The 60,948-nt window shown below is 42.9% G+C and overlaps 4 protein-coding genes across 9 annotated transcripts; all 4 read right to left on the minus strand.

Annotated features, from left to right (window-relative positions):
• Positions 1-13,012: 13,012 nt before the first annotated feature.
• LOC129853841 (growth arrest and DNA damage-inducible protein GADD45 gamma-like) lies at positions 13,013-14,754 on the minus strand. Its single transcript, XM_055920275.1, has 4 exons — positions 14,599-14,754; positions 14,378-14,479; positions 14,047-14,257; positions 13,013-13,843 (listed from the first exon to the last, which is right to left on the minus strand). Exons 1-4 carry the CDS (start codon positions 14,655-14,657, stop codon positions 13,730-13,732), a joined length of 486 nt encoding a protein of 161 aa, XP_055776250.1. The 5' UTR covers positions 14,658-14,754; the 3' UTR covers positions 13,013-13,729.
• A 4,376-nt stretch (positions 14,755-19,130) lies between these two features.
• creb3l3l (cAMP responsive element binding protein 3-like 3 like) lies at positions 19,131-27,804 on the minus strand. Its single transcript, XM_055920274.1, has 10 exons — positions 27,659-27,804; positions 26,419-26,556; positions 25,020-25,410; positions 23,990-24,096; positions 22,639-22,731; positions 21,916-22,022; positions 21,634-21,702; positions 21,422-21,506; positions 20,671-20,764; positions 19,131-20,433 (listed from the first exon to the last, which is right to left on the minus strand). The coding sequence occupies exons 2-10, from the start codon at positions 26,554-26,556 to the stop codon at positions 20,012-20,014; spliced, it is 1,506 nt and encodes a 501-aa protein (XP_055776249.1). The 5' UTR covers positions 27,659-27,804; the 3' UTR covers positions 19,131-20,011.
• Positions 27,805-29,075: 1,271 nt separating this feature from the next.
• On the minus strand, positions 29,076-50,760 carry nim1ka (NIM1 serine/threonine protein kinase a). 2 transcript variants are annotated; one of them, XM_055920277.1, is made up of 8 exons: positions 50,598-50,760; positions 41,445-41,536; positions 38,377-38,439; positions 37,926-38,205; positions 37,685-37,797; positions 31,698-31,819; positions 31,399-31,545; positions 29,076-31,209 (listed from the first exon to the last, which is right to left on the minus strand). In XM_055920277.1, exons 4-8 carry the CDS (start codon positions 38,138-38,140, stop codon positions 30,454-30,456), a joined length of 1,353 nt encoding a protein of 450 aa, XP_055776252.1. In that variant the 5' UTR covers positions 38,141-38,205; positions 38,377-38,439; positions 41,445-41,536; positions 50,598-50,760; the 3' UTR covers positions 29,076-30,453. The 2 variants fall into 2 exon arrangements, with proteins under 2 accessions (XP_055776252.1, XP_055776253.1); XM_055920278.1 differs by lacking the exon at positions 50,598-50,760 and having other exon boundaries at positions 41,445-41,925.
• A 1,397-nt stretch (positions 50,761-52,157) lies between these two features.
• Positions 52,158-59,494, minus strand: znf131 (zinc finger protein 131). Of its 5 annotated transcripts, none has more exons than XM_055920283.1 (9): positions 59,387-59,494; positions 58,231-58,369; positions 57,939-58,040; positions 55,714-55,858; positions 55,383-55,512; positions 55,021-55,218; positions 54,473-54,848; positions 53,921-54,051; positions 52,158-53,788 (listed from the first exon to the last, which is right to left on the minus strand). In XM_055920283.1, exons 2-9 carry the CDS (start codon positions 58,352-58,354, stop codon positions 53,309-53,311), a joined length of 1,686 nt encoding a protein of 561 aa, XP_055776258.1. In that variant the 5' UTR covers positions 58,355-58,369; positions 59,387-59,494; the 3' UTR covers positions 52,158-53,308. The 5 variants fall into 5 exon arrangements, with proteins under 5 accessions (XP_055776258.1, XP_055776254.1, XP_055776255.1 ...); XM_055920279.1 differs by having other exon boundaries at positions 54,988-55,218; XM_055920280.1 differs by having other exon boundaries at positions 54,988-55,218; positions 58,231-58,406; positions 59,387-59,487.
• Between the last annotated feature and the right edge of the window lie 1,454 nt (positions 59,495-60,948).

Below are 60,948 nucleotides of genomic sequence, written 5' to 3' on the forward strand. Positions count from 1 at the left end.
TATTTCCCTCAGATTACACAGACCCACAATTTTTTTTTAAACAAATCAAATTTTGATAAACTTCCATATCTATTGGGTGAAATACCACTGTGTGCCATCACATCAGCAAGATTTGTGACCTGTTGCTACAAGAAAAGGGCAACCAGTGAAAAACAAACACCATGGTAAATACAATCCATATTTATGTTAAATAATTTTCCCTCTGGTACGTTAACTATTTGCACATCGTTACAACACAATATATAGCCATAATATGACATTTGAAATGTCTCTCTTTCTTTGGAACTTTTGTGTAATGTTTTACATTGTGTATTTCACTTTTGTTTATTATCTATTTCACTTGCTTTGGCAATGTAAACATATGTTCCCCGTGTCAATAAAGTCCAGAGAGAGAGAGAGGGAGAGAGAGAGAGAGAGAGAGAGAGAGAGAGAGAGACGCATGCAAGCACCTTTCACAATCACAAACACACAACACATACAGATGCATACATACACAAATAAACCAGCCAGGCTGCCTACAACTCCTTTAGTAAAGCAAAAGACACCCTCTAAATTATAGGGATTAAAGCTTCCTTTTATACAGAGAGAAAGATAGAAAGAGAGAAAGATAGAAAGAGAGAGAGAGAGAAAGAGAGCGAGAGAGAAGGCAAGAGAGAAGGCGAGAGAGACCCTGGTCAATTAGGTCGCCCACTGAGGACCTTCGGGCAACAAGCAGACTCCTTGTGCTTCCCTGTTGGACCTCAATGAAAGTTGCCTTGTGCTGCGATTATTCATTCAGCTCACCCACATGAGCGCGCACGCACACAAGAACACCCACCATATACGTTATCCCCGTATACCCACACACAACCCCCATCAAACACACCGCCCATCTATACACACACATGCACAGACACACAGACACACATACACACGCACACACACGCACACACACACACACACACACACACACACACACACACACACACACACACACACACACACACACACACACACACACACACACACACACACACACACACACACACACACACACACACACACACACACACACACACACACGCACACACAGTCCTTTTCTCTGTTCCTTTGTGTTGTGCAGCAGATGGAGTGTGGTTGCTGGGTAGACTAAGTAGCCCAGGAGTCACTCAGCCAGTGGTTGGCTGTGGTTACTTCTTTGTTTCACGACCTATCAGAGGACAAAGAGCCAAGCCAGGCTGTAAACTTCGATTACTTATTCGATGACTACGGCCCTCCTTTTCCTCTCCCCCCTCCGCTCTTCGTCTCTGTCTGTCTCTGTCTGTCAGGCGCACTTTGAGTAAAAGTTTTAGGTGGATCACAAGATAGCATAGAGTGGTGCTTAGAGAGAGAACACACACAACCAGCATCGCTGTCGACAGCAAAATTTGGAGAAACACAAAAGGCACCATGCAGACACACACAAACACACACTCTCAAACTGCATCTGCAGCTGCATCCTACACGGCTAAATGCACAGGGCTCTCTTGTCACACACACACACACACACAAAGGTCTTTGTACACACACACACTGCATGTTTAAACCTGTTACCCTCAAAAGGGAAAGAAAGATTTTTTTTTTTAAACAACCAAGACAACTGCCAAAAGAAGCAAACAGCAGACACAAACCACAGACACAAAGGCATCATGATGAAAGTTATAAAACTTAATTTGATTGATAGGTAATCATGAATTAGCTCCGACGTCAAAGAAAAACTCCACACATGAAAGCCTCAGTTGTAGATCATCCTTTGTCTGGGTGATCCCAAGTCTTTTTAATCTTAGTGTAATCAGAGCAGATAATAACATCCTGTTTGATTACCATGTGTCAGATTAATAATCCACTCTGCCCGTAAGGAAGTGTTGCTGCCTGTTTGAATAACGGGGTTTAACACTGCATAGTCTCCTCTTATTTTATTGCAGAATAAATATGAAGCCTTTACTCATGTGATAAACAGGCAATATGCAGGCAGTTAGCGAGGACAGTTAGTGAGGACATTTAGCGAGGACAGTTAGCGAGGACAGTTAACGAGGACAGGTGTACAGTTGAAGTCGGAAGTTTACATACACTTAGGTTGGAGTCATTAAAATTAGTTTCTCAACCACTCCACAAATTTGTTGTTAACAAACTATAGTTTTGGCAAGTCGGTTAGGACATCTACTTTGTGCATGACACAAGTCATTTTTCCAACAATTGTTTGCAGACATTATTTCACTTATAATTCACTGTATCACAATTCCAGTGGGTCAGAAGTTTACATACACTGAGTTGACTGTGCCTTTAAACAGCTTGGAAAATTCCAGAAAATGATGTCATGGCTTTACAAGCCTCTGATAGGCTAATTGACATAATTTGAGTCAATTGGAGGTGTACCTGTGGATGTATTTCAAGGCCTACCTTCAAACTCACTGCCTCTTTGCTTGACATCATGGGAAAATCAAAACAAATCAGCCAAGACCTCAGAAAGATAATTGTAGACCTCCACAAGTCTGGTTCATACTTGGGAGCAATTTCCAAACGACTGAAGGTACCACGTTCATCTGTACAAACAATAGTACGCAAGTATAAACACCATGGGACCACGCAGCCGTCACACTGCTCAGGAAGGAGACGTGTTCTGTCTCCTAGAGATGAACGTACTTTGGTGTGAAAAGTCCAAATCAATCCCAGAACAATAGCAAAGGACTTTGTGAAGATGCTGGAGGAAACAGGTACAAAAGTATCTATATCCACAGTAAAACAAGTCCTATATCAACATAACCTGAAAGGCCGCTCAGCAAGAAAGAAGCCACTGCTCAAAAACCGCCATAAAAAAACAGACTATGGTTTGCAACTGCACATGTTGACAAAGATCGTACTTTTTGGAGAAATGTCCACTGGTCTGATGAAACAAAAATAGAACTGTTTGGCCGTAATGACCATCGTTATGTTTGGAGGAAAAGGGGGAGGCTTGCAAGCCGAAGAACACCATCCCAACCGTGAAGCACGGGGGTGGCAGCATCATGTTGTGGGGGTGCTTTGCTGCAGGAGGGACTGGTGCACTTCACAAAATAGATGGCATCATGAGGCAGGAAAATTATGTGGATATATTGAGACAACATCTCAAGACATCAGTCAGGAATTTAAAGCTTGGTTGCAAATGGGTCTTCCAAATGGACAATGACCCCAAGCACACTTCCAAAGTTGTGGCAAAATGACTTTTGGGCCATAAAGTCAAGGTATTGGAGTGGCCATCACAAAGCCCTGACCTCAACCCTCAAAATGCGTGGGCAGAACTGAAAAAGTGTGTGCGAACAAGGAGGCCTACAAACCTGACTCAGTTACAACAGCTCTGTCAGGAGGAATGGGCCAAAATTCACCCAACTTATTGTGGGAAGATTGTGGAAGGCTACCCGGAACGTTTGACCCAAGTTAAACAATTTAAAGGCAATGCTACCAAATACTAATTGAGTGTAAGTAAACTTCTGACCCACTGGGAATGTGATGAAAGAAATAAAAGCTGAAATGAATTATTCTCTCTACTATTATTCTGACATTTCACATTCTTAAAATAAAGTGGTGATCCTAACTGACCTAAGACAGTTTTACTAGGATTACATATCAGGAATTGTGAAAAACTGAGTTTAAATGTATTTGGCTAAAGTGTATGTAAACTTCCGACTTCAACTGTAAGTAAGTAACCAGACACTGAGACGATACCAACAACAACATTGATATACTTAGAAAAAAAACGACAACTTTGTAAGGAGAGTGACTAACACTTTTGTGAGACACAAACACTTTTGTGAGACACAAACACACACACAGCCACACACAGCCACACACACACACACACACACACACAGCCACACACACACACACAACCTAGCTCACCCTTGATGCCAAGATGAAATCAGAACCAAAGACAACTGAGTTGCCACATTCAGTAACAGTAACAGTTGTATTAAAACACACACTCACTCACTACCTAACCCCTGATGTCCAGATTATGACTATGGTATTTAATTGGCTTAGCAGCATTTGTTTGTTTCACTCTCGTTCTTATTCCCCGCTGTGCATTCTTCCTTGAGTGAGCAGATTTTTAAAAAATCACCTTCTGTCAACATGCTGTTTGATAGCGCCGTTTGATTCACACGCACTCATTATAATCCTCTCTGCCCATTGGCCGCTGTCAGAGCCCTGTCTCCAAAGCAACATCGGAATGCCGGGTGAAGCTCCGCCCCTTTGAGGAAGGAACGGTACGTAAACATGTCAACAAACAGTGAATGTGTCGGGCGCTGTCTTTGAGGGGTCAACGGAGTGTTGCTCACACCTGGGTTGACCTCGAGGATTGATCTACTGTAGGATCAGTGAGATTATGATGGTTTCCTGCTGGACATCTCATGCTTGGAAAACAGAGCTCTCCAGAGGCTCCAATAGTCCAATAACATGTTGATCCGATATGAATCCGTCCCATCCATGCAGAACAGAGATGGGGAAATGGAGATGTGAATAAGAGAGTTTAGAGGGAGGCCCCATGCCACATGACCTTGTGCTGCAGAGGGACGAAAAGTACATCATGGTCATAAGTCAGTAGCGGGAGATGCACACAAACACCCACACACTCTTTCCCACATGAACACTCACACACACGCGGACAAAGCTTTAGAAATCAAATTATCTTCACTTTACCATCACATCCTCCTCTGTGAGAGATAAAAACACACAGAGAGAGAGAGAGCGAGAGAGACAGTGTAAGAGAAAAAAATAATTACAAGGTTATTAAACACCAGTGGACTAGATCAACACAATCATAACAGTGCTCAAAATACCTACATGCTCTGGGACACCTATCCAATTGTGCAAGACCAGCGTCAGCCAATCACCTCTCTGTTACCAACAGCAGCAATCCCTGTTTGAGCTTGTGATCTGATTGGCCGCTGCCACCCCAGCCCCTAGCAGAGGGCCCCACCCCATCTCTATATTTCACTGTGCTCTTCCCTCCATCCCTACAGATTAAGTAACACCACCAAAACAAAAAGAGATTATTTTTGTTTTTCATTAATGGCAGAGCACCCATAAACACTGGGCTTGTTTTGCTTGAACTTGCTGATATCTGAAGGCATGAGAGAGAGAGCGAGAGAGAGAGAGAGAGAGAGCGCGAGAGAGAGAGAGCGAGAGAGAGAGAGAGAGAGAGAGAGATGAAGCACTGTTGCTAGGGACCCCTTGGTGTGTTAGTAGGGCAAATGGGACGTGTTGCTATGGAAAAAGCCCATGTGCAACCAAGAGGGGACAATTGCATCAGTTCCTTCAAAAACCTTACTTCACGCTATAAGCAAAATGCAAATGTTATCCTCAGTTCATCCTTCGAGTGATAATGGATGGAATTCTAAATGTTTCACATACGTCTCCATGCAGACTCAAAACACTGTGTTATTCAGTCAGGCATGGGAGAAAATGCTACGTTTCTTGTTATTGTTGACCGTCACTGTGCACGTGGTAGTGGTGATAACGGTAGTGCATTGTTCTCCCTAGGGATGGAGAGTGTGTGAGTATGAACACAGCTGCTGTTTGCTTGTCCTCTCACAGTACTGTGAGTTAGTCCGCGGACTGTTCTGAAAGTTCATGGACCTGTAGATAAGATGACGGTGACTTTACAACAGTAAGTAATGTAGACATGGTTCAGGGGGCATGGCTTCAGCGTATTCTGAAGATCATACCCTTCTAAATGACATTCCCTATCCTACGTAACAACATGTTATGGCCCAGTATTATATCCGTCTATCTTGCATGTTTTTACATTCTCATCACACTTTCGAGGGGAAATAAGCTGTGTTTGTGTAAGGAGCCAGTGCATCATCATTCCCCTAATAACCCTGACCTTGGATACACAGTGACCTGAACACAAACAAGGCCTCTCTCTTTCTCTCTCTCCTCTCTCTCTCTCTCTCTCTGTTCACTCAACGTCCTTCTGGGTTTCTCATTAACATGGTTGGAGGGGCTACTGAAGAAGAGAGAGAGAGAGACAGAGACAGAGAGAGGAGGAGGGAGAGATTGAGAAAGAGAGAGTACTCTAGTCATGCTGTTTACTCTTAAGTGTTCTGGCCATTCTGTTTTTGTGTTACTCACCAGCCAAAACAACATGCCTGCCGTGACTACCTTACCCTCACAGAACTCTTACCCCAGATCTAGCCTGATCCCAGATATTGAGTTAGCACCAACAGATGCAGATTGAGAACCACATGGGGAATCTGGAAAACAGTGGGGCTCTTTACCGATAATAGCATTACCGGCATCCTTTGATACTATCTAATGGATAATCTCATCGTATCTAAGGAGCAACTTATTACAACAGAGTTACTTCTGTGTGTGTGTGTGTGTGTGTGTGTGTGTGTGTGTGTGTGTGTGTGTGTGTGTGTGTGTGTGTGTGTGTGTGTGTGTGTGTGTGTGTGTGTGTGTGTGTGTGTGTGTGTGTCTGTGTGTGTCTGTGTGTGTGTGTGTGTTTGGAGGGGGTGGGGGGGTTATAAGAGTCCGCATTGCCTTTTCGGATAGTCTCCAAATAGATCCTTTAGCCTGACACAGCCCTTCCCATCAGAACACTTGTATTTACACCTTCTAAACAGGCATCTCTCATGTCTCTCTCTCTCACTCCATCTCTCTCTCTCCTTTCCCTCGCACCTCTCTCTCCTTCTGTCTATCCTTTCTTCCATCCATCCATCCATCCCACCAAATTGTAAACCAGCCAATCTGCCTGTAAGTCTGAATACCCAGGCACCAGAACTGTCATCAAACAAATATGCAAATGAAACAACAGACTGCGACTGCAGGGCAGCTGTCTCCTACAGCATGTGGATGAGCCCATTTATGGGTCAACCGTTACAATAGCATTTTTGTTTTCGTGTGTTGTTCTGGCATTCAGTAGCATCTATGAATCACATGATCATCAAGTCATAGACGTATGAAAGCATGTGTTCTTGTTTTAAATGTATGTAGTTCTGTGATGTACTTGTCCATTAATGTTATGTATCATGTTATGTTTTATGTTTTGTGTGGACCCCAGGAAGAGTAGCTGCTTCTTTAGCAGTAGCTAATGGGGATCCTAATAAACAACAATAAAAAAAATATATATATGGCATTGCTCCCCAGAACCTACGTCTGGGGCCTGGGGATTCCTGGCATGGCCTAGAGACGTGTTCCTGATGGGCTAGGCTGAACTATGTCAGTAATGTGTGAGGCTTCATTCTGAGTGTTGTGGCTGCACTGCACCCCATATCTGGGGAAATACTTAGCGTTTCCCCGCCTGTGCAAGACTGGTATCCACGATAAACTGGCAAATATGGATGGCATGTGGGGAGAGTTGGAGGATGGAGGGAAAAGAAAGCACTTTCTCCTTTAAAACCAGAACTGCTTGCTCCCACTACATGTTTGCACCATCCCACTCCATGTTCAAACATTGCACACATCCTTAATCTCAAACTATATGTATATCTTTGCTCAGTTTTCCCTCCCCTCTCCATACTTCCGCTGCCAAGCTGTGTGTCTATACCAGGAGGTGCAGGACAGGCATGGCTGTGACTTGGCTGCTTGGCCTCCCTAGGCTATTTAAGGAGCACTTTCTCATTAACACTGATCTCATGTCAGCTTACGTAAGGGGACAGGCCTGGACCCTCAGCCTAATTTGATCAACAGGAGGGGAATGTCTTTGGCTTGACAGCTTCTTAATATACTAAGACCCTGCATAAAGTAGATTGGGTTCAGTTAATGAAATGTCCCTTTTCAATGTTTCACATTTGATTGTGTTTCAAACCATTCTGTTTTTTTTTTAATGTGTTTAAGATTTTTACAATTGCGTGAGTAAAATGCACTATGAATAAAACCAAACCTCAGATGTGATACGTCTAGTCTTACTAGTTGCTTGTGAGGTTGTTTGAGGTTGTTATGCTGTGTGCATTCTTGGTGCATCTCACCGTTTGCAGTCCCACATTAGTTTGCCTGTTTGATATTTTTTTTTGTATTTGATACCCCACAAACGTTATTGTTTGACATAAACTTTGGTCGGTGTTCTTAAAGGAAGGGGTGTACAACGACAAAACATACAGTATGTCTACAAAACAGTGTATTTTCATGGAAATAGGGACTAGGCGTTTATTCACAAAACAAATCACACATTTCATCCATTCAAAACGTGATTACCATATGAAGAAACCCCTGATGCAATGACTATGCAATGTTAAATAAATCCCCGTTGAGGATTTTCATCAAGTTGAGAAGGAACATATTTAAACCAAATTAGCATGACAATAGGCCTACAGTCAAATGTGGTTTTTCAGGTAGCCTAAGGCACACTGATTGCTTAGCAAATCAGGTACGTTATTGCAGGGCTGGGAGAAAATACTGCAGAACCGCCGTTGGTGACCACTAATGAACACTAGACCAAAAGCCGTGACCTCATACAAGACCTAGAGTATGTGTCATCCTACCCAGGGGCCACAGTGAGGCTGTTAACTAATGGTCAAGTGAATGAGTGACTGTTCATCTTGGTCATCCTCCCTTCAGGTCAGAGACAGCTGTTTAACTGTGGCTGATCACAGGGCACTGAGGTAACTACAGTCAGTCACTCTACAAAGAGTTTCAGTGGAGGTGAACTCATCCCTACCTGTTCCTGACCTCACCCAACCCAGGTGTGCTGTGTCCATCCACCTCGACCTCTACTTATCCCCAGAGCCAGAGAGTGCCACTGAAGCAAACTCTCCACCATGTTAACAGTGACACCAGGAAATCATTATTCCTTTATCCAAAACGAGGAGCAGTGTGGCGGGCCAGAGCCCGTATATGAGTGATCTGTCAGTAAGCAGAAGCGCCAGAGTAAAGCAGCTTCACTCCAGTTAGAGACACATGCTTAGATTAGCAGCACATAACCAGCCTCAGCCGGCATGGGGCATGAGCTCATGGCATTAAACTAGGGGACAGGGGACAGTTGGAGGCACGCTGGCTGGCTTGGTGTCATCTGTCTGTTTGTGGTTAGTGTCAGGAAGGAGGAGCAGGGAGTGGGAAACTCTCTGTTCCTCTAGCCTGCCTGTCTGCGTGCATGCCTGCTCCCAGATCTCTGTGTACTTTAGTCTAACTGAACTCACATGAATAGCATGACAACAGCAGCCAGTGAAGTTGGCTGAAGCACACATGGGAAAAACTGGTGCTGATCCTCTACCTTACCTCTACCGGTATTACAGTTGGCCCATGTTGTGTGCAATGGTTTGGGATTGTTCTGAATGCTAAACTGGAGCATGTTATATGTCCAAAGCATGCAGAATGAACTTTTATGAATTGGGACTGGTGAAATTGAGGATAGGCTTCCACACGGGGAGGGAGAACAGTGTCTGGGCTAGCCGTCTAACTGATAAACTCTCCATCTCCGGTTTACTCTCTCTCTCTCTCTCTGGTTCACACTTTCATTTTCCCTCTTCATCTATCTGAGCACAGATCTCAGCATAGACAGTCAGTATGTCTCTCTTAAGTCTTGTTTTTACCTGTTGCTAACATGTGTCCTTTATCTTGATCTTATCCACATTCTGATCGTGCCCACATTGTAGCCATTGCATTTACACATGGTAGTAAAATGTGTCTCTTATCCGTACACTGTGTCCGCATTGTCACCAGATATCCTGGTCCCTCCCTGCAAATGATTTAACAGATATTCTTTCAAAATAATATTTATTTATTTTAAGACATGTTGATGCCACAAGTCAATGGCGTCTCCTGTCAATGACTTTAGACCTTTAGATAATGATGATTTAAAGTGTTTCACTGTCCAGATCTGTCTACACTTGTAAGATATCCAGACACAATGCGTTTCTGACTACCTCCAGAGGTGGTCAGGAAGATCTGATCACAATCAGATCACAATGTGTCTTTTAATCATCTACACTTGCCTAGAAATGTGGGAACAGTCAGAATGTGGACAAGATCAGGACAAAGGACTTTAGGAGCAGGTATAAACAGGCTTCTGACGAGGTCTGTTGCTGCAGGGAGCTTCGAGTGGAAGAGAACAGCAAGCAACACGAGGAAGTGAACCTGTTAGTAAACCACTAACACAGCATGTCTTTCTGTTTTCCAGCTGGAGCTCTATATTCAAACCAGAAGAACCTTCTTCCCTCTCCACACTGGCCCCATGGTGCACCTGTAAAGAGAGGGTAAACAGACATGCTGTTTTTGTTCTGGGTACAAAGTTAAAGTGGGTCGACTCGTGTAGAGAGACTCCATGCAGTTTCTCCACACATCCAGTAGCAGTGATCCTTTGTCTTCATTTCACATTGGTGAAATTAGTCGTGTTGAGATACAATCTAATTTCCGAGGAAGGTAGCTTATTGACCTACGATCTGACATTGCATATTCTTTAGAGTCTAAAACGTTAGGTGAGGGGCCATAGACAAACATGGAATTGTTTTAAGATGGTCATGCTATGGATTGTTTAGGTATTTGATTTAGAATTTTAGGACCCCTTTAGGTATCACAAAAATATCTTTAAAAATGTATTTGACAGAATATTGATTTTGGCCATTACTACTAAAGCCCAAAGAAACGTGTCCCGTGACACTTGTGGGAGCAAAATAGAGCAATCACCATCGTGTTTGTGAGAATCTCCCCTTTCCACAGTGGGGTCCCATAAGTTTGTAGCCAAGTTGATTCGGATACTCCAAACAGAAGTTGGCACATCGATGGTACCGACTTCAGACAAGTCTCCTTTGTGAGGGTCGTAGAGCAAAACGGGAGTCTCTCCTTTCCATAGAGTGGTCATAATAGTTTGTAGCCCAAACGATTCGGATGCTACCAAACAGAAGTTGGCACATCGACTGTACCGATTTAAGACAAGTCTCCTTTGTGAGGGTCGTATAGCAAAACAGGACTCTCCCCTTTCCATTGAGTCGTCATTAATAGCTTGTAAGCCAAACCGTTAGGACGCTACAGAAGTTTTCGTGAGAATAGCGATTTTCGGGATGTCTTACGGTCTGACAAACACCGCTCTAGCTCTGCCACCTTTCACCGCAGATGCAGAAGTGCAACACTGGCGGAAGTGATGGATTGAGATGCATCCAATGCAAAAAAAAAAGCTGATATCTCTAGCTGACAGATTTTGATCGTTTTTTGTTGTTGTTGTTATGGTGCATCACCGGTGCGTCAATCGACTCTAGGGGGTTAAAGTCAATTGTATAGGGCCCCATGTAAACTAGGGCAAGGAGCTATCCAACAATAACCAATTAAATGCTACTGACCGAGGCAATGTTTAACTAACATACAAGGAGAAATTCAACATTTATATTTCTCCAAGATATGAGATTTATTTGATCTGGGGCATGACTGAAATAGTGCTTTTTGTTTTTTAAAGAAATGGGTCAAGTGTGAGCAGTCAAGGAGCTGCTATTTTTGCGTATTTCTATATGGTGTTAAAAGTTCAGACAAGTTGACTAAAGTCAAGGACTGGTGTGCTAGACTTTTGGCTTTAGGAATTATTGGCTTCAGGGCAAGTGCAAAAGAAAGAAGGAAAAACCCTACATTCACTGGAAGTAGTCTTGATAGAACACATTTTGGGGAGCAATTTGTTGCCAAGACTATTTCAAGGGAGAGTGTTTTTTATCAGATAGAGACCTGCACAGCAAGACACAACCAGCATCAGCAATATAGTCAGATTCTGCTTACATGAACAAATTAAGACACTTCTCTGTTTTATGGACTGTCTTTCAGTCATTGGAATGTCTTTATGGAATGTCTTTCAGTCATTGGTTTACACAGCATGATTGTTTAGATTAACATAGATCATTTTTGACTGCAAAACATATTGTCTTTTCAGTCTAGCCAAGAAATGTTGTGCTATAATGCAGTGTAAATGTACAGGTAATACTCCTACACATTGGAGGGATTGCAGTGCCTTCAGTGACTAATGGATAGGGGGAATTCCTATTGACTAGACTTCTATTAATCTCAACTCAGTTTAGCATGATGAGTGTTTACAGGAAGAGAGTGTGTGTGTGTGTTCCCCTTAACTCGGACTCTTTGATGTGGACGTGTTTAGTGTCAGCTTAGGGCCACACCACATCCACCTTTCCTCTGACTGCCTGAGCCCCTTTCCAACCAACAGCCCACAGCCCACAGCCCGGACTTTCAAGACCATGTCAAGGCGTGTGTGTATGCATGTGTTACTGGAAAGACCACATGCATACACATGGTAATTACTCATAGCTGTGCTCACTTTTCCTTTCGAAGAAGTTTGAATCTTTCCTTGGTTTGTGTAATGTTCTACGATAGTGTTTGTGTGCAAGAGCTATAGCATCTCGGAAATCTGTCACTCAGGATGTGCAAGTGTGCATTGCTATTTCCTAACAGCATGCAATCCCCTTCAGTGAAACAAAATGTGTGCAACTGTACTTCATGATTTATTAAGAAAATCCAGTTAGCACACTTCCCCGGTCACACACACACACCACCAGCCCCCCCACTGACAGTGCAGAAGCCATGCTCTGGAGACAAAGAGAGCCCTCTAAGGCACAGGCTCCTAGCCCCTCCTCTCCAGCCCGCCCCCGTCTCTGGCCCCCCAGCCCTGGTTCCTGGCTCAGGCGGTTGTGCAAGCTGTTGCAGTAAGCAGCTGGTGTATGGGTGAGGGAAGGTCACTGCTTGCCTGCCTGAAAAAGCTTGTTTCTGGACCGCTAGTGTTGCAACTACCTCCTACCTGTCACCCAGTTGTTCTAACTCTCCCCTCCCCCCCCCCCCCACCCCCCCCCCACCCCCCCCACCCCACAACCCCCTCTCCTTCTCACCCTCTCTGCTGCAGCCTGGGGTTCATTGTGCCACACTTCCTGCCTCACCTATCTCTGTCCAATCAGATGCCACTCTGCAGCAGGTTCACCCTATCAGATTCTACTCCATCAGAGACAGGGTCAAGTGAGTGCAAACTGCTCATCACTGGAGATGGCTGCACAGAACAATATTTTTTTCTTCAAATCACACCATAGAACTTCGGTAAAGTTTAAAGCATTTATTAAGAAATTGTGTAAAATGTGTTTACAGTTTCATAAACAAACAGAATGACAGTAAAATAATCAATACAATTCATAGTCCAACGAATTGATGTTTGCCAAGTTCATTCAGTGGTAGGCTATAAGAACAGCTTGCATCATTTTAAGAAAGTTATTGTCTCTGAGTTTCAATCCGAGCATTCCCCAGTGTCTTTGTAAAACTTAAAAAATGAAGTCCAATATTTTCCTTTCTCTTCTGAGAACCTTCTGAAGTCCGCCTTCTTCCACATCTCTTTCTGCTACAAGAAAACCACCTTACATCCAGCCATGTTTCACATTTTCACAAGTCCATCTCTTCTCCTCCCTCCGCTCTCTTTCTCTGACCATCTCCTCAGTTCATCCCTAACGCTTGACCTTAGCCAGGGCAGCTATAGGGCCATGACCTGTCTCTGTGTACTGCAGAGTCCATTCCAGTTCAAGTCCCTATCCTGATCTGAGATTTCATGACATGACATGGGCCCAGTCCACATACACCTGAGCCAGTCCACATGAGTAATCCAGAACCACACTGCCTTCCCACACTGCACTGGGTCCTTGGTTACAGCCACAGCCTTATATTCCAATAGACAGGCAGGCTTCAAACCCTGGGGTTTCCGATTTATTTGATGCTTTCTTCGTCATCTTCATCATCATCAAATGAAGCATGCAGAGGGTGTAGTTGTTCAGCGTTCAGGGAGGGTGATGGTGGGAACCCAGTCATACACACTGCGGCTCTCCTCACAGAACAGATGCAGTTTGTCCAAAGCAGGGTCTTTCCACGACTCAGCACCGGGGCTCTGTGAGGAGGAGAGAGGGAGCAAGGATTAGAATCATGACAATCACATCAGATAGACAGCTACTCTATATAATATAGAGTTAGATTGAATGAGTGACATGCTTAATGCTTTGACAGCGCTCAGGGCGACCATTATCAGCAAGAACTATGGGTCAAACATGCTGACTGGATGACTCGTGATCAAGCCTGTAGACCAGGACGTACCGTGACAAGAATGCAATGTGCGTCCTTGGGTTCCCCGGTTTCGTCCGTGCCCACGAGGTCAGCCAGGCGCTCGATATCGTTAACGCGCACCACGTTGATGTCGTTATCGAAGCAGAAAGCCTGGATGAGGGTGAAGTGGATCTGGAGCGCGATGTCGCATTCGTACTCCTCGTCTGTCGCCAGAACGCAGAATGCCACATTGTCTGCGTCACTGTTGAAATAAACATGAGAGGCAGTTTAGAAGCGGGTCCTATTCTGTAATTGTACGCTACGCCATACATCGGAGCATGAATACTTAGTGCATGACAAAAACCATTAGGAGTGTACTTACACATTCATAACTTTGGCAGACTCGTAGACTCCCACCGTAAGATAGTCCTGCTTCTTTGCAGACACCAACAGCTCCTCCAGGGCTGTGCCTGCAATTTGCACTCTGAAGAGAAAAACATATATTATTAATCTCTGCACACTGTCATTACATAGTAACACAGTAACAAAAGGTTCAGACTGCAGTAAGTTAGCATTCGTTTGTAAAATGTGTAGGCTATTTACCTATCGGTGGTATCGAGTGCGCTCTCCTGTCCACGGATCTCTTCCATTTCCAGAGTCATGATAGTAATCCAAGTGTATATCGGGCTTGTTCAATAAATGCTAGATAGATACAGGCTGACAATTCACCGGCAGCTCTTGCGTTATTCTGGGCTCTTGCAGCGTTGCTGTTGTTATATAGCAGGTCAGCGGAGTTTCTCGGCAAGAGGCGTGGTTTTCCCCTGCTGACTGTCGTGATTGGCTTTGGGTATGTGCGGAGCCAAATGTCCCTGTGTGTTACAGTTGCGCTTGTTGACAACCCCACGTGGGGCAGGATTACAATATTACAAGAAATCCCCCCACCTTCATCGACTTTTGCCTTGGCTCGCTGCCAACATCCAACATCAGCACTGTGCAAAACAGAAATGTCCCCTTTGATATCAATTTGAAAACACCTCACAGAAAAGAGGCTATGGGACACAGGCTTGAAACGAATAAAACTTGCGGAACTGAATAAAGCTCCCAACCTGTACTCTTTGTTCAGTTACGGTATTCAAATTGACATGCACTCACTGGACATGTGAAGCCTACATTTTATTGTCTCTTATAAAACAAAATGGAGGTTATGCATAATTCGTTTCTTTAGGGCTGTTTAGTATTGATAGGTAATAATTCCTTATTGGTTTGCAATTGCACCAATACCAAAAGTTGTAAGGATGTTGGTATCTGGACTACTTGCAGCAACGTTAAACATAAAATGTGTGCCTTATCTATTTTCCCAAAGTTGTTATTGGTTCCAATACGTATCTGAGCAGCCAAGTGAAAGACGTTTTTTTTGTTGTTGTTTTTTTACGGAGAAATGACAAGCGGAAGAGAACAGCTTGCCCGCGGCACACGCCAGTGTTTTGCATCTGAGGCGCAAGAACATAATTGCCCGTCTTGGCGCGTGACAACAGCCGCTGTCAGAATAATGGCGCGTGCCCCACCTGCCTCCTGTTCTTTCAGGATGAGAGTGGGGCCGGGTGAGAGTGGGGCCGGGGAGGAGTTAGGGTGTGTGTGTGTAACTGCAACAGCTACTGCAACAGCTGCGGACAGATGCACGTGCTCACTAAAGCCTCGTTCTTACCTGGTTCTAAACATGCTTCCTTTGTTCTTATCTTGTCCACATTCTGATTGTGCCCACATTTTCAGAAATATGTACACATGGTACTAAAATGTGTCTCTTATCTGTACACTGTGTCCACATCCTGGACCCTCCCTGTATGCAAATTATTTGACAGCTATTCTTACAAAATAATATTTATTTATTTATTTTAACTTATTGATGCCGTAAGTCAATTGTGTCACCCGTCAATGATTTTAGAAGGCGGAAAATGATTATTTAAATGGTTTCACTGTCCAGATCCGTCTTCACTTGTAAGGTATCCAGACACAATGCCGAACTACCTCCGAAGGTGGGCAGGAAGATCTGATCACAATCAGACCACAATGTGTCTTTTAATTGTCCAAACCTGTCTGGACATGTGGGCAAAATCAGAATGCGAACAAGATCAGAACAAAGGATGCATGTTAGAACCAGGTATAAACAGGGATTAAGAGTGGCACAGGCTGGCCCTTTCACTCTTTTATCATTCTGATGAATTGTTTGATTGATACGTCTGATAGCTCGTTGAAAGATTCAACATACTAGCTCTTTATCTAAACTATTTGTCTGCTATCCACATGTAACGGATGTGAAATGGCTAGCTAGTTAGCGGGTACGCGCTAGTAGCATTTCAATCAGTTACGTCACTTGCTCTGAGACTTAAGTAGTGTATCTCCTTGCTCTGCAAGAGCCGTGGCCTTTGTGGAGCGATGGGTAACGATGCTTCGTGGGCGACCGCCGTTGATTTGTGCAGAAGGTACCTGGTTCGCGCCCGTGTCGGGGCGAGGGGACGGTTTAAAGTTATACTGTTTACACCCTCTCCCTTTTTACTCATCTGTCAGAGTCGCCTATGAATAACGACTTGATAGGCCATCTCATGAACTATTAGCTCTGGCCTAGACTACTGAGCACTGAAATTGGAACAATTCATGGCCAATTCATGGCCAATCCTATAGGTACTTCACTCTACTAGGACTACTAGGACTAACAATAGAAAGTTAGATAATACATACGATTGTGAAACTATAATACAGTGACTATTACTAGATCTGATATAGGCCTACAATAGTTCTACATAGGCAGGCATCATTTAAAACAGTGTTGCCCCTTTTAAAGGATGGCTAAAATGGTTGGGCCCTACACAGGCATGAATTTGAAGCCTTACCCATGCCCGCGACGTTAAGGGCCTACCCTACCAAGGCCGGATTGCTTCTGCCAAATTTAAGGCCCTGCCCTGCCCTGCCCGACGCTCTAAATCAGAAATAACTTCCTCCATTAGTATATCCATAAGCTGCTCCGATCTGTCTGTCACTCACTCCCCGCGCACAACTCACTCTGCATGCACTCTGCTCATGGCTGCTCTGAGTCTGTGAGTTTCCATAGCAACAGGCTCTGCGTGGGCTGCTCTGCAGAGACAGCAGTTAGCTATCAGCTACTTTTCGTCACCTGAAACTCTGACAAAACTCAAGGAACATTCTTATTTTCTGTGAAATAATCTCTCCTGTTTTATATTTGACGAGGTTTAAGTACGTCTGACACCATGTTATGATCTTAGTCAGATATCACAAGCACAAGCAAATGGCTCAACTACAAAATGTTAGCGATCAATTTAGTGATACCCAAACCCTGCCTGTAGCCCAATTATTGATTAAATAAACTGGCCCTACCAGGCCCTAACCCTTCATATGTCACATATGTCAGGGCTGTCAGGCTCGAATCGGGTTAGCAGAGCTCTACAAAACTGTGCAGAAGGCGCCACCCGGTGGTAGTAAATGACAATGACCTTTACCCTACATTGCCAGACATAGCGTTGTTGAGTAACAAAGACTCATGATGACACAATTATGAGTCATTTATTCCTTATAGAAAGTGGTGATCATGTGCTGTTATTCACTCTTCTGTTGTAAGTGTTGAATCAATGATGCTTTCACACACTATCCTATACTTCCATCCACCCCTCCAACCTCCCCTCATCCCTCCATCCACTCAAATACTCCAGTATCCATCATCACACCTTCTTCACTCCACCCCTTCCTACATGCATCCCATCTTTAAAACATGTTTCTAGTGAAGCACAATTGTTTAAAACGAGGGGCCCAGATCTGCTAGCCTGGTCCCAGATCTGTTTGTGCTTTTGCACTCTACAGTCAAAGTGCACGTTTCAACTAAAACGTGCTCAATTTTGGTATGACAATGAGTGACAGGTATTTTTGGCATGATAGCACAGACTGGCACTCAGGCTAACAATTTGCAGACGTCTGAACACATTTCTACTTAGCAAGAATTAAGTGTAATTGTAGTATGCAGAGGACTGTTGGAGGTGGAATTGAATGTGTAACTATTAGGCCCAATGGCTGTCAATTCCCAATTTACTAAAACAAACGCTTAACCATCTTATAATAATAATAAGCGGAAGTCGTCAACGTGAGTTAAAAAAAAAAATCCATACTTATTTAAAAGACTTTTGACATTGAGCTTTGCAGCCCAAAATACAATTAGCAGCCCGGTTGTCTCCTCCTGCCTCCACGCAGGCTTGCGCTTCTGCTGACTGGGTGGGCTGAGAAGCCTCTACTTCAGGCCATTTTGATAGATGATACCAAATGAGCATCTTGCTCAGCTTCTATAGCTTCTAGTGGCCATGACTTTCATAACATTTCCATGATGACCCAATAATGTAGCCAATATTTTAACAAACCTATCTCATGAGACGGAAATAACCTCATACCTCAGGTAATTGTTTTCCAACGAAGAAACAATTTCCATTAGCATTTTGTATTGAAGATAGCCAACTAAACTGGAGCAAAACATGGTTTACACGACTAGACCAAGGGTAGGCAATTCATGTTTTTGATTTAATCGACTTGGAAGACCAGGTGTGATGTATTTAGTCAATCACTGGCCTAAGTGCGACACTTTAGGAACAGGGTTGCCAATGTCTGAACTAGACCTTGGGAGAATCCCCAGAAAATAAAACATATAGCTAGATCTCACAGACTGTGGTAACACCAATTTCTGCACAAAGAAACAGCACACGTGTAAGCATTGTTTCAGCACCATGGTCAGTAGCACCAAACACGACAATCATTCTTTTTTTAAAAAGGGACTTTTAATAGTGACGTTGAATGTCATACATTAATTGTTAAAAACGAACATTACAATCATTCCAGCCTATATACATTCCAATTTCGGACTATGGCATATCAGTGCTTCTTTTCAACATGATTAAACTACATCTAATCTCTCCTTTGACATATCAAAAATAACAAAGAGTTCCAATACCATTTAGATTTCATAATTCACTGAACTGGAAAAAAAGACAACACAAATGCCTCACTGAATGAACTGACAGGTCATTACACTTGAGTATAGTTATACTGCAACACTGAATTAACATAGCTAATATATTTTAAAAAAAAATGTCACTTCTCCATATGACATACACTTAAAATGATGTCCAGAGGTTTACAAAGGGGTAAACATATACTGTAGGTCCAGAGAGTGAACCACTGGTTGCAGGACTCAAACAGCTCCTACCTAAAAAGGTCAAAACTAGTCACAGTTCCGTCACTGGCACTGGAAAATGGGGACTAATACCAGAGCACTCCCATTTTCAGTCATTTAAATTTGTCAACAAGCTAAAAGCAAAACAAAGAAAACACAAAAGAGAGCATGAAAACCCTTGTTACAAGGAAAATACCAAAAGATGTCCACAAAATCCAAAATGGCCAAATGTCCTGCAATGTCTAAAGCAGAGTATACAGACAGATCAACCACTAATCTAGCATCATGAGTATACATTTACACTATGGATGCTGAATGTGCAAAGTAAACTAGCAGACCACTAGACATGCGCTATGGAAGGAATTGGTCATTCGCTAGCAAAGTACTTAGCAACAAGACCTGTTCGAGACACAAAAACACAGATGGCAAGAATTAATCGTTTTGTTTTTCAAGAGAGAATTTGTGTTTTAAAGTCTTCAGCAGTCATGCGATTTCAACAGATGACTATTCCCTTTCATAGTGTACTTCACCCCCCCCCCCCAATGGAAACCTCAGTAGTCCATTCTACCACTGGAACGGAACATCAGAACAAAGTGCTCAAAGAGGAAAAGTAGTATCACCAGGAGAAAGAGGAACAGATAGAGGGGGAATACTGTGATAACAAAACATCTACTACCCTTTTCCACCAAGTTTCAATCAACATTATCAATAACAACTGAAACCTTTGATTAGTCCCCTTCATCCTAGCCCCCTTCCTCCCTCTGTTAGTTGATTCAAATCGGGCTCTTCTGCCTACATCTCATCCGAGCGGTGTTGCTGTATAATGATGGACGTTGGCTTCCTGTCGATCCAGTTTTCCTTGGTCCCTGGAACCTCGTAGGCCACAGGCGTTCCCACTGGATCTCTGGATCCCTCCTGCAGGCCCCCGGGCCCGGCCCCCGGCCCCAGCTCATTTTGACCTGGTTTGGGGAAGTCGGCAGAGGAGTTGCTGTTGACTCCGCTCTCTGTTTCCGACTGCTCCACCTTCTGGTAGTCTGGTGTGTGGTTCTGGCCTCCAGTGAACATTGCCTTGGGGTTCTCTACCATGGGCCCTAGCAGGAGGCTGAGAGGGGGCAGCTCAGCGCTGTCAGTTTCCTCCACAGGCTCAGAGTAAGCCAGGGGCAAGGGGTCTGGGGTGTCATCAACAGTCACGGAGCGCAAGGTCCTGGACACAACTACAGTTCAGAGGGAAAAGGCTTGTTAATGTATTCAGAATTCTTACACAATGTTTCATACAGCACCTTAACTGGAAGAGACAGGAAATATTTGTGAACCATTTTAGATGTCGTTTATTGTTGCATACATAGCTATTCTTTATACTCTAAATGAATGTTATTTTCAACAGAATAACATCTTATTCATAGTTTAGACATAGCTTTAGCATTTCAGACGACACTTCTCTCCTGACTTACCGGAAGAGGGGGTGTATATCTCCTTCTGTCCAGGGCTGCGGCCAAACGGGTTGACAGAGGGGAAGATGATGAGGCAGAAAGACAGCAGGAACACCTGAGAAGAGAAGGTGAAAAAACGTAAGATAGCTGTTAAAAATGTGGTGTGTGCGACCCAGATTTACAAACCCAGTAGATGAGGTACATCGGTCTACAAAGATGAATGCAAAAATGTATTTTACTGTGTAAAAAAAACGTTATCTTCCATTTGTTTTTCTATAAGAAATATAATTCTCATCTTTACGGACCCAAGCAGCACTCTCGTCTTTTGTTAACCGAAGCACTTGTTGGTTTATGTTTCCAACCTGCTATTGTTTGGCAGTGGGACAAAATAATGGGTACTCCAAGTTGCTTTGGCCTCAATAGAACACTTACATAAAATACACTAGTACAGGCAGGCACTCCTTGAGCACCATATGAAACCACAAGCAAGCCTCAATCAGGATTGGGCTATAATGTCCCAAACAGTTGAAGCTATAACAAATGTCAACACAGGCTGAGGTGGCAACCTGAAAGAACAGGATATAGCACCCACCATGTTAAAGTTGAACTTCAATTTGAAAAAGGTTGACAACCAAAAATGTCAACCAAATACATCTGCAGACGTAAACTTGTACGTGGGAGTCCTTCAGTACTAGTTTTAATTCCCAGCATCCCAAACAAAGGATATGTGGTGGTGTGAGTGTTAAGATCTACTCTGTGTTAGTCCTCTTACCATGACACAGGTGCTGGTGGTGGTGGTCTTCATGGTCGACATCTTCATCATGGACTGCAATTTCCTTAGCTGCTCTATCAGAGACCTAGACAGGGGGAGAATAATGATACCCATTGGACATTTTCTCAATATTAGTCTACAAACGTTCATTCTCTGATGCTTATCATAACAACAGGCATTCCATAATCATGATAACAGCAGTGGTGTCTTACATGTTTTGTTTCTGCAGTTGTTGGACCTTCTTCTGCAGCTCCTGGTTGTGAGCAGTGCAGATGGAAACCCTAGGCACCAATCAGCAATAACTCAGTCAATCAAACTCTACTTTACACACACACAGACACACACAAACACATTTTGACCCAATGAAGACATAACAGGCTCAACATTGGTGATGTGAAATGGTGAAATCAATCATACAATGACTAATACTTTATTAGTACGGTGTGTGCTGGCTTTCAATTCATTTTCAGAGATCCCGCAATTCGTTCTCTCACCTGTTCTCCAGGCCGTCCACGTACACCTTCTTCTTCTTCCTACTCTCCTGGGCTGACTGCTTGTTGCGGATCTTCCTCCTCACCCTCTTCAGGGTCCTCTCCTCCGCCTGCGACAAAGAGAGAGAGGAGGAATGGCTACCCATCACATGCTTGACATGATTGAGCGGATAGTGCACAGTGCTGAGGAGCAGTCTGCCGTCACACTGCTGGGAGCCAAACAAGCTATCTGGGATGGTTTCTCATTTGGTTTGATTGGAAGGGATTCTGCATTTAATTTTTTCTCATTTTGAAAAAAAGTCAAAAGATAATTACGCTGTAGTCCAACGTGCGTGCAGGAGAGATTTCTATTATTTAATAGACATTTTCTGTTCACTGGCCAAATATGAAACATAGATTAGAGGAGGCTGGTGAGAATGGGCTCATTGTAATGGAATAGAGTCAAACGTGTTTCCATATGTTTGATACCATTCCATTTATTCCATTCCAGCCATTACAATGAGCCCATCCTCCTATGGCTCCTCCCACCAGCCTCCTCTGATAGATTATCCTTTCATATTAGCAAGCTCAACACTCTAAAGTAGCAACAAATTGGGTAGATTGTGTTACACCTCCCTGGCTGTCATTTTTAAGGGGTGCTCCCTGAATGCCAATTAGATCAATGGTTTCTAGGTTGGTCTCCAGCGCGTCAACAAGTATTTGTAATAAATCAATGGAGAAAATTACCTTAGTAAGAGGCATGCAGGACGGTATGGTTGCTCCTTCCTTAGCGAGAAGTCTCCTTTCCTCATCAGTCAGAACAATCTCCTTGAACTGGAACTAAAGGGAAGAAAATATATTTTTTTAATGAAATGTGCTGAAGATCTGCTCAAGGCCACATGTACACCACTTTGCGACAAAGATGATGTCTTGTGAGATCATCAAACATCACGCAAGCAATGCAGATGTAGAAAGAACAGTGGCTAAGAAAAACTCCCTAGAAAGGCAGGAACCTAGGAAGAAATCTAGAGGAACCAGGCACTGAGGGGTGGACGGTCCTCTTCTGGCCGCGCCGGATGCCGATTTATAAGAGTACATGGCCATTAATGCCAGAGTGTTGTTCAAATGTTCATAGATGACCAGCAGGGTCAAATAATAAGATAATGTGTAAGAACATTTTGTTAATGTACTCCAGGGATCATTAACTAGTAGATTCAGAAAATTATTTGTAATTATGTTCTGGCCCCCTGACCAGCTGCTCAAGAACATAATCGGCCCGCGGCTACTAGTTATGATCCCTGGAGTACATGAACAAAATGTTCTCACACATCTTATTATTTGACAGAAGAGGACCATCCACCCCTCAGTGCCTGGTTCCTCTAGATGTCTTCCTAGGTTCCTGCCTTTCTAGGGAGTTTTTCTTAGCCACTGTTCTTTCTACATCTGCATTGCTAGCTAGATGTTTGGGGTTTTAGGCTGGGTTTCTGGATAAGCACTTTCTGACATCTGCCGATGTAAAAAAGGCTTTATAAATATATTTGATTGATTGCGACTGCAAATTGACCACAAGGCCAAACAGACATTTGACTAAAACATTTCAAACCTTGCTTACATTTGTATACAAATCTCTCTATTTATGCGTGGGAATACTTGGAAACAGATTTCCAAAATTAAAATAACTTTGATACAATTTCCTGGTGTTGTTACAGTTTTAAATAATTGTTCATTTTGGGGGAGGGGGGGGGGGCAAATAAACCCACCCGCAGGCCAAATTCAGCCAGCCAGTTGGGGAACCCTGATGTACTCAAATAATGTACAATCAATGCCATTCTTACTAAAAGAATGAGTTGGCAATAAGTTTAACAATGGTGAAACTGCCACTTCCATTTGCGATACTACATCAAAGAAGTTTCTGCAAACAACAGACATGCCATACAACAGGATATGTACTGCCATTTTGTTGTTGTACCACATTGGGCGACGCTCCTCACCTCCTCTTCGTCAACAAAACAAAAATAGCCTTCCCGGATGACATCTTCCAAGACTTGATCATCTTGTTTCCTCGTCTATAATACTAATTTGATTATGTGAAACTCACCAGATCAGCTTTGTTGTTCTGTGTAGAGTCCTCTATGGCGAGAGAACAGGGAAGTTCTTCACTGGAATAGATCTGTTCCACTTCCATCCCCTCACTGTCCAGGTCGTCTGATGAACAGGAGAGCACAAAAACACAAAATTATTTTTTTTCTGTTCACATGAACAGTAAAGTTCTCAAACCTTACGAGGATATTCTTTTGAAATCTTCTAGCCCAAGGACACGAGTCTAGTGACTGGACTCAAATCTGCTAGACTTAATCCCCAAAACATGGAAGAGATAGCTGGAATTAGGTGGTGCTAATCTAACTGATCTTTATAGTTTCAATGGGAATATTTAAGATTAATAAAGTTCATATTCAGTTAAGAGTGATTAACACAATACTTAACATACTTAAGTTTTCGCTTTCTGTAATACACATGATTTCCAGTGTTCTGTTCAAGTAAGGTTCTGTTGATAGTGATAAACACCAGACTGGAGGTACAAGGACCGAGGACAGTGATTATTATTGTATTCTGTGAAACTGTGATTCTGTAGCAGCTGACAACATTACCGCATTCGATTTTGACTTCCTACAAGGCTCTCAGCTGGCGCTTACAGACCACTTGGTACCGTCTGATTACAATTAAAAATGGCATGTCTCCAAGAGGCCAGCTAGACATTTTCTCTGCTTCTGTTCTGGATGTGTCTCCCTGCCTGTTGCAACTTGTAATAAACCAGATTGATTTCGGATAGATTTTTTATCAACGACTGCTCTCCTTTTGTTTCACCTGAAAATTCCCCATTACAATAGTTGATTGGCTGGTGTGCTACATAATTCACGATTCATGACCAGCTGGTCTAGTGGGTGTATTTTGTATGGTCATACCTGGGAACCTCTTCATTTGCAAAGTTAGTCTGTAGATGCTCAAACTACCAACAAACTATCCAATTAGTTGAATTGTCAAGAGCCAATTTGATGTCATTCAACTATTCATACCACCCAAAGCTATGAACCTGTTAGACAAGTATATAGGTATAGATCAACATTTACCCAGATCAATAAAGACATCCATGTCGGGCTTCTCAGCCCTCACACTCTGTAGAGCATTCATGTCTCCTCCCTGAAGTAGAGAGTAGCTGTGGTCTGTTTGCACAGCCAGGGCTTCAGGGCTCTCAGCCTGGAGCTCCAGGGCCATCAGGGGACTGTCAGAGTAGCCCGGGCTGGGCTGGGAGCACTCTGGGCTGGGTGCGGTATCACTGTCACTCCCCTGGGGACTGGGGCAGGCCAGGAAGTTCTGGCCAACTACGCCCCCAGTGCTGCTGTCTTCAGAGATGCCGCTGTCGCTGCCCAGTGGAGAGTGTGAAGCACACGAGGCGGCCATGTTGTCTTCTCCCTCCAGCAGGCTGGACAGGAAGTCCTCAGTGTCCATGCCTGTCAGCATCTACAACAAACACAGCAGGATGTTGGTGTCCATTCAATATGACTGTTTATTCCACAAAAAGAAAATGTGAAAAAGAGTTATTCTGCTTAAAAGTAAGGAAGTAGTGCTGAGCAATTAGTGCTTTTTGAAGTCGGTTTGGTTTCGGTCGATTATAAAAAGATAATCAGGGTTTTCGATTTTGATAATTTTTTTTAGATATTAAATGCACTTTGCATTATGTGGGTTGAATGCTGTAACACTTTATAAAGTAATTAATAAAAGTCCCATGATGGTAGTGGTTGCCAATTACTGCTTATCACATATGAAACCATAATTTAGTAAAATTACTTTACATTAATAAAATATTTATTTATTTATTACTATTATTTAATTCCAATTCATTATCTCATCTCTATAGAGCTGCTGCCTATGCTGTCTGACAAAATCACTATTTTAGTAGATCAAAGTAAATATGACTTCTGAATACCCAACTGTCAATTACTTAGATCATGTATTTTCAGGCTCGTGAAACAACTATGTTCAATCCCTGTCGATTGCACGTTCTCTCAGTCTCCGTGTCTGCTCCGTTCAGACCGGACAAGTTTAAGCGGGCGCGCAATGGATTATGGTTATTGTAGTTAATTACCAAGCTTTCTGCACTAAACTATGTAGAATATTGGCCTGTTGGTAACGACAACTCCCTACTACATCGCACAGTTCAGGCTTCATCTGATTTATCTCTACAGGAACAGCACATCGAGCTCACCAAACGAAAACAAAATAGAATTAAAAATATTGAACCAACGTCGGTACAATTAGTTGTTAAAAAAATCAAAAAATAACTGATATTTCAGTTAATCGCTCAGCACTATAAGGCAGTTTATCACATTGATGTAAAACGATAAAATAAATGATTCTGCTTTACTACATACCATTAAATTAATGGTTTGTTCCCTGACAATTACTAAACTCTATTAGCCTATTGTTTAGCAAACATAAAACAGTTTTATTCCTAAGTGGGAGACATACATCTTGCTCGGCGAGCCAGTTTTCTAGCCCATTCCCATCTGTGAAGAAGGGATCATTGGCTCCAGTCTCTCCATACTGGCACAGGATCCCCAGAAGATCCACTCCATCCATATCAGGAAGATCCTCAGTGACTGACATCTGGGAAAACAGAATCAGCAATGTCACCATTATAATCAGGAAACATAAGACTTTGGTTCGTGGGCAGGTCCAGTTCAATGATGTGTGATAAGAGAATTGTGACTGAACTCATTCTTGTTCAAATAAAAGGCAAATATATTGGAATATCCTACCCAATAACTTTATCTTTAATTTTAAATTCTCTAACATGTAAATTCTGGACATGAGAAATTCTGGAGAGAGACTAAAGTGAGAGTTGATACCAGTAACTAGTGTTCGGCAGCCCCCACCCAGTATACAGCTGCGCGCTCCCATCAATGACCTCATTCTTATACATCGCCCCGCCCACTTCCCCCTTTGTCACATGAGAAGCAACAAAACAAGCCAGTCTACTGCCGCGTTCATATGCAAGTCGAAACTAAGAAACTCGGAAAGGTCCGACTTGCTGATTCGTTGAACGCGGCAGGCGAATAAATACAACCAGTAAGCATGTCAGAGATTTCCTAATTCTGACTAGTACATGAACGCGGCATAAAATGTTCGTGATAATATTGCACTTTAAATCTGGATGAAGTACTCACATTTGATATGAACCTCTGCTGCGAAAAATCTAGCTCACAAATTAATGTAAACCAGTTTGTGCTCAGAAGGCGGATGGTTAGTTAGCAAGCTAGCTAGGTAACGTTAGCCAGATACATTGTTGCCGGCCTAGTTTGTCTTGCTATCGTTACCGACAAGAAAGAGCATTGTTAGCATAGAAACATGATGTACTGACAGTGCAGACACAAGGGTTAGTAGGTAGGATAGTTAGTTAGCTACTGTTTGCTTGCTAAAGTAACATATGCTGCATAATTGACCAGCCAATGCATGTTCCATGACCTACCAAATTTGACAAATAACTGAACGTAACATTTCCATAAAATATAAGGAATCGATGGTCATAAACTGCACACCACGGCTTTACACATGTTTAAACTGACAGCAGCTAAGGTTATAACGTTAGTAATGTGCCAGCACGACAGATTAATGGTGCAAATACTGCTGAGGGCGTGGTCGTTGTTGTATGTGTTAGTTTATTAATAAAATAAATAGCATTCATTTATCATGTCTCAAATATACTTACCTTTCTCAGTATACTGCCTGACAAGTTAGAATAGCATTCGAGTGAAGCTATTTTCGTTGTCTATTCGCCGTTACTGTCTGTAAGGTCTCGTAGAGTACACTCTCAAGTATGACTACTCACTTCCTAATGAAATCCCCTTGCAGTTCCAACAAGACAGAAATTGCGTCATCACGTATAGACGAGTCAGCATACGTAATATTAGTCCATTACGGGAAATGTAGTATAGTGTGTGCAATACAGTATGATTACAGTACACAGACTCAAACTATACTAAACCATGAATCAAAGGCATCACAGATGGATGAGGTTTACTGCTTGTGAAAATGTATTGTTGATAGGATATAATGTCATTTTCTCTCACACGTACATCTTTGATATTTTTGTTTCTTCAGAAAATATTGAGCTGTATGAAGAGAGACATACTGAGACGAGGGCACAACAAAGCCTATTCCCGCTCAGGACACTGAAAAGATTTGGCATGGGTCCCCAGATCCTCAAAAGGTTCTACAGGTGCATCATAGAGAGCATCCTGACTGGTTGCATCACTGCCTGGTATGGCAACTGCTCGGCCTCCGTCCGCAAGGCACTACAGAGGGTAGTGCGTACTGCCCAGTACATCATTGGGGCCAAGCTTCCTGCCATCCAGGACCTCTATATCAAGCGGTGTCAGAGGAAGGCCCTAAAAATTGTCAAAGACTCCAGCCACCCTAGTTAGACTGTTCTCTCTGCTACCGCACAGCAATCGGTACCGGAGCACCAAGTCTAGGTCCAAAATGCTTCTTAACAGCTTCTACCCCCAAGCCATAAGACTCCTGAACAGCTAATCAAAGGGCTACCCAGATCCCTCTTTTACACTGCTGCTACTCTCTGTTTATAATCTATGCATAGTCACTTTAACTCTACCTACATGTACATATTACCTCATTACCTCGACTAACCGCCACCCCCTGTATATAGCCTCGCTTGTTTTTTACTGCAGCTGTTTAATTATTTGTTACTTTCATATATATATATATATTTTTTTAATTTTAATTTTATTATTAACTTCTTAAAGCATTGTTGGTTAAGGGCTTGTAAGTAAGCATTTCACTGTAAGGTCTACACCTGTTGTATTCAGCGCATGTGACAAATACAATTTGATTTGATACTGTACATTAGGCAAACGCATCATGCCCCCCTTCAGTTTCATCCACAGCTTAGAGTCGACATATCCCGATATAAGCCTGATGTGTAGGCTAGTTACTGTTTCTGAACTGTAAGTAAGACATTAGGCTTGTTTCTTCTTATTTCTTATCTTGTATTCTTACAGTCACCATTTATTGTCCATAATATAAACCCATTAACCCTAGATGAGAAAAATACATTTTGTAATGAACATTGACATGTGAAGTTTATCGAAACATTACAGGACAACACAGTATTTCAGCATTTTATTTCATATTTTGAAAATATATATTGGGCAGTAATATGGCATCATAACAATTGAAAATCAAATTATTGGCGACGACAGGTAAGGTGTACAAATAACTGTCAACCCAACCAGGCCAATAAGGCCAATGTGTTCCTTTCAACCAGTTACCTGCTGATATCTAGCCTGGTCCCAGATCTGTTTGTGCTCTTGCCAACTCCAGTGCTTATTGTCAAAGCCAAACACGTTTTGCATGACAATGAGTGACAAGGAGTTAGCATGATAGCGCAAAAACAGACTGGCTCTCAGTCTAAGAGATATAATCAGACATCCCAAACCTCTCCTCGAGTACCCCCAGCCAGCCCAGTTATTTTATGTATTCCAGAACTAGCACTGCTGATTCAACTAATGAAGGGCTTGATGATTAGGTAACCATTTCAATCAGCTATGCTCGTTTTGAAATACATCAAAGAAGTGGACTGGCTGGGGGTACTCAAGGAGAAGTTTGGGAAGTACTGTGATAGGATATCATATGCAAAATGAATAAAAATGACATGCATTTATGAAATAGGAGATGAAAATGTCTAGAATCATGATGTCATGTAACTGGAAAGAAAAAACTAATGTCTGTCAAAAACAGTGCAATGAAACATTCGAGACATAATCACCTCCTGATTTCTATTTCAAATCATCACATTCTTCATTCTCATTAGCCTGGATGCTTGACTCTTTCTGCATTCCACAATGCTACATCTGGTTTTACCAAGCCTCAGCCGCTTCAGAATCATGATGTCATGTAACTGGAAAGAAAAAACTAATGTCTGTCAAAAACAGTGCAATAAAACATTCGAGACATAATCACCTCCTGATTTCTATTTCAAATCATCACATTCTTCCTTCTCATTAGCCTGGATGCTTGACTCTTTCTGCATTCCACAATGCTACATCTGGTTTTACCAAGCCTCAGTCGCTTCAGGTTGTGATTGTAACATCAGAGTTGTAGGACTTATTGCTGCATGAGGTCATATGAATATACGTACGCGTTAACAGTATGTCACTTTGGAGAAAAGCGTCTGCTGGATGACAGTATGTACAATTTTTGCCTTGTCTGGTAAGATAAAGTCGAAAAAGACAGGCACCCAGGCTAAAGTATATTCTCACAGAGACTGATTTAAAAATAAGAAAAATCCTAACGTCAATCCCAACTTTAGGATTTTTCCCCCGTTTTTCTTATCTGCGGTGAACATTTTGTTGATAAACATTCTAGACAGAAGTTGCACTGATTTAAAATTCCCCACCTCATTCCTCATTCACAGTCACATAAATGTTTACTTTATTGACAAAAAAACTACAACAAAAGTTAAACTATAGGAGCAAAGGCTTTTCGTCACAGAATCACACAGAGCTTGGAGGTGTGCCGTAAGCTGTGGTACGCCTTTAGCCGGTCCTTTTTACTCACGCTGGACCCGACCACATGTGTAACCACAGGCATGCTCTCCACCGCCCGCCTCTTGTGCGCACGGTGCAACAGAATCCTATAAATGCCCGTAACAGAACTCCTACAGTCCTTCCCCTGATTATTTAAGATATGCTCCGGGGTGATCCCTAGTATCTCCAGCGCCTCCCTCACCTCCGCCTCATCCTCCTCCAACTCTGAAGGCGTGCTCTCGGCCAGATAGGACGGGTCCAGTTTAAAAGGCTCCATGGCCCGGGGGAAGTCTATAGGCAGCAGCCACTCACAGCCCATCATCTGCTCCACACTGCAGCGGTCTGAGGGCTGGGGCTGGAGGATGCCTCTGATCAGCCTCTGGCAGGGCTCCTGTACCCAGGAGGGCAGCACATAGGCCCCCTCTAGAATGCAGCGCTTCAGTTTGGCCACCGTGTCCGCCCTGAAGGGCATGGTTCCTGTCACCATGAAGAACAGCATGATGCCCAGGGCCCAGATGTCTACGAAGACGCCCAGGTAGTGTTCGTCCCTGAAGAGTTCAGGCGCGGCGTAGGGCGGGGAGCCGCAGAACGTGTTGAGGGTCTCGTCGCGGCGGCTCAGCGTGCTGAAGCCGAAGTCTCCCACCTTGACGCAGGTGCTGCACGTGTAGAACACGTTCTCTGCCTTCAGGTCACGGTGGATGATGCTGTTGTCATGCTGTGGGGTGGGTCAAAGATTTATCTGGTTAACATACCGATATGTACCTTAAATACATCTCATACTCTTTAAATTACATTCAACGTTGCGCAACGGAAAAGAAAAGAGACTGCATAATATTTAGTTGGGTGAGCTCTGATGATTACACTGAAAAGTGTATGTATGCAGGACTTCAGCCCTGGACCATACCATGTGTTTGACAGCCGAGAGGATCTGAGAGAAGACAATCTTGCTGTCAATGTCCGACAGTTTCCCCTCCATGCTAATCTTGGTGTAGAGCTCTCCTCCACCAGCATACTCCATCACCAGGTGTAACCGTGACAACGTCTCCACCACCTGTCACCCGGCAGGAAGGCAGAGAGAGTATGGTCAAGTTGTCTTCTGAAAAACTCTGTTTCAGTGCACTGCACTGATGATCTTAGCTTCTGACCAGGCTTTGTGTAACTCATTCCTTATCAACAGTGTGTGTGTGTGTGTGTCCGTCCGACCTCGTAGAGACGTATGATGTTGGGGTGGTGTAGTCTCTCCATGCTGGAGATCTCTCTGGACAGTAGCCTCTGGGTCTTCTGGTCCAGCTTGGTCTTATCCAGGATCTTAATGGCCACCTTGTCTGAAGGAGAACAGACAGAGGGACATGTTCATTAAACATAGAAGTTAGTACCAAAAAGAAGAGGTTGAGAGAAGGAGTAAGGCTATTTAAGCTTTTGGTGTTTTATTCTCTATTGAAAAGACTGTGCAATACTTTGTCGATGTCAACACACACTTCATTAGCATATCTGTATGCATAAGCAAGTTATGTGGCCGATGAAACGGGTGTATTCTACATTCTATTCCAAGCTAGGTGGCTTTCTCAAGTATGATGTCATAATTAGGACTGACATTCTTCATACTTTTCGGTTTCATTCTGTCACTATGATAATGGGATATTTATATTCAATATCAGTTGTGGAATGTGGTTCAATATTCCGGGAAATGCCCAGATCCTGATTTACACTTGTGGCAAAAGGATGTGCTTTACAGCGATCTAACCAAAGCGATTCAAAACGCATAGCTAGTTAGCCTATTCAAAGGCGAGTATCTGCAGATTTTTCTCAAAGTAGCTTGCTTGTTCTGCAGCATTGGCCATCAGTGTGTTCTTGGTGCTAGCTTCCTTTACTGCAGGAATCAGGAGAACCAGCAGGAGGAGCTAGAGGAGGAGGAGTTGACTGAATATGAGCCAGTCAATGTTGTGGATGTAAGTCCTGAGATGAGGCACGGGAGGAGCTGGATAATGTTGACTTTAACTTTGTGGAACAACTGACCATTGAAAACCTCAAGGACAGCTATCTGAGGTCTGGGGTTCAGCTCATTCCGTTGTCCCCCAGCCTTCTCCTTTACCTCCATGGCTATAATTGAATGAACAGGATTACATACAACACTCCGCATGGTGCCTGGCAACACAGAAAACAAATCGCAAACTTCCTAACTAAATGTAACACTGCTGGGCATCTCCACCCATTATCTGGGGGTGCACCAGAGCAAGCAGCTAAAGCCTATGACTGTCTCTGGGACCAAATCCCATAATGTAGCTTTAAAAAGAGCTGTAGAAGCCTAGACAAATCTGCAAACAGTTAGATACAGGCTTATGTTATTGCTTTCTTGTATGCTATTGTATATTGTCAATTTTCTCTGAGGCAACTAACTAATTTTTTAGAGAGCTTGATTTTCATGGAAACCCATTTTCTTGATTATAGCCTATTCTAAAACAATCAATTATAAGTATTACTCATTTCAACAAGAACATTACTTTCTTGAAAAGTCGTACAGTATTCGACTATTGATGAGACGACAGGAGAGAGCAGAAATAACCAAACGGAAATTATGATCACACATACTGCGTAGGTTGTAGAGAACAAAAAGAACATGAATACATCCAATTGAACCCATTTAGGAGAGGGGTGAAGCTGGTTCAGATTTGGCTTTGGGGAGTAGAAGCTCCTCAGAGGAGGAAAGGGAGGACCATCCTCCTCAGTGAATTTAATAAAATTAAAAAGTGAAACAATAAAAAAGTTATCCTTTTTAGAAAAAGACTATACTAAATATACTATATTTACAAAAGTATGAGGACACCCCTTCAAATTAGTGGATTCGGCTAATTCAGCCACACCCGTTGCTGCCTGGTGTATAAAATTGAGCACACAGCCATGCAATCTCCATAGACACACATTGGCAGTAGAATGGCCTTACTGAAGTGCTCAGTGACTTTCAACGTGGCACCGTCATAGGATGCCACCTTTCCAACAAGTCAGTTCGTCAAATTTCTGCCCTACTAGAGCTGCCTCGGTCAACTGTAAGTGCTGCTATTGTGAAGTGGAAAGTTTTTTATATTTGTATTTTTATTTCACCTTTATTTAACCAGGTAAACTAGTTGAGAACAAGTTCTCAATTACAACTGCGACCTGACCAAGATAAAGCAAAGCAGTGCGACACAAACAACAACACAGAGTTACACAAGGAATAAACAAACATACAGTCAAAAATATAATATAAAAAGTTTATATACAGTGTGTGCAAATGAGGTAGGATAAGGAAGGTAAGGCAATAAATGTCCATAGTGGCAAAATAATTACATTATAGCAAATAAACACTGGAGTGATAGATGTGCAGAAGTTGAGTGTGCAAGTAGAGATACTGGGGTGCAAAGGAGCAAAATTAATAAAATAAATAACAATATGGGGATGAGGTAGTAGGATGGGCTATGCACAGGTGCAGTGATCTGTGAGCTGCTCTGACAGCTTGTGCTTAAAGTTAGTGAGGGAGATAGGAGTGTCCATCTTCAGTGATTTTTGCAGTTCGTTCCAGTCATTGGCAGCAGAGAACTGGAAGGAAAGGCGGCCAAATGAGTAATTGGCTTTGGGGGTGACCAGTGAAATATACCTGCTGGAGCGCCTGCTACAGGTGGGTGCTGCTATGGTGACCAGTGAGCTGAGATAAGGCGGGGCTTTACCTAGCAAATACTTATAGGTGACCTGGAGCCAGTGGGTTTGGCGACGAATATGAAGTGAGGGCTAGCCAACAAGGGTCTAGAGTGTCTCCCCCTTTGAAGAGGGGGATGACCGTGGCAGCGTTCCAATCTTTAGGGATCTCAGACGATACAAAATAGAGGTTGAACAGGCTGGTAATAGGTGTTGCAACAATTGCGGCAGATCATTTTAGAAAGAGAGGCTTCAGATTGTCTAGCACAGCTGATTTGTAGGGGTCCAGATTTTGCAGCTCTTTCAGAACATCAGCTATCTGGATTTGGGTGAAGGAGAAATGGGGGAGGCTTGGGCGAGTTGCTGTAGGGAGTGCAGGGCTGTTGACCGGGGTAGGGATAGCCAGGTGGAAAGCATGGCCAGCCATAGAGAAATGCTTTTTGAAATTCTCAATTATCGTGGATTTATCGGTGGTGACAGTGTTTCGTAGCCTCAGTGCAGTGGGCAGCTGGGAGGTGGTGCTCTTATTCTCCATGAACTTTACAGTGTCCCAGAACTTTTTGGCTATTCGATGCTAATGCAGTACGCCACAGGATGTTTTTGTGTTGGTCAAGGGCAGTCAGGTCTGGAGTGAAACAAGGGCTATATCTGTTCCTGGTTCTACATTTTTTGAATGGGGCATGCTTATTTAAGATGGTGAGGAAAGCACTTTTAAAGAATAACCAGGTATCCTCTACTGACGGAATGAGGTCAATATCCTTCCATGATACCCGGGCCAGGTCGATTAGAAAGGCCTGTTCGCTGAAGTGTTTTAGGGAGCGTTTGACAGTGATGAGGGGTGGTCGTTTGACCGCAGACCCATTATGGACGCAGGCAATGAGGCAGTGATCGCTGAGATCCTGGTTGAAGACAGCAGATGTGTATTTGGAGGGCAGGTTGGTTAGGATGATATCTAGGAGGGTGCCCGTGTTTACGGATTCGGGGTTGTACATGGTAGGTTCATTGATAATTTGTGTGAGATTGAGGGCAGCAAGCTTAGGTTGTAGGATGGCCGGGGGGTTAAGCATGTCCCAGTTTAGGTCACCTAACAGCACGAGCTCTGAAGATAGATGGGGGGCAATCAATTCACATATGGTGTCCAGGGCAAAGCTGGGAGCAGAAGGTGGTCTATAGCAAGCGGCAACGGTGAGAGACTTGTTTCTGGAAAGGTGGATTTGAAAAAATAGAAGCTCAAATTGTTTGGGCACAGACGTCAAGGAGCAACTACGGCTCAGCCGCGAAGTTGTAGGCCACACAAGCTCATAGAACGGGACTGCCGAGTGCTGAAGCACGTAGCGTGTACAAATCTAATCTTCCATAGACTTACACAGTAATCATGACAACTTCCGAAGGACGTCCATCAACCTATCAGAGCTCTTGCATAATGAACTGACATGTTGTTGACCCAATCAAAGGATCAGAGAATTAATCTAGTACTGAAAGTATAAGCTAGCTAGCACTGCAGTGTATAAAAAGTGGTGTGAAGTTGACTATAAGAGAGAGAAAGACAATAGTTGAACAGTTCTGAACAAATGAATTCCTTAAAAATGAAGGACAAGCTGTTTTGCCCTACTAACACACCAAGGGGTCCCTAGCAACAGTGCTTCTCTCTCCTCCCTCTCCTCATCATCTCTCCTCTCCTCTCTCTCTCTCTCTCTCTCCTCTCCTCTCTTCTGTCTCTCTCTCTCTCTCTCTCTCTCTCTCTCTCTTCTCTCTCTCTCACTCTCTCCTCTCTCTCCTCTCTGTCTCTCTCTCTCTCTCTCTCTCTCTCTCTCTCTCTCTCTCTCTCTCTCTCTCTCTCTCTCTCTCTCTCTCTCTCTCTCTCTCTCTCTCTCTCTCTCTCTCTCTCTCTCTCTCTCTCTCTCTCTTTTCTAATTTCTCACTTTCACTTACCTGGCTAGCGAATGCAGCTAGCTAGTTTAACCGACTCAAACACCTGGCTCAAACAGAAAGGGATGCTATGTTAGCTAGCTGGCTATGGCTTTCCAACATTGGAACTCTTCCAAGTCAAGGTAAGCTTTTGCTTTATCTGCCGGCACTGTACTGCATGATTGTAGCAGGTTTATTAACATGTTAGTTCTAGTAGCTAGCTATGTTGACTATGACGTTAGCTAATATGATGACAATGATGTAGGCTGTGTGTGTAGTGGTTAGCGATTATGGTATGAAGGTTTGGCTTGGAAAGGTTTTGTCGCCTGGTCACAAGCACTGAAGTCCACAAGCGAAGGGAAAAGTTGAGAGGAGGAAAGCGAGTAGATGCAAGAAGAAATTACACAATGAGCAAACATACTATTTGTATGTGGCTTCTATGAAAGTGAACTGTGTTTGCGGTGATCAAATCTGTTGATTAACTTTTCTTAAACAGAAGCAAACAGAACAAAACGGGGATAACATACCTGCATTTGTCCAATAGAAACTCTTGTTTGCAACTGTTGGACTAATGACTACACCCTAGGTCAGCTAGATACACGCAAGAGTGTCCAAGGCGGTATTGAATGTGTCCCTGTCCGTCTTTGATTACTTGATTACACTAATTTGTCACTTGACCTGTGCACCTACGTTGTAAACTTTAATTCATAGGCTAGGATGTAGCAACCTCCTGATGGGTTCAAAGAAAATGTGAATATCATGTAGTAGCCTAAACCTATCAATGTTACATTGAGCTGGGTGAATGGATTATGAATGACAGTCATCCAATATGCTGTAATATAAATAAGGCCATGCTCATCGTAAACAGCTCTGACCACCCTGACCTCACCTGTAGCACCCATACTTGATATCAATAGCATAAATGAATTCATAATATAAAGGAATAAAACAAAGATCTTGGCTAATAGGGTATGGAAAAGTCCCTAAGCGGCGTGATGGTGCTGAGATATCTAATTGTGCTTTGACATGCATAATTAATTAAGACTGGTATTAGTCTCTCTTTCTGCTCTGCCACAGCTTTCAGTGACAGCCTTTAAAAATGCCCCGGAGCTCATTTTGCTTTTTGTCGTACTAAGCAAGCGATACCACGCACGCACACTCACTCACACTACATACAGTCTTTGATGAAGCATGCAGCAATTCCAGCCGTCGCTAGGGAAACACGAGATCTCTAATCAATCCATCTTTTCAAGGGCAGCAGACAAGCTGTCCCTCTGTGGCTGATTCAGACCACAGGCCCAAACCACTGGCTCATTAGCAAACCGCTATCTAAGGATACGTATTATTAGCTCATTGATGAAAACAGGTCATCACGGTGGTTTGCGACTTTGCTGGAGCAGAGAAGCTGGGATTTTCCGAGAACTATTCGACTCAAGCCAGCATATTTAGTGAAGATTGGCCAGGCCTAAATATCTTCTCACTTTTACTGGTCAATGAATTGAATCATTTTGAAAGATTCAAAGGTTTGGTGAGCATCTACAGTACAGCAGGGCTGTGTCTGTTATGTTAAACATCCGTTCATGTGTTTGCTGCTTGGCAGGGGTCTTCCTTACCGTTGGTGAGGGCGTGGATCCCCAGCTTGACATGGGAGAAGTTTCCACAGCCGATCTCCCCGCGGACCTTGTAGAAGCCGATACGTCGGCCCACTGTGAGCTCACGGACCACCCTGTCAGTAGGGTTACCAGAGGGGTTGCCAAATAATCATCATTAACAAATGATCCAGAAAAACAATACATGATAATGAATTTTCTTTCTCGTTGTGTTCTAAGAGAGCGTTGGGCGTCCTGGTTCTACCTGTCGTCCTGGCACATGTCGAGGTTCAGCCTCTCCAGGGGGGTGAGTTGGCGGGCAGGGACCCCCTCATCATCTGTAGCGATGTCCGAGCTGTCCTGACGGCTCCAGCGGGCATATCTCCTGTCCTGACCGCCTGTTCTCCCAGCCCCAGAGCCCCTGGAACTCCCCACCGTAGCCCCAGCAGAGCCTACCCCAGAGGGGTACACGGCCGTCATCCTACCCAGGATGCCTAGGATGGGGGTAGCTCATGGCTGGAGGGGGTTCTGATGCAAGGCACCACCTGTGGGTGAACACACCGAACAGAACGTTATCATGAGGGAAATACCCAGAGCCCTGTTCAATCCAGCCTATAAAACCCATTTTCTGGGCTGCAAAAACACACACTTCCTTTATTTTATTCATGATCTCAACAAAACCATACTAAAAGCGAAGAGCAAAGTGTGAATCTCACCTTTATACATAGGGTCCATGTAGAGAACTTTTCTGTTCACCGAATGTCCAGACGACCGCAGATCTAAGCCAGAGAGACAAAACAGAGGCTACTATTCTATTCCTCAAGTGCGTCTCTCCAGACCTTCGATGGACTGCCGTTTGAACACTCCCTTAACCAAGGCGGTTGATGACAGTTTCTGACCCATAGCTCAAGGAAGTTAACCCCAGACCGTTTGTAAGCCCAACTTGTTGCTCTAGATCATTCTTTGAAACAGAGGATGGATTAGAGTGAACAACATTTCACCTCAGTCCACTGGCTCGCTCATTAGTGCAGCTGCGTTTTAATTGGCTCTTTGATTCCCTGAGATATAAATAACCCACGGGTGGTGGAGGAGGGGGGAGGGAGGAAAGGAATATGGCTGAACGTTAAGGTGCTGCCATGGGTTACTTCCTTAAACGCCCCACAAAGTTGTCCATCTCTTGGGGCGGCAGGTAGCCTAGTGGTCAGAGCGTTTGGTCAATAACCGAAAGGTTGTTGGATTGAATCCCTCAGCTGACAAGGTAAAAATTGGTTGTTCTGCCCCTGAACAAGGCAGTTAACCCACTGCTCCCTGGTAGGCTGTCATTGTAAATAAGATGTTGTTGTTAATTAACTGACTTGCCTAGTTAAATAAAGATACAAAATTTAAATTGGAACACTCTCTCGTCTCTTCTCTCTAAAACGCTGGTGCAGGGATTAATGAAGACAGTCGCTACATCTTTTAATCCCGGCTTTATTCATTGTGTGTGTGAGCATGTGTGTGTGTGTGAGGGTAGTATACAGAATACGTGTACATACTTGTGGACAAGTGTTAATGTATGTCTGCTTACCTGTGTGAACACTCAAACACACTCACAAACTGATTAGAACATATTTTGTTTTCAGGAGATGATTAGGTGACAAGTGTGTGTGTGTGTGTGTATGTGCAGGCACATTTGTGCACGTGTGTCTGTGCTAGTTCATTCACACGTGTGTATCTGTACGTGTGTGTGATTAGGTGATAACTACTTGTTCTGAAAGCTCTAACAATGTCCCTGGAGTAGAGGCAGAGGTGGCTTTACACTCATTAATGTGTTTATTATGGATGGTAAGGGAAACAAGCTTTTCTAACCTTGCACTAACTCACTTAGCACCACTGTCATGTGTCATGGCCAAGGGTCTAACCTATGCTCATAGGGCCAGTTTACCGGACACAGATTAGCCTTCACAATTAAGAACTTTTAATTGAGATTCTCCATTGATAATGCTTTTTTAGTCCAAGACTAGGCCTAAACTGTGTCTGGGAAATGCCAAACAGATTATAGGGCCTACTTTGTGATTATTAAGAATGAATCACAACGCACTCTTCTGCTGATGCATGCTATGACACTAACAGACAGAGAGAGAGCGAGAGAGAGAGAGAGAGAGAGGAGTAAAGAGGGTTTGAATCTTTGAAGGTGAGCACACTTGAGTTCATCTGTCTGAGAACCCTCACACACTATAATAACCTGTAATGCAGCTCTCCATCATAGCAAAGGGTTAGGTCCTTTATCCTCAGCCCAAACACCAGACATAGTACTGTTCTCACACAACCACACTGCTCTCTAATACTACACCGATGTATCTCAGACATGACCGGCCAATAGCCATACACCATCACCGACAGACAAACGTCAACAGAGGGACACCTGTGTACGCATTTGCTATCTACATTTGCTTTTCCAGAATATACAACTATAGTACATTTCTACAAATACCAATTGATCGATTCCGCAGCAATTACCAATCTAAATGTACATAATTATGATCTTATATAAACACCTCATTAAGACACATGATATCTCAAAACAGAATATCACTTGTCTTGTCAGGAGCTCCCCTATTCAATGTCTATTAAGGGGAAGCAGTGGAGGTGGAGCATAGCAAATCAAAGAGATTCCCCTTTGTGACCTCTCCCATCTGTCCAGCCTTCAAACACCTTTCTGCCTTCCTGTGTCTCTCGAGCATGAATATCTAACGATTGATCTGAGGCCGACTAAAAGGACTCGCCAAGAGAGAAGAGGGCTCCGCTTTTACGGCACAAAGCGAACACTGCTCTGCAAAGTATAATTATGCTAAAACAAGCATTTCACTGCACCTGCTATAACATCTGCTAAACTGAGCACGCGACCAATAAACTTTGATTTGATATTAGCCATTTATGTGAGCGTGCACACACACACACACACACACACACACACACACACACACACACACACACACACACACACACACACACACACACACACACACACACACACACACACACACAGGAAAGGTGTTGTTTATGAATTGTAATTGGCAGCTGATACACCTGAGTGTACAGAGTACCTAAAAGGTGACCTCAGTAAATCGATGGGCTCCCGAGAGGCGCAGTGGTCTAAGGCACTGGAACTCAGTGCAAGAGGCGTCACCCTGGTTCGAATTCAGGCTGTCCCATAGGGCGGCGCACAATTGGCCCAGTGTCGTCCAGGTTTGGCCGGGGTAAGCCGTCATTGTAAATAAGAATAATTTGTTCTTAACTGACTTGCCTAGTTAAATAAAAGGTTAAATCAAATGGGAAATGTTTGTGTTTAGTGTCAGGTTGACAACTCCACTTGGTTGCTTGGCAATGGACAGTGAGCATATTTGTGTGCATCTCTATCCTGGATTAGGTATTAACTGGTGAATGTGAAGAGAGAGCAGGGCACTGTGTTCACAATTACACATTGCTTCATTGAGTTTAAATCACACACACCACAGGAGGTTGGTGGCACCTTAATTGGGGAGGATGGGCTTGTGGTAATGGCTGGAGCGGAACAGGTGGAATGGTATCAAATACATCAAACACATGGTTAGATGCCATTCCATTTGCTCCTTTCCAGCCATTACTATGAGCCGTCCTCCCCTCAGCAGCCTACATTGACACATACATACATACACACTAGCTAAATGACGCTACCTTTCTGTAAGGTGTAACATCAAATTATAAATTAGAGCTACATGGTAAAAATACTTATTCACGAGCCTGTAAAAGAGATTCAACTCACCGGTCAAATAGCAGCAGACAGTGGCTAAGGATCCATTAGGATGGTTGGTGGTGGAGGGCTGGTCCAAGCTCTGGTGATCCTCTTCGTTTACTCTGCAATAACAATGGCGAAAACTATAATCGAAGAATCCATCCACAACACGTAACGTAGATCTGCAGTGCACTCCACTCTCCCTACATGTAGGCTACCAGTTGTATGAGAGGATGTATTTCCCTTGAGAGAGGCACTGGTACTGCAGCTCACAACACCAGGTAGCTATGGGGAAATGCTTTCTACGAAAGGGATCCTCCTCTTCCTTTCACTAAAACTCTCTCTCACTGTCTCGCTCTCACTCTCACTGTCTCTCTCTCTCTCACTCTCACTGTCTCTCTCTTTCTCTCTCTCTGAATTCTCTCTCTTAGTCTTAGTCTGCTTGTGTGTGTCTGTAATTTTCTCTCTCTTTTACACACACACACACACACACACACACACACACACACACACACACACACACACACACACACACACACACACACACACACACACACACACACACACACACACACACACACACACACACACACACACACAGGGAGGGAGGGAGCGAGAGAGCGCTCTGGCCACACAAAGCTCCCCTGTGTGATAATTGAGATGTGTGGTTGTGGAGAATAAAGAGCTGAGCGGTGAAAGGACAGGGACAATAGCGGCTGTGGGCCTTAGTAACAGAGAGACAGGCCTCTCTAGAATCTGTGGGACAAACATTTCACATTTCCAAAAAGGACTGACCCAAATCTCCCCACTGCTATAACCCCTCTTGTGCATGTACACGCACACGCACACGCACACACACACACACACACACACACACACACACACACACACACACACACACACACACACACACACACACACACACACACACACACATACACACACACACAGGGGCAGACTGGGACCAGAAATGGGCTCTGGCATTTCCCACACACTGGCCTATTTCATTCTTTGAGATAATAATAATTTTGCGAGAGAAAAAAAACAAGTGAGACAGGCACACTGAGCTAACAATGGACCAGCCCATCTGGCACTTGCCCGAAACGCCAGACCGCCCCTGCACACACACCACACACACACAATGTTCTAATGCCCACCCCCTTGCTCTGAGTCATGGAGCCCCACCCAAAGAAACATAATCTGGGCATTTCTACAGGCCTGGTTAGGTATGAGGCATGGGCTGCTTTAAAAGCACACATGGGATGTGATCAGTGCTGTTTTTACAGCTTGGCAACAAACCATCACATACCCTTTGTTAATAGGTCTTGTAAAAGTGGCCAAGTAAAGACAAATAGCCTATACCTGGTATACATAGTCAGAAACTACAGTAAATGGTAATAATGTGTTTACATAACAATTAGAGGTCGACCGATTAATCGGAATGGCCGATCGGATATCGGTATTTTCGGACACCGATTTGGCCAATGTTTTTTTTTTTTTTTTACACGTTTATTTAACTAGGCAAGTCAGTTAAGAACACATTCTTATTATCAATGATGGCCTAGGAACGGTGGGTTAACTGCCTTGTTCAGGGGCAGAACGACAGATCTTTACCTTGTCAGCTCGTGGATTTGTTTTTGCAACCTTCCGGTTACTAGTCCAACGATCTAAACACCTGCCTTACATTGCACTCCACGAGGAGCCTGCATGGCAGGCTGACTACCTGTTACGTGAGGGCAGCAAGAAACCAAGGTAAGTTGCTAGCTAGCATTAAACTTATAAAAAACAATTAATCTTCACATAATTACTAGTTAACTACACATGATTGATGATATTACTAGTTTATCTAGCGCGTCCTGCGTTGCATATAATCGATGCTGTGCCTGTTCATTTCTCATCGAATCACAGCCTACTTCGCCAAACGGGTGATGATTTAGCACTGTCGTTGCACCAAACCTAACCATAAATATCAATGCCTTTCTTTAAAATCAATACACAAGTATATATTTTTAAACCTGCATATTTAGTTCATATTGCCTGCTAACATGAATTTCTTATGATTAGGGAAATTGTGTCACTTCTCTTGCGTTCCTTGCAAGCAGTCAGGGTATTTGCAGCAGTTTGGGCCGCCTGGCTCGTTGCGAACTGTGTGAAGTCCATTTATTCCTAACAAAGACCGTAATTAATTTGCCAGAATTGTACATAATTATGACATAACATTGAAGGTTGTACAATGTAACAGCAATATTTAGACTTAGGGATGCCACCTGTTAGATAAAATACGTAACGGTTCCGTATTTCACTGAAAGAATAAACGTTTTGTTTTCTAAATTATATGGTCAAATCCGGAAACTGTTAAAACCTCTAACGAGTCACAAATCCGGATCCGGGATCCCCCCCATCAAAAAAGCTGACTAGCATAGCCTAGCCTAAAGCCACAGGGATATCATGTAATAAAATGTTCATGAAATCACAAGTCCAAGACACCAAATGAAAGATACACATCTTGTGAATCCAGCCATCATTTCTGATTTTTAAAATGTTTTACAGGGAAGACACAATATGTATTTCTATTAGCTAACCACCATAGCAAAAGACAACTTTTTTTCCCACCATTTTTTTCCTGCATAGGTAGCTATCACAAATTCAACAAAATAAAGATATAAATAGTCACTAACCAAGAAACAACTTCATCAGATGACAGTCTGATAACATATTTATTGTATAGCATATGTTTTGTTTGAAAAATGTGAATATTTCAGGTATAAATCATAGTTTTACATTGCAGCCACCATCACAACTCTCACCAAAGCAACTAGAATAACTACAGAGAGCAACGTGAATTACCTAAATACTCATCATAAAACATTTATGAAAAATACACAGCGTACAGCAAATGAAAGTCAAAGATCTTGTGAATCCAGCCAATATTTCAGATTCTTTAAGTGTTTTACAGCGAAAACACAATTTAGCATTATATTAGCTTACTACAATAGCCAACCACACAGCAGCATTGATTCATGCACGTTAGCGATAGCGAATAAACCAGCAAAAGATATTAATTTTTTCACTAACCTTCTCAAAACTTCATCAGATGACAGTCCTATAACATCATATTACACAATACATATATTGTTTGTTCTAAAATGTGCATATTTAGCAGCACAAATCGTGGTTATACAATGAGAATAGTAGCCAAGCTGCCAACAAAATGTCGGGAGAAATCTTGGGAGAGGCACCTAATCTAATCAATAACTAATCATAAACTTGACTAAAAAATACAGGTTGGACAGCAAATGAAAGATACATTAGTTCTTAATGCAACCGCTGTGTTAGATTTTTAAAATTAACGTTACTACGACATACAGCGTGTGCTAAAGCGAGACCGCACCGAAATTAATGGCGGAATAATAGTTTTACATTTTTCAACAGAACAACGAATTAACATCATAAATAGTTCTTACTTTTTGATGAGCTTCCATCAGAATCTTGTGCAAGTGGTCCTTTGTCCAGAATCATCGTTGCTCGGTTGTAGATTGCCGTCTTCAACTTAGGAATTAGCAGTAAACATTAGCTATGTGGCCCAGACGTGCCCAACTCTTCATAACGCAGCACAAAGAAATATCAGAAAATCGCAATATACTGATATAAACTGATATAACTCGGTTTAAAATAACTACATTATGATGTCTTTAACACCTATATCGAATAAAATCAGAGCCGGATATATCTAAGGCCTATAACGAGAGCTTTTCAGAATGCCATCCTGAGGTCCTCCTTTGCGCCATGACGAACGTTGAAAAGAGTGCACCTCCGGTTCCATGAGCCTTTATATGGCCTCAGATCTGCCTAGCAATACCATTCCAATTCGCACTGCTTACTGACATCTAGGGGAAATCGTATGCGGTGCATGTCGACTCATAGATAACATGCAATTTAATAAACTGACCCTAGAACAGAGCATCGATTTCAGATTTCTCACTTCCTGACAGGAAGTTAGCTGCAACTTGAGTTCTGTTTTACTCACAGATATAATTCAAACGGTTTTAGAAACTAGAGAGTGTTTTCTATCCAATAGTAATAATAATATGCATATTGTTCGAGCAAGAATTGAGTACGAGGCAGTTTAATTTGGGAACTAATTTTTAAAGTCGAAATGGCGCCCCCCTATTGACAAGAATTTGACCAAAGGCTCATATTTCTGTGTGTTATTGTGTTATAATTAAGTCTATGATTTGATATTTGATAGAGCAGTCTGACTGAGCGATGGTAGGCAGCAGCAGGCTCGTACGCATTCATTCAAACAGCCCTTGTGCGTTTGCCAGCAGCTCTTCGCAGCGCTTCAAGCATTGAGCTGTTTATGACTTCAAGCCTATCAACTCCCAATATTAGGCTGGTGTAACCGATGTGAAATGGCTAGCTAGTTAGCGGGGTGTGCACTAACAGTGTTTCGATCGGTGACGTCACTCGCTCTGAGACTTGGAGTAGTTGTTCCCCTTGCTCTGCAAGGGCCGCGGCTTTTGTGGAGCGATGGGTAACGATGCTTCGAGGGTGGCTGTTGTCGATGTGTTCCTGGTTCGAGCCCAGGTAGGGGCGAGGAGAGGGAAGGAAGCTATACTGTTACATTGGCAATACTAAAGTGCCTATAAGAACATCCAATAGTCAAAGGTATATGAAATACAAATGGTATAGAGAGAAATAGTCCTATAATAACTACAACCTAAAACTTCTTACCTGGAAATATTGAAGACTCGTTAAAAGGAACCACCAGCTTTCATATGTTCTCATGTTCTGAGCAAGGAACTTAAACGTTAGCTTTTTTACATGCCACATATTGCACTTTTACGTTCTTCTCCAACACTTTGTTTTTGCATTATTTAAACCAAATTGAACATGTTTCATTATTTATTTGAGGCTAAATTGATTTTATTGATGTATTATATTAAGTTCAAATAAGTGTTCATTCACTATTGTTGTAATTGTCATTATTACAAAAAAATATATGTTTTATTTAAATCGTCCGATTAATTGGTATCGGCTTTTTTTGGTCCTCCAATAATCGGTATTGGTATCGGCGTTGAAAAATCATAATCGGTCGACCTCTAATAACAAAAACCTCCTTATTACTTTTGTTATACTTGTCAAGGCTCAGGAGAAGACCCAGATGCAGACAGTTTCGAAGTAACAAAAGTTTATTACAAACACAGGGGGGCAGGCAAACGACAGGTCAGTAGTTCAGAGTCCAAAAGGTACAGAACGGCAGGCAGGCTCAGGGTCAGGGCAGGCAGAGGTCAGTAATCCAGGGTGGTGTGACAAGGTACAGACCGACAGGCAGGCTCAGGGCAGGCAGAAGGGTCAAAAAACAGGAAAGCTAGAAAACAGGAACTAGAGACAGAAAGGAGCATGGGAAAAAACGCTGGTAGGCTTGATGAAACAAAACGAACTGGCAACAGACAAACAGAGAACACAGGTATAAATACACTGGGGATAATGAGGAAGATGGGCGACACCTGGAGGGGGGTGGAGACAAGCACAAAGACAGGTGAACCAGATCAGGGTGTGACAATACTGGTACTACAAGGATGAAAGTTAGTCTCAGAAAGTGTCCATCACACAATAAGGTAAATGCCAGACTGTAAAAGTAAGCATTACTGACATATGAACATGGAGATATAATGCATTCGGAAAGTATTCAGACCCCTTGACTTTTTCCACATTTTGTTACATTACAGCCTTATTCTAAAATTGATTAAATTGTTTTTTTCCCCTCATCAATCTACGTACAATACCCCATAATGACAAAGCAAAAACTGGTTTATAGAAAGTTTTGCTAATTTATTAAATAAAAACTGAAATTTCACATTTACATAACTATTCATAACCTTTACTCAGTATATTGTTGAAGCACCTTTGGTAGCGATTACAGCCTCGAGTCTTCTTGGGTATGACGCTACAATCTTGGCACACCTGCATTTGGGGAGTTTCTCCCATTCTTCTATGCAGATCCTCTCAAGCCCTGTCAGGTTGGATGGAGAGCGTTGCTGCACAGCTATTTTCAGGTCTTTCCAGAGATGTTCGATTGGGTTCAAGTCCGGGCTCTGGCTGGGCCACTCAAGGACATTCAGAGACTTGTCCCGAAGCCACTCTTGCGTTGTATTGGTTGCGTGAAAAAGGTTGTCGTCCTGTTGGAGGGGGACCTTCACCCCAGTCTGAGGTCCTGAGCATTCTGGAGCAGGTTTTCATCATGGATCTCAGTACGTTGCTCTGTTCATCTTTCCCTTGATTCTGACTAGTCTCCCAGTCCCTGCCGCTGAAAAACATCTACACAGCATGATGCTGCCACCACCATACTTCACAGTAGGGATGGTGCCAGGTTTCCTCCAGAAATGACGCTTGGCATTCAGGCCAAAGAGTTCAATCTTGGTTTCATCAGACCTGAGAATCTTGTTCCTCATGGTCTGAGAGTCCTTTATGTGCCGTTTAGCGAACTCCAAGCGGGCTGTCACGTGCCTGTTACTGAGGAGTGGCTTCCGTCTGGCGACTCTACCATAAAGGCTTGATTGGTTGTCCTTCTGGAAGGTTCTCCCATCTCCACAGAGGAACTCTGGAGCTCTGTCAGAGTGACCATCGGGTTCTTGGTTACCTCCTTGACCAAGGCCCTTCTCCCCCGATTGCTCAGTTTGGCTGGGCGGCCAGCTCTAGGAAGTGTCTTGGTGGTTCCAAACGTCTTCCATTTAAGAATGATGGAGGCCACTGTGTTCTTGGAGACCTTCAATGCTGCAGACAGTTTTTGGTACCCTTCCCCAGATCTGTGCCTCGACACAATCCTGTCTCGAAGCTCTACAGACAATTTCTTCGATCTCATGACCTGGTTTTTGCTCTGATATGCACTGTCAACTGTGGGACCTTATATAGACAGGTGTGTGCCTTTACAACTCATGTCCAATCAACTGAATTTACCACAGGTGGACTCCAATCAACTTTAGCAAAGGGTCTCATAACAAAGGACCTGAATAACGAATGTAAATAAGGTATCTGTTTTTTAAGTTTTTATAAATGATCAAAAAATTTTAAAAACCTGTTTCCGCTTTATCATTTAGGGGTATTGTGTGTAGATTGATGTGATAAAAAAAATATATATTTTAGAATAAGGCTGTAACGTAACAAAAGTGGAAATAGTAAAGGAGTCTGAATACTTTCCGAATGCACTGTATAGCCTTGGCCTAGTAATCACTCATGGGCCTCCCCACCCTAAGAATGACATTCTGTGAACACTAGGTAAAGAACAGACGCTTCAAACAAACCCAGCAGACTTGATTCGACCAATCATATAAAACGCCTTCAGAAGGGAGAGGAGTTTGATTACGTAGATAGCATCAGCAATTTGTCGGTGTAGGCAGAACAACAATTAGGCGAACGAGAGAGAAAGAGAGAGAGAGAGGTTAAGCTGATCAGAATAATAACTCGACTTCAATCAGTGAACCCATTGAGTGACCACTGCTCACCAAGATCAAGTAGAGCTGGAAACAGATCAAAGAGAATCTTCCTTTTGAGACTAGTTCTAAATAGATCTACCTTATATAGTACAAGGTAAGTGTTTTGTGCCCTGTTTGTGATGGGAGATAAAGGAAGCTGCATGAGGAGTGACTTCCAGGTCACACACACACACATACCCGGTGGTCTGATGAAGTTACCATGACACTGTACAGAGGGAGAGAGGTGTTTTCGCACTACTGTAAGCCCTCCGGGGAACACATGCACACCAGCTAAAATGATTGCTTGGACGAGGTATCACCAGTGACTCATTGATTGTACCAACTCACTGGGCAAGTGCTATCCTATCCATGCCACATCAACAGAAACACATAAGGTGTTAGGTAGAGAACAGTCCCAGGTCAGTGAGAACAGAGTGAATTATATGATATTCTACATTACATTTAGCCTACACCTGTTCTCTTCAACCTTATGGTCTCTACATCCTAATGAATCTCTTTGGGACATATTTTTCTTTGTGAGCAATAGGCAATGATCTACAAAATAGAAAAGAGACAAAGTGTTAAGAAGTTATGAGGTGCCTTGACCAGTGACAAGAGCCATTTCCGCTGCATTGTATCTCAATAATCTATGAACTTTCTTCTATTCTCTAATCTGAACACTTAAAAGCAGATTTTATCTTATGAAATCCGATTATTGTGTAATGTGCTCCGTGTGATGGAGCATCAAAGGCAAAGGAAACAGACATTATGTCTAACAGCCACACAACAGTTGCCTATAGGCTCCCCACATTTGAGTGTTTATAGAATTGTAATGAAAGTGGTCAGAATTATATTTTTAGCCCTCAGACCAAACCACTAAGCATTAGCTCAATGGGATAAGCGATTCTTGGATTTCTCAGACAACACAGGTTTGATAGCAGGTTAGTTGCGAATTCTGGTTCACATTACAGGGAAAATGGTATAAAGACCTCACAACTAATTTACCCTATCCATCCTGCGAAACTAGGCAGCTTTGACTCAGGTATTCGATGCATCATTCTTGACACATCACACAGAGAGAGAGAGAGAGAGAGAGAGAGAGAGAGAGAGAGTGATAGAGAGAGAGAGAGAGAGCGAGAGAGAGAGAGAGAGAGAGAGAGACACACACAGAGACACACCTGTGTGTGGTCTCCCTCCACATTGGTGCTTCAGTCTCTAAACATCTAAACTTTAATGCGCAGCTAATCCCCTTTATCTATAGCAGTGTATCTCAAGGCAATGCTATTACATGACTTCCGACTATAGTAGCCTATAACCAACCTCTGCCCATTTAATCTGTCCACGAGAGAGTACTGCCCACTATGCTACCCCTAGACGCTGCTCATATGATCGATCTCTTCAATTAATAATAGTCCAACAGTGTTCTTATTAGTTTCGGTGATGTTCACAACATGTCATGTACCTGGTCTGTTTCAACCACAGCCACAAGGTAGCCTAAACGTGACAATAAAACGACATCGAGGAAGTGTCAGCAAGAACAGAACATATTGACACAGGGTAGGCTGCAAGAACATTCAGGACGTCAGAAGCGGCGTCACCTACACATAAACATCATGAGAATGCAGCCATTCAGCAGAATATTGCTATTCATTTTGCTTGGCCAACCTGTCAGCTATGCACAACACGTGAAACACCCATGTCGCCTTACCTTTCTGTATTACATGCAGACGCCGATTCAAAAGGCAAAATTGCCGACAGAATTTATTTGAAGGATAATTATTTTACCCCTGTAGTTTTGACACTGATGGCTATTGCCACTTTGCTTCGCAACCACCCAGTTTGCGACAGAGGGAATCCCTTTGAGTGACAGTTTCTTTGACGAATTAGGTACGGCATGGTGTGTTACCTGCCTCTCTTTAGCCAATGCATAAACGCGTTTGATGGACTTGGCTGGAGTCCACGGGCATAGACAGAGGATTCGTTCAGCACCACCAAACTAGTCCTGTGTAATTCTTTCTGCGTGCGGTTCAATTGTCAGTTCAAACAGGAGGGGGAGCGGGCAAATCCCTGTCTTGTGCCACTTTCTTAAGCAATTTCATCAGATAATGTATTATTTGTGTACATTTTTGCTTTAGGACATTTATGTTATATTTTTATTAAACATATTATTTCAGCTGGAAAGTCAAAAGCTTCCGACGTTTTGAATATAAAAAGGCCATTCAAGATGGTCGAAAGTCTTTACAGCATCAACAGCCATTGTTGATAAATCTCTATCTTTTTTGTTGTATTGTACTAAACTGAAACATGTTCTTGTATTTGTTTTGTAAGTGTTTGACTTTAATAAACCCTGTTTGATATGTAGAAAGAAGAGGAAGGGAAGCGCTACTAAGGTACACAATAGTACATTTGGTAGACAGAAGGTGGTCTTTGGTAAAAGGGGTAAATAGGTCATCAAAAAGAAAGGAGGACCAAGGCACTCTTCATATAATTAATTAAAATGCATTTATTTGTATGGCATGTTCAATAGAAACAAAGTTTTTAAACATCGACGCGTTTCGGCTGCATAGCCTTCGTCAGGGAGCACAAAGAAATAATACAATGTCCTCTTTTGAACAGATTTTGAACAATTGGAAAAGCTGTTCAAAAAAGGACATTGTATTATTTATTTGTACTCCCTGACGAAGGCCATGCAGCCAAAACGCGTCGGGTTTTTAAAAGTTGTTTCTATTGAACATGCCATACAAATAAAAGCATTTAAATAAATTTTATGAAGAGTGCCTTGGTCCTCCTTTCTTCCTGTTTGATATGTATCAAGTCTGGTAAGACTTTTTTCCATTCTATTGCTTATAAACTTTGTTATTATTTTATTATCACAATTTATTAAACTTGTTGGTCTACAATCAGCAGGGGACTCTCCAGATTTTCCTGGTTTTAATATAATTGAAGTAACAGTTTGGTACATGGAACTAGGAAGTACTGATTTTGATTTGAGTGACGTGTGTTGTCATTTGTGTAAATAGGGGTGGCTACTTTGTCCCCAAAATGTTGAATAGAATTCTATGGGAAAGCCATTCATCTGTTGCATACAGTGGCTTACAGGCCTTCTTGTTAATGTAATTTCAGATGCTCCTGCAGTCAGCAGCCCAGGAAACCCTCATTGGGCTCCCGTCTGTATGCTGCCCTCTCAAGGGCCTTCTACTGTGGTGGCAAGAAGAGCACCAAAGCAGTAAATGACAGCAACAGTGGTTGACAGTCAGAGCCAATGTGGTTTACATCAACCTTTTATTTACAAGCATGTATAAAACATTTTTAAATTGCATTTAGACGCAGCAGGTTTTTGTTCATTCTTGATTACTAGTAAACTAAACGTCCACTTCTCCGTCTGTCACATTTGAAAGTGGCACATTTGAAAGCATTGTGAGAAATGTAATTGCAAAGTGTGGACACGTTTTGAGAATTCAATATGTATTGATTACATCACTCCCTCTTAATTGAGCTGTACAAAGAAAACAATGCAATTATGAACATTTGTAAAATTTAAAAAAACGTGTTAGCTTTTAATATTTTTTCTTCTGTTTCTTTATAGCAAAACTCATAACAGTGTCGTACATAAACCCCAATGTCTTGTGGGAACAGGGCTGTGCTGCAGTCAGAACAGGAAAGAGGTAGACGAACAGGGGAATTGGTGGGCAGAAACCAGAAAACATACGTACACTAACAGCCATTATCTTTTTATTCAAATATTAAAGTTTTTCTTTTTTTCATCAGTTAGGGCATAGGCACCATCAAAAACATGCTCTTTAGTCGAATGCTGAATGATTTTTCAACAGATCTGTGCTTCAGATGGATTCCAACTGGGCAACAGCGGTGAGGCACATCATTAATATGTCTGCAGCTGTATGATATTGAAACAGACTGTGCATTCCAATCAATAACTGGCGTCTGCTAGTGAAACCATTTAACGGAGAAGGGATCTTCATGGATTGCATACTGTCTTGGCAAATGAATTTTGATCATCTCAAATGTACATGCTAAAATGTAAAAAAAAAACACAAAGAAAGCAAAAATGAAAGAAAGCTTTTGATCGGTCTGTGACAAAACCTTGAACAGGGGTCAGTGTAAGTGCATTCAGCAGGTATATCTCTGCCACAGACAGACAGAGAGAAGACAGAGCCATGCTGACAGCAGGTTCTAAATAAATAGAATCTAAAAATGTGAGCAACTTCAAATACTTGTCTCTGTCCGTTACCCTATTAGTCAACAAGGTGAGGAGGTGGTGCTTTTCCAGTTTGACCATAACCAGCAGGCACATCTCAAATAAAACCCTTTTCCTCATACAGTGCACTACTTCTGGTCAAAGCCAAGGTACTGTATTTATGGGGAACAAGGTACGATTTTAGATGGAGCTCCGCTCCTGCTTCATACTTCCTCAGTCTGTTGTGATTCCTCCTCCACCTGGATCTCAGAGTTCACCTGTCCCGCCGCTGACACCTGCACCACCCGGATCTCCACTCCTGCCTCCTTCAGTCTCTGCACGTCCTCCTCACACATCTCCGTCACCTCTTCCACCACCATGTCCGTTTCCTCCATGACTACCACGTCTACGGGCTCCACGGTACCATCCCTCATCACGTCCTCCAATAAGAGGGTCTCTCTCTCGCCTCCCTCCTCGTCCTCCTCCCCGGCCACTTCCTCTTGCATTGCCATGGCACCGATGTCCAGTTCCTGGGTCATCAGCGTGTCGTCTGTGACACTGTGCAGTTCGCGGAGGTGTCGGCGCAGGTCGTGGGGCTGGGTGAACCAGATGTCACACATGGTGCAGTGGTTGGGCTTCTCTCCTGTGTGGGTCGTCAGGTGGTCTTTAAAAAGCTCCCAGCTGTTGAACACACTGCTGCACACCTAGAGAGAGAGATCATTTTAGAACCTCAGCAAGTGCACTAGTCAAGGGTGTGATCGGCACAACATCAGCACAAAAACCGTACATTTCGACTCCTGATTAAATCAGGGGGGAAAAAGGACTGTTCTCCGTACCTGACATTCGTAGACTTTTTTGCGTCCCTTCTTGGCCCCGGCGCCGTTTTGACAGGCAGCCATGTGACATTTCAATGTGCTGTTCCTGGCAAAGCGCTCATGGCAGTCTGGACACTCAAACGGCTTCTCGCCTACACACAGGGACCCAAAATCATAGTGATCATAGTCATAGAGAGACAAAAAGATGTTGTTGAAGTGAAGTCTTGTTCATAATTGCAATGAAATGCTGTGGATGCCGTTTTAGCCTGCACCACGAACTACAAATGAACACTAGCTATAGTTAACTCGGGCACTTTGACACAGATGAACTTGAACCCCTAAATCACGTGTCAAACTTGGGAGGGCCGAGTGTCTGTTTTTTTTTTACTCCACCCCTGTAAGTGATTGATGAATCAAGATCGCTAATTAGTAAGGAACTCCCCTCACCTGGTTGTCTAGGTCTTAATTGAAAGAAAAAAGAAAATAAAAAAAATCCGCAGACACTTGGCCCTCCATGGAATGAGTTCGACACCCCTACCCTAAATGAATCCCTCTGGTTATTATCATTCTCACCGGTGTGTTTACGTAAGTGCTCCTTGAAGTGTCCAAAGTGGTCAAACTGCTTGTCACAGTAATCACACATGTGCATCTTCTTCTTCTGGGACTGGCTGCGCGACAGCTCCTCTGCCTCGTAATGTAACGTGTTCAGGTGCTGTTTCAGCGCCGCCTCCCGCATGTACGCCTTACCGCAGTGGCAACACACATGCGGCTTGTCCAGGGCGGCCACGTGCGCGCGCATGTGCTGTTTGAGGTGGTAGTAGAGGCGGAAGCTGCGGTCACATTTGTTGCAGCGGAACATATTGTCCAGCTGAGAGATCTGGACCTCGACCACCTCCAGGCCCTCAAGAGTCTTGGGAGCTGTCACTGTCTCCTCCTGAGACACCACCTCCTGTCACACACACACACACACGCACACAACTTGTTTTAAGAAAGATTGGAAATGTCACCAAAAAGAATAGTCTCCTTATAATATTAAAATGAATGCTTTGAATCAAGGTTGGTCACAGTCCAAGTGTGTGGTTTTTTACATGCGCATTAGAGAGACCGAGTGCTTCGTTCACCTCCTCCAGTCCTTCCTTCTTCAGCACGTGCAGCATTGGCCCCCTCTGCTGGTACTTGCTGGTGATGTCAGCGAGCAGTGCCAGGGCCGAGTCGTCCGAGGCAGCCTGGGCGGTCCGAGCAGCATCCACCACCTCCTCCTCCATACCAGTCTCCTCCACCTCGATGGCCCCCTCCCCGATCTCCACCTCAATCTCCACCTGGAAGGACAGACTGGGGTCAGCACAGCAACACATATTAGGAGGAAAGGACCGAGGATTAGGATGATGACGGGGAGGATTTGGGACACTTTTTAGAACTTTATGCAGGTCATAATTCTATGTCATAATAACTCAACCATAATGCGTCATTGTAGACCTCTAACCTGCTCCCCCACCACTGACGGAAGAGTCTCCATGATCACGCTGAAAGTCTCAGCCGGCTCCCTCTTTTTGGTCTTGCTCTTCCCCGCCGCCGGGGCCTGGGACGGACTGAAGGGAGTGCCATCACTCATCCTATGGAGAGAGAAGGTTTAATTCCATCAAAGTCCTCTACGTTCAAATACACAGGGATAAAATATCAGTTAACAAAAAAAGATGACAACCAAACAAGACAACACCAAAAAGGGACTAACCTATATTGGTGGTAAGGGACTATAAGTAGTACGAGGCTATATTAGTAGTAAGGAGGTCCAGATGTTCTAATGGCAGGCTGACCTGTTGTTGAGGGCCTTGATGGCCTCCTGCATCTGGAGGTACTCTGCTGCCTTCCACACGTCATTGACCTCCTCTGGTCCATTGACGGCAAGTATAGCCGTGTACGTAAACTCCATCAGCTGGCGGAAGGCTGAGTTACTCACTCCTGGAGAACAAACACAGAGGATTGATGGGTGGACCGGGTTAGCATGTGATAAGTCTTGTTTTTTGCTTTTCTCAGGGGCTATAAAGCTCTTTCTGCTATTGTTTATTTTTTTGATGACTGTAAGACAGAGGATGTGTCATTGGTTCAGCAGTACCAGGGTTTCTGCGCCGGACAACATGACCAGGAAGATTTTCATTTACTGGCCAATAGAACATGACATAGCGGTGGGTCCAATAGAGAAGTAAATAGAAATACATTTGCCAAAATTATATAATTACTCCTGTCTATATAGAAAGAAAGAAAATACTAAACCAGAAATCATGACTTAGCCAAAGAGGAATCGAGGATCATTATACTTTTTTATAGCTGTGGATTGTTTCAAATCACAAGCTCGTAGGTCTATGCCTATTTGGGAAGCCGGTAATTTGGGCAGCGCACGTGGCAATAGGCCTAGCTGATTATTGAGTAGCGGCTGTCAGTGAAAAGCATCTAAAATATGTTTGAAGATAATGCATCTTGAATATCATTTTAAAATGTTGAGTGAAGAAGAAGAGGGATGTGTGGCAAAGATACTGTATAGGCGAGACTCTCTCCAGAACGGCTTAGCTGTCTCCCGTCGATTCTTGCGCATTTCATTGTGTGAATTGTTTTCTCTTAGATCATTTTTTTGATCAATTCCCCATTACATATGTCACCAGCAGTAAATGTACCATTTATCCCTGCCATTTGATTACATTAATGATCAATTCCCCATTACATATGTCACCAGCAGTAAATGTACCATTAATCCCTGCCATTTGGTTACATTAATTTCTGTTAATGCATGTATTAATTAGTCATTTATCGTTCTCATTCGCGGAGGGAAAACGTTGTTTGCAGAGTTCACAAACTGCTACACTTGTGAGAAACAAGTTTTGGTTTATTTCATAACCATCATTTACGAGATTTGTCAATTTTTAATTGTCTTTTGTTTGGAGGGTTCCATGAGAACAATGAAATATAGGAAAATGTTTTTTTTTTTGTTTTTAAACATCCATTGCGAATGATAATATATTAAAACTATAGTCCCTCACAGTAAGCTATTTGAAAAATCTTTACAACAATCTCCCCTTGATAATCACCAATCCTCAGTGTGAAAGAGCAATGGAAGTTATAGGCCTACTGCGACATTGGCCTATAGGCTATGAGTTCCATGCTCTAATTTCTTTAGCCACCAATGGACCAAGGTGTATCAATGTGTCCATATGGCAGAGGCAGGTGATTAGTCACATTAGCTATTTTTTTATTTATTTTTTATAAATCATTTTAATTCAGATTTTTATGATATGAAAATCATAACTGGCACGCAGAACAGTAGAAATGGTAGGATAAATTGTAAGCATACCCAAACTTGAAACTCACGCGCCGGCTATGAAGTCTTTATAAAATAATTGCCTCCACATTTCCATGGTCGGATTTTGCTGATAGGCTACTTTGAAACAATGCAAGACATACCTCATAATAGGAAATAAAACATTCATGTTTCAAACAATTAAGTATGTTTTCAAAATGTATACTGCCTCCAGTTCACATTGTAAAGTGGTGGGTGACTCGCTGATTGATAGCCTGCACTTGAATTGTGAATGGGAGGCACACTTTAATTACCAGCTGAGAAATAAAAATAGTAGCTCTTTTTAATCCTGCACCAAAACAGTTTTTTAAGACACAATTGCATTTTGAATTGTTGCACAATGAATGGCTTATAAAAGAACGTTTACTCCAGCAGCAACCAGCTGAGGAGCTGCAGGAGAAATAGAGCTCAAAATAGGCTCTATATGCTGTCCACGTGTGACAGTTGTTTTGGATAAAATGCATGATGACTAATGAAAATACACACAGGCCAATTTAATTCCACTAAATTATGTAAATGAAACTATAAGCATGGTGGTCAAATGTATTTCCATCAACTGATATTTCCATAAATTAATAAAAATAATTATTTTGCACAACTTTTTGGCCGGTAAGTTTATTTTATAAAAAAAAAATATATATATAAAAAAATCGCTTTTGCCGGCTAACGGAAACCCTGAGCAATACACACCTTCAATCTCCACTAGTGGCTCTTGTGTGAAGTCCTGGAAGAACTTGTGGAAGAACTGACTGCATGCTGCCAACACTGCCTTATGAGCCCTGAACTGGTGCCCTACGGACCAGAGTGAGATGAGCCCATAAATGGTACAGCACAGAACATAATTAAATTGAATCCTTCATACAAAGTGGACACTTCTCTTGAACACAATGATATTGAAACAGAAATGGTTTAATCTGAAGAAAATATACAACTGCACCTCCACTTTCTGCAATACAACAAGCATCATTGAGGATGAGCTTACCATCCACTATGAGAGTGATGTCTGTGAACTGGTCCAACTGTCTCTGTTCATTCAATTTGTCCAGCATGACTTTATAGAGGGCTGGGAACTCACTGCCACAATCCACCTCGTCCTCGTCTGCCATGGCTCAGCACCTCACCTAGGCACAAGGAAGAAATCCATGCAAAGATGGCACACTGTACAGATTATCACATCACCAGTAATGGTCTGTGTCCGTACAGTTACATGTGGGAAAACAAGTTTGTTAAATATGACCAACATGCTTACCGCATGATGGACAGTACTGTGATGTAAACATTTTGATTTCAATAGCATTTTATCATTGGGCATTTTGTAGCCTATAGAATATATGTTCATCATTATCTGCCAATGTGGGTTTATGTGAAGGAAAATAACGCTATGTCGGACTGAGTTCTCAACGTTACATTATGAATGACATCTGGGATCCTTGGGACGTCCATACCCTAACCACTTAGCTACCTAACCACGTTCCAAGGATTCCCGATACTTCATGATGGTCCGTAATATCACAAGGATGTTCGAGGAGTGGAAAACGCGTCAATCTCATGTATTATCCAATAGAATAGTACCAATGCAAAGGAAAGAGGTCGAATTCAGCCAATCACGCGTTTGACAGCAACGATAATTCCATTAAATTGGCCAATGGCAATGGAAGGCAGTGGGCGCGATCGACATTGCAGTATACTTTAAAGGCGAGGCAGATCTACAAATCACCTTGGTTCATAAATAACTACTCAATATTATTTGTAGGTTAGTCCATCAGTCAATTTACCCATGATACATCACGGTTTTGATACTCTCGAACACTGCTAATGTAGGTCGCTAGCTAAATAGCTTAGTTACAGCGGAAGGCCTCTAGCTCTACTCTGGCTATAATTCAGGCCGGAAAATCAAACTAACGATCAACATTTAATCATAATGTGTATCTAATCATACCAACGCTCTATGATACAGAATCCCGTTAACGTTAGCTAGGTAATCATTTCAAATAGGCCCGTGAAGGCTCGCCATGTCGAGTTTGACAATCGCCATTACGTCATCAAATCGCGCATTAAAATACACTTTTTCCAGAGACATTTCCCAATTTAGACCTCATTTGGCCGAAATATTTCAACTCATGCATCAGGAAACATACCTCAAGTTAGGTTCCGCAGCTTTAATTAGTTGTTTTTGCGCATATATATCTCTCCCGACTCTAGCAGCGTTGCTCTACTTTCGTTTGTCTAAAAAGGGCGGTCACTCAATCGGGCCTCAGATTCCCGCAAGCCACTGCAAACACCAAAGGACGCCGATGAGTGTTGCTAGGCAACATATGGCCTTCCCCTTTCGATTCTCTGCATTTTGGTTGTCAATAGTTAACACCAAAGACTGCCTATTATATTGACAAGATAATTGACAAACCGCGCTTATAATGACAAATACGTCCTCAAAGATGGAAGGCAGGCTGGAGGAAGCAATTTCAAGTAGGCCCTATCTAGCCAATGAGAGGGCAGATACACGTGTGAAAAACAGGTAACTGAGATATAGATTTTTATTTAACTAGGCAAGTCATTTAAGAAAAAATTCTTATTTACAATGACGGCCTACCAAAAGGCAAAACGCCTCCTGCGGGGACGGCGCCTGGGATATAAAATAAAAATACAATGTAAATATAGGACAATGCACACATCACAACAAGAGAGACAACACTACATAAAGTTAGACCTAAGACAACAACATAGCAAGGCAACAACACAGCATGGTAGCAACACAACATAACAACAACATGGTACAAACATTGGGCACAGTCAACAACACAAAGGCCAAGTAGGTAGAGACAACAATACGTCACACAAAGCAGCCACAACTGTTAGTAAGAGTGTCCATGTTTCAGTCTTTGAAGGAAGAGATTGAGATGAAACTGTCCAGTTTGAGTGTTTGTCGCAGCTCGTTCCAGTCGCGACCCAGAGATGTGTGTGCTTTGGGGACCTTTAACAGAATATGACGGGCAGAACGGGTGTTGTATGTGGAGGATGAGGGCTGCAGTAGATATCTCAGATAGGGGGGAGTGAGGCCTAAGAGGGTTTTATAAATAAGCATCAACCAGTGGTTCTTGCGACGGGTATACGGAGATGACCAGTTTACAGAGGAGTATAAAGTGCAGTGATGTGTCCTATAAGGCGCATTGGTGGCAAATCTGATGGCCGAATGGTAAAGAACATCTAGCCGCTCGAGAGCACCCTTACCTGCCGATCTATAAATTATGTCTCCGTAATCTAGCATGGGTTGGATGGTCATCTGAATCAGGGTTAGTTTGGCAGCTGGGGTGGAAGAGAAGTGATTACGATAGAGGAAACCAAGTCTAGATTTAACTTTAGCCTGCAGCTTTGATATGTGCTAAGAGAAGAACAGTGCACCGTCTAGCCATACTCCCAAGTACTTGTATGAGGTGACTACCTCAAGCTCTAAACCCTCAGAGGTAGTAATAACACCCGTGGGGAGTGGGGCATTCTTCTCACCAAACCACATGACCTTTGTTTTGGATGTGTGCAGAACAAGGTTAAGGGTAGAGAAAGCTTGTTGGACACTAAGAACTTTGTTGTAGAGTATTTAACACAAACTCCGAGGAGGAGCCAGCTGCGTATAAGACTGTATCATCTGCATATAAATGGATGAGAGAGCTTCCTACTGCCTGAGCTATGTTGTTGATGTATTTTG

This window comes from Salvelinus fontinalis, chromosome 4 (genome assembly GCF_029448725.1).
Source record: "Salvelinus fontinalis isolate EN_2023a chromosome 4, ASM2944872v1, whole genome shotgun sequence".
In the NCBI taxonomy this organism is placed as follows: Eukaryota; Metazoa; Chordata; class Actinopteri; order Salmoniformes; family Salmonidae; genus Salvelinus; species Salvelinus fontinalis.

Coding starts and splice junctions, on each gene's coding strand:
- LOC129853841 (XM_055920275.1), bottom strand. CDS start 14,657: ATGACTCTGGAAATGGAAGAGATCCGTGGACAGGAGAGCGCACTCGAT. Junction 14,480..14,598: donor GCACTCGATACCACCGATAG/GTAAATAGCCTA, acceptor TTTTCTCTTCAG/AGTGCAAATTGCAGGCACAG. Junction 14,258..14,377: donor TCTGCCAAAGTTATGAATGT/GTAAGTACACTC, acceptor TTATTTCAACAG/TGACGCAGACAATGTGGCAT.
- creb3l3l (XM_055920274.1), bottom strand. CDS start 26,556: ATGTCAGTCACTGAGGATCTTCCTGATATGGATGGAGTGGATCTTCTG. Junction 22,732..23,989: donor AGAACAACAAAGCTGATCTG/GTGAGTTTCACA, acceptor TCTTCCCTTTAG/TTCCAGTTCAAGGAGATTGT. Junction 22,023..22,638: donor CCTGCATGCCTCTTACTAAG/GTAATTTTCTCC, acceptor TCTTTGTCGCAG/GCGGAGGAGAGGACCCTGAA.
- nim1ka (XM_055920277.1), bottom strand. CDS start 38,140: ATGACGGCCGTGTACCCCTCTGGGGTAGGCTCTGCTGGGGCTACGGTG. Junction 37,798..37,925: donor GACATGTGCCAGGACGACAG/GTAGAACCAGGA, acceptor CCCTACTGACAG/GGTGGTCCGTGAGCTCACAG. Junction 31,210..31,398: donor TCTCGGCTGTCAAACACATG/GTATGGTCCAGG, acceptor CCCACCCCACAG/CATGACAACAGCATCATCCA.
- znf131 (XM_055920279.1), bottom strand. CDS start 58,354: ATGGCAGACGAGGACGAGGTGGATTGTGGCAGTGAGTTCCCAGCCCTC. Junction 54,052..54,472: donor GCACTTACGTAAACACACCG/GTGAGAATGATA, acceptor CCCTGTGTGTAG/GCGAGAAGCCGTTTGAGTGT. Junction 53,789..53,920: donor AAAAAGTCTACGAATGTCAG/GTACGGAGAACA, acceptor CTCTCTCTCTAG/GTGTGCAGCAGTGTGTTCAA.